Source organism: Miscanthus floridulus, chromosome 11 (genome assembly GCF_019320115.1).
Source record: "Miscanthus floridulus cultivar M001 chromosome 11, ASM1932011v1, whole genome shotgun sequence".
NCBI classification, from domain to species: domain Eukaryota; kingdom Viridiplantae; phylum Streptophyta; class Magnoliopsida; order Poales; family Poaceae; genus Miscanthus; species Miscanthus floridulus.
Genome location: NC_089590.1, coordinates 56349311 through 56421399, shown reverse-complemented (window position 1 = coordinate 56421399; position 72089 = coordinate 56349311). Strand labels below are relative to the sequence as shown.

The window sequence follows — 72089 nt, the reverse complement described above, 5'->3', positions numbered from 1 at the left end:
AATTCATACATAGAACATATAGATATGAATTATAGCAGCACATACAGTTGAAATAGAACATAAAGATCCGAGAGAGGTGGCCACCAATTCAAACGAACACAACTGAAAAGTCCTTTTTGGTTTTGGTAATTGAGTGACAACCTAGCTGGACTAATTGTATTTAATGTGAGACACACCGGTGATTAGTCCACATGTACATGTGTGTGAGCAACATATGCCATAGAGGTGAAAATGGCTCAGAGATATTGTAAAGCTTACACATATGATGAAGGAGCTCATTACATATGAGACATGACATGGAGTCATGTGACTAAAGTGAAGAAGATCAAAATAAGACTTGGTTTGATGGACCGGTTGCAAGCGTGAAGAGCAAGTTGAAGGCTTTGGAGTGATGGACCGTGTGGCAGTGAAGCTTTAGCAAGACTTGACGTCAATGGACGAAGGCAACGGTGAAGAGTAAGTGAAGTCAAGATCGATGAACTAATACGGTCACGTGATGATATGAAGTGGATCATATCATTTGTGATTAGTTGGTGCATGTGTTGCATCAACATCGGAGGAGATGGAATGGAATGTGCAAGGTAAAGGTATATTTATAGGGCATTTCATTTCACCGGTCATAGGTGTGTAGAGAAGTTTATGACCAGATTTAGGATAGATGGCCGTACTACCAAGAGGAGCAAAATTGTTTGTATATCGGTCATCTAGTGCCACTTGAGCGATCTAACTTTGCATATGTGTTAGGATCAAGTTGTGATGAGAAAAGAGTGCTAATCCTTTAGGAAATGTATGTAAAAAGTTAACACACATGCACAAGTTGGTGAACATTTGGTGGTGTTAGCACATTTACAAAGGTGTTGAAAAAGGTGAAGAAATGGAGGCGAAACCAGGCTCGGGGTGCTGCCCTGGGGGCACCGCCACCCCTTGTCTGGTGCACCGCCACCCCTATGGCAGTGACCGGCTGGAAGAGACCGAGAGCGTGTTATTGGGCTAACACCGCTGCTGCGTCCGGTGGCACCACCACCCCTAGGGCGGTGCCCTCCTAGACTTGGCCGTGAGCAGCTGAGAGTGGGCGGTCACCACCCTGATCGGTGTGCACCGCCATGGAGAGGGCGGTGGCACCGCCATGGGTGTCCGGTGCACCATTGGGGCATCGCCCCTTTTATCCAGAGAGGTGGTGTTTCATGTAGTTGGCCGAGCGGTCACCGCCACTTCTAGGGCGGTGCACCGCCCCTAGCAATCCGGTGACCAACGACTAGTGTCCGGTGCCCTCGCAGAAACCAACAGCTTTGCCCCAACGGCTCTATTTGGCTTGGGGGCTATAAATAGAGGTGGAGCTTGGCCTTGGGCTGGTTGCTGAGCACCCTTAAGCCTTGGTGGCTTGTGTATGTGTGTTTAGGAGCCCTCTAACTCACTTGTGCTTGATAGTGATCATCCGATCGAGTGAGTGAGTGATTTCTAGTGCGTTGCATCGTGAGGTTGCATCGAGTGGCAATAGGTGATCGAGTTACAAGCCGATAATGCTTGTTACTCTTGGAGGTTGCCACCTCCTAGACGGCTTGGTGGCTTGTGGTTCTATTGAAGCATGCTAGAAGATTATGCGGTGCTCCGGAGGAGGATTTGTGAGGAGGATTGTGTTCATCAGGCGGGGATTGCAAAGAACAACTCTAGTAGAGCGTATCATTAAGCTATCCTCACTTTTAGGGTAGGTTCTTGCAGTCCCAGACGTGTGGGCTTGGTGGGTGATACCAATTAGCCGCCGATACACTAAGTGAGCGGTCGACACAACGGGAACTAGCGTGTTGCCAAGCACGTGAACCTCGGGATAAAATCATCATGACATCCTTGTCTTCCCGTTGGTTTATATCCCCTTTACATGAGGTGTATTTACTTTCATATACATTGTGCTTGTGTAGTTGCTCTTGTAATTAGTTAGCTTGTGTAGTTTACTAGTTATCTTCTTACTTGTGTAGTATAGAAATAGCTCAATTGCGTGACTAATTTGGTTTGAGTAACATTGTTAGTCACATTGCTTAATTTGTGTAGCTAAGTAATTTATGCTCTCTAATTTGGCTTTGTGTAGCCTTGTTATTGAGCTTTGCTAGTGAGCTTAGGTGGCTTTGTATATTTGATTACTAGATTGTGTAGGAGCTCTCTCGATTGTGTGAAGTATTAGTTGTATATGTTTGTGTGACTTTGTAAGCTAGATTGGTTAGGTGAGTTCTAGCTAGCCTGATACCTTTGTTGCCTAATTAAGATCTTTGTAAGGTGCTTGCGAATTTAGATAGAGGGGTGTAGTCTTGGCTAGACCAGTAATTTTAATTTCGTATTTATTTCGAATAGCCGGCGCGTTTATTTTTACAAAGGAATATTCACTCCTGTAATCCGTCATCTCAATCCTAATACAGCACCACCTGTAATAGAAATAATATAGATGAATCAATCAAATCGAAAAAAAACAACTAAGTCGACCCAGATCTATGGTCCAGAACTAATTTCAACAAAAACAATTACAAAAAACGTAGGCATACACAATCAACGAGGGGAATAGAACAGGAAGGAAAATCCAAGGAATGAGAATAGGATAAGGCAAGAGGAGTGTCAGCCCCGAAGCGCTACCACACCAGGCGCTCCTGTCCGTCTCCCTGATCCCCAATTCGGCGCCTGCACTAGCCGTCTCGCTCGGTCACTCCAATTCCCCAATCATGTTCCGCATCGAGCCATCGCCGTGCAATCCGTCCGCATCAGGTAACAGACGCCGAAGCCTGACGCCCACCACGCCGCCGCTAGCAAGCTACTGTCGCGCAGCGCAGGGGCAGCAGATGCGCAGGTAATGGAGGACGGATTGGGGGAACGTGGTGGCGAGCAACTGAGCGGCGCTGTCGCTGGCCGCGGGCGTGGCCATGGGGGAGGTCCCGGCGCACGCGCCATAGTGGAGGTAAGTGGGGCGGCCGAAAATCATTCGCTGGATTGGCACCGGGTGAGCGTTCGCTCATTAGTGTGATCGGATCTTTACCATGCAGATCAAGTTTTATAGCTTATCAGTCCTTTCCATCATAAGACTGACATTTCAATCAAGACCAAGTCAACTTTTGAAACAATTATTACAAAAAAAAATTAACTAACTACTCCCTCTCTCTCCATTTATATTAGTGGTCCTAGCTTTCAAATGGTGTCCCCCAATTGAGGCCATGTTTAGTTTTTAAAAATTTTCACCCCAAAGTGTCACATTGAATCTTACGGCACATGTATGGAGTACTAAATGTAGACGAAAAAAAAATTAATTGCACAGTTCTCGGCAAAATCGCGAGACGAATCTTTTAAGCCTAATTAGTCCATGAAAAACCTTAAGTGCTACAGGAACCCACATGTGCTAATGACCCATTAATTAGTATCATTAGATTCGTCTTGCAGTTTTCTGATGGGTTCTGTAATTTGTTTTTTTATTAGTATCCAAAAACCATTCCTGATATCCTTCCAATACATCGATGTGACACCTAAAAATTTTCGTTTCGCGAACTAAACACACCCTGACTGTCGCTGGCCTAGTAATGTGTATAGGGCCTTGTTTAGATCGTAAGTTTTTTCACTCTCTCTCCATCACATCAAATCTTTGGACACATATATAGAGTATTAATATAGATAAAAAAATAACTAATTACACAGTTTGATTGTAAATTACGAGATGAATCTTTTGAGCCTTGTTAGTCATGATTGGACAATAATTGTCAAATACAAACGAAAGTGCTACAGTGCCAAATACTGATTCTTGACCTCAATCTAAACGAAGCCAGGTGTAGTACCATTCCAGAACATCACCTGTCCATCGCAGTGCAGCAGGTTGCAGCCTTTTCCTCCCCCTCTCACACCAACTCGCAGGGACAAAACACTAATGGCTTCTTCATTTTTTAAAGTTGCAGCTGTTAAATGATTGCTCACCCTGTTCGCTTGTTGGTTTCAGCTAAACTTATTTAACCAGTCAATAGTGTTTTTCTCTCACAACAAACCAGCACCAGCCAGCCCAAACCAGCCCAGAGACCAACCAGCGAACACGCCGGCTATATATTGGTGATTGAGTCTTCTGCCACCAGCCTTGGTAATTGGGCACAAGTATAGAACGACAAACGTTAACGGACGGAAGGAGTAGACTGGAAACAAAAGATAATAATACATGATCCACTGGTATTGAAGAAAACTGGTAACGTACTAGTCTATATCTATGCTCTATATCCTAATAAGAGCAAAGTAATACTATTTCCTATTTAATTTTACATAGTTTTCAGCTTTAATTTATTTTCTTCCGTGACGTGTTTGTCCCTCTATGTAACATGTTACTTGTTCTATGACTTAATCGTTCATGGGATCTTATTACCTCTAGCCTATGATATGCATTGTTGCGCTTGTTATTATTAAGTTTAGTATCATGTTCTAAACGACTTGGGTGTCAGCATCCTAATTGTGGCGATTAGGTTGCTACTAGAAAGCCATCATGTCATCATATAGTATGTCACTCTTGAATCTTGATCAATTGCGCTAGTAGCACATCTTATTACCACTAAGTTGTCCGAGTCACTCATTGATAATGGGGGTAGCACATCCGGGCACTTGTAGCAGAGGGGCTATGACGGTTAGGAATGTGAGCTTAGCAAATCTTGCAAAAGAAATATAGCAAGAGAGTGGGCGTAGTAGTTATTCGAGAAGTATGAGAGCGCTAGGTGCACAAGATGTAGTAAAGAGCTATGATGGGATACACTGGCCAACGCATCCCTTGTTGGAAATTGAAGTCAGGTGTTACCATAGAGGACTGCTGGCTAGAAAAATGACTGATGATATTGATTTATTGTGAGAGAAAAATACTGTTATTTTGCTGAAACGGTACGGCTGATAAGTTCGAGCGAACAGGGCCTTTAGTAAGAATGATGACGAGTACCGCATGTGTTACTATAGCATCTATAGAGAGGAGGTGGTCAGTTTGTAGGGTGATCAGCAGGGAAGGGTTAAACTTTGAGTAATCATAGTCTGTGGGGGTATTAATCCCTATACCTTTACGGCTAAGCTTGGGCCGGCCCGGATCGATGGGTCCGGTCCACCAAAAGACGACATGCGGTCCAGCCAACCTGATCGGAGTCCCGCACAAGGAGTCAAGGTGGATTTGACGATCAAGCAAGATCTTGGTCGGTTAGAATAGGAATCCTTATCCGACCACATATGGCAATTGTAACTGGCTAGGATTAGTTTCCAGATCTGTAACCCTGCCCCCGGACTATATAAGGCGGGCAGGGGATCCCTCTAAAAAACATTTCTCATTGACATACAGCAATACAAATCAGACGCAGGACGTAGGTATTACGCCTTCTGGGCGGCCGAACCTGGATAAAACCTCGTGTCTGTCTTGCGTCACCATCTTGTTTGTGGCTTGCGCATCTGTCTGCCGACAATCTACTACCTTGGGCATATCCCTAGATAGACTGCCGACCATATTTCGTCGACGGTGGCGCGCCAGGTAGGGGGTGTGCGTACTGCTCTCCGAGCAAACAAGATGGTCATCGTCTCCGGCTCCATGGCTACGCCGAACGGCCTCACGTTCACCGTCGGCCAGATCACCTGGACCACCGGCTCCGACGACTTCATCGCCATGACCACGGAGGAGGCATGGATTCAGTCTGCGCCGACCACTGCTTCACTTGCATCGGCTACGGCTCCGACCACGATGGGTACGGCTACGACCACGATGGATCTGGCTCCGACCACGGTACATCTGGCTCCGACCATGCCTGCATCATCTTTAGCCACGCCGACGACTCGTCGTCCGCTTCCCCGCTACAAAGGGAAGCAGATCGACAACACCGACCTGCTCGACTCCATCGATCGGGTCGGCACCAAACTCGCTAAAACCCTAGCTCTGGTAAGTACGATTCAAAGTCAACCTAACGAGCAGGTAACCGCTCCCCACAACAGATCTACCCGACCAGCTCGGACCAGTCGTCCTGCACGACTTGTTACAGATCTCGTGGTCATATCTACTCCTGAAGGGCGCTCCGCTCGTCGCCGGCCAGCCTCCGCGACGGGTCTCCGGCTCTCCGAGTACGAAGCCTCGACAGAGAACCACCAGGTCCAGCCCTATGGCCTACGAAACGCTGCCTCTAGCTACGCGTATAACCTACAACGCCGCTTGGATCTGTGTTTTATGCACCGACCTCGGTCAAAGCCGCGCAACTTCGTCAACATGATCCGGACTGAAGATTATCAAGAAGGATCCGTCCACACAGTCCAAGAGGGCGACTCCAGCTCCTCGTCTGGCATCGCATCTAATGCATCTGTCCACACCGAGCTTCAGCATCATGAAGACGACGGCGCCAAGTACGATCTGGATCTGCCAGACCACGCCCTGGGGTTTTCACAATTCCCATCTTTCCCGCCAAGATGAGGGGATTTGATCCATGTTGTCAGCAATGACGAACCGCCAGCAGTTGGTGAAATAGAACAAGAAAGGACTGCGCGCGAAGCACGTAATATTGACCGGTTTAATCGCCGACAAATCGAAGCCGAAGCAGACCAGGAGGCGCGACGCATAAGGGTCCAGCCACGTGACCTCAACGATGCTTTCGACAGGGTGAGGGACAAACAGGTCTTCAGGACTCCAAGTGCCAACGTAGCCGTTGCCATGGCGATAATGCAACGGCTACCCAACACCCTGGAAACCCAAGCGGTTCGCGACGAAATACAAGCCTATCTGACGGCTGCCATGGCCCAGACCGCAGAGATTGTAAATCAAGTCCGGGCTCCATCCGTCTCAATCGAGTCAAGCCACAGCCGCCAGCTCCCAAGTCGCTCACAGCCACTCAACCCACGTGGCTCGCGCAACAACGACCCATCAGACAACCGTCAAGGCGGAAACGGTGGCCACGATGGTGGTCAGGATGACAACCGCCGTCGGAAGGACAACCGTCGCGACGTCTGGGACGATAATCGCCGAGACAACCGCGATAATCGCCGCAATAACCACGGTCATAGGGCTAATCCAGATGGCAATCGAGATCGCCGCGATGGCAATAATGATCTCCGCCATTACCTCGGTGGACGCAATCTGCGCGCTCGCATCAACCAGAGAGCCAACGACCGAGCATCCTACAAAAGCTATCGCCGTATGGAGTATGACACTACCCACGGTCCGCCGGGTTTGAAGCAGTTTACTCCACACCTTCGCCAAGTCATATGGCCCAAGAATTTCAAGCTCGAGAAACTTCAGAAGTACGACGGTAAGGAAAACCCCGAATTATGGGTCATGCTCTACGAAACTACGTGCAGATCAGCCATGGCTGACGAGCACATCATGTCTAACTACTTCCCAGTCGCTGTTGGCCATGCAGGTCACCAATGGCTGGTCAGCTTGCTAGCGAACTACTTTAATTCTTGGCAGGAGCTTAAGCAAGCCTTCATCGACAATTTCATCGCTACTTGTGAACAACCGGGCAACAAGTACGATCTGCAATGGATCCGAGATCGGAAAGATGAGCCACTGTGCGAGTACGTCCAGCGTTTCTCAGAGATGCGCATCAAGGTCCCATCAATCTCCGATAACAAGGCAATCGAGGCTTTCATCACTGGCCTCCGCTTCCATGATGCCCTGAGAGACAAGCTCCTCCAGAAGAGACCTAAATCGGTCACAGCACTCCTAGCCACCGCTAAGAAATATGCGGACGCCGACGACGCTAAGAAGATAATTATTGAAGAAGCAGCAAGGGTTCCACGCTTCGACCACCCCCCACACCATGACGACTACCGTGGCAACTATGGTCGGAACGACAATTTTGACCGCCGCAACTAGCGCAACGACTCCCGCGACCACCGCGACCAACGTAATCAGCGGCGTAACTGCCGTGACGATTACAGGAGCAAGCGTGCTCGGGAAGACGGCGGCGAGGTCAATACCATTAAAAAGGGTGGCGGACATCGTAATTACGAAGATGACTATGCCAAAGCATTGAAAGGGCCCTGCCAGCTCCATCCTAAGTCAAACCATACCATGGAGAATTGTCGCGTTCTCAAGTCTATCTATATGTGTCAATAGGCTCCGGATACATCCGACAAGCCTAACGACGTAGGGGAACAGCATAACGAGGATAACGACGACGATGATGCAGACCCTCGTCACAAGTATGTCAAGCCAACCGATCGCGTGCACACCATCATCGGAGGCAAAGTGTCCATCGAGACCAAGCGGGAACGCAAGCTGCTCGCCCGTGCTTGCTTGAACGTGGCCAACGCCGACAACCTCCTCGCCGATCCGCGGCTCCCTCCGTGGTCTCACCGTGAAATCTCTTTCAGCAGAAAGGACCAATGGGCCACAATATCTGAGCCAAGACATTTTCCCCTGGTCCTCGATCCTTGTATCAACAAGGTCTAGTTCGACAAAGTACTGATCGACGGCGGCAGCTCCATCGATATACTGTTCAAGAACAGTCTGCTCGCCCTGAAGATAGCTCAGGCGGATCTCAAGCCATACGAGGCATAGTTCTGGAGTGTTCTCCCCGGACAGAGCTCTACACCTCTCGGGCAGATCACGCTACCTGTGTAGTTTGGGACCCCGGACCACTTTCGCACCGACTATGTCAACTTTGTGGTCGCTAACTTCGACGGCACCTACCATGCTATTCTTGGTCGACCGTCGCTCACCAAGTTCATGGCCATACCTCATTACAGGTATCTAGTGCTCAAGATGCCTGCCGAGAAAGGAGTCCTAACCCTCCGAGGTAACGTGTACGCAGCTTACACCTGCGAAGACAACAGTTTCAAAATAGCAGAGGCCCATGACCTCTCTATTCGCATGGCCGAGACCATGCTCGACGCTAAGAAGACCTCAGCCGACCACCTAGAGATCCCAGAGCTTGAGGCTCCATGCAAGAACATCAAGTCAAAGGAGCACAAGGTGATCCAGCTGGTCGACGGTGATTCTAGCAAAATGGCCCTTATCGAGGCCAACCTAGATCCCAAATAGGAAGACGTGCTCGTCAGGTTCTTGAGGAGCAACGTGGATGTGTTCGCATGGAAACCTGCCGACATGCCCGGTGTACCTCGGAACTTGATCGAGCACTCCTTGAATGTCAACAGCAAGGCCAAACCTATCAAGCAGAAGCTACGACGGTTCACTCGTGACAAAAAGGAGGCGATTAGGGTAGAAGTTACACGGCTTTTGGCAGCCGAATTTATCAAAGAAGTGTATCATCCAGAGTGGTTAGCCAACCCAGTTCTTGTACGCAAAAAGAATAATGAATGGAGAATGTGCGTTGATTACACTGATCTCAACAAACACTGCCCTAAGGACCCCTTTGGCTTACCTCGCATAGACGAGGTCGTAGATTCAACCGCCGGTTGCGAGCTCCTTTCCTTTCTCGATTGTTACTCTGGTTATCACCAGATTGCTCTCAAAAAGGATGATCAGATCAAGACGTCTTTCATCACGCCCTTTAGCACCTACTGCTACACGACTATGTCGTTCGGGCTCAAGAACGCCGAGGCTACATACCAACGTGCCATTCAGGGCTGCCTCATAGACGAGATAAAAGACGACCTTGTAGAGGCCTATGTGGATGATGTAGTTGTCAAAACCAAGGAAGCACATACCCTTGTTGACAACCTAGAACGCACCTTTGCAGCCCTCAATACATTCCAATGGAAGTTAAACCCAAAGAAGTGCATCTTTGGTGTTCCTTCTGGTATATTGCTAGGCAACATCGTCAGTTACGACGACATACACCCTAATCCGAAGAAAGTCAAAGCTGTCTTAGACATGAAGCCCCCTAAAATGGTGAAGGATGTCTAGAAGCTTACCGGATGCATGGCTGCTCTCAGCCATTTCATATCAAGATTGGGAGAAAAAGGACTACTATTTTTCAAACTGCTCAAAGCATCCGAGAAGTTTGAGTGGTTGGATGAAGCAGACGCTGCCTTCACGCAGCTAAAACAATACCTTATATCACCACCGGTCCTCACTGCTCCCAGAGAAGATGAGACTCTCCTACTTTACATTGCGGCAACCAATCGGGTGATCTCCACTACCATGGTGGTCGAGCGTGACGAGCCGGGCCACGCCTATAAGGTACAGCGGTCGATTTATTTCATCAGTGAGGTACTCAACGAATCCAAGACCAGGTACCCACAGATTCAGAAACTTCTCTACACCATACTGATAACATCTCGAAAGTTGAGACATTACTTCGACGGATATCGTGTGGTGGTCATGACCGAGTACCCTTTGGGGGACATCATTTGCAATAAGGATGCGAACAGGCGCATCGTCAAATGGGCAATGGAGCTATGCCCCTTCTCCTTGGAATTTGCAAGCCGTACTACAATCAAGTCTCAGGCACTCGTCGATTTCATCGTCGAGTGGACAGACTTAAGCACGCCTGCCTCCCTGGGATTTGATGAGTATTGGACGATGTACTTCGACGGCTCTCTCAATATTGGCGGTGCGGGAGCAGGAGTCCTCTTCATGTCACCATTCAAGGAGCAGCTCCGGTACATCCTCAGGATTTATTTCCCAGCATCTAATAACGCCGCCGAGTATGAAGCATGCATGCACAGTTTACGCATTGCGGTTGAGCTTGGTGTTAAATGTCTCTATGTCTATGGAGACTTGGCTCTGGTCATCAACCAACTCAACAAGGACTGGGACACGACCAGCGAAAAGATGGACGCATACTGCAAATCGATAAGAAAGCTAGAAGGCAGGTTCTATGGCATCGAGTACATACACGTGGTCCGGGACAAGAACCAAGCAGCAGATGCGCTGTCAAAGTTAGGATCATCCCGAGCCAAAATCCCACATGACGTATTCGTCTAAGACCTGCTCACACCTTCCATCAAAGAGGAAGATTCCATGGTAGACAAGCCTCTAGACCAGCAATTGGTGGCTACGGTTCCGGCGTCGAGCACCATCAAGCTGCCTTCGACCACTCATGAGCCCGATTGGAGAATACCTTTCATCAAGTACTTAACAGATGGCAGCGGTTATACTGATCGGACAGAAAATGAGCGCATGATACGTCGCAGTAAGCAGTATCTGCTCGTCGATGGCAAGTTATGGCGCAAAAACGCAAAAGAGGAAATCTTGATGAAGTGTATAACCTAGGAAGAAGGCAAACATCTCCTAGACCAAATCCACTCTGGCTATTGTGGCAACCACGCGGCCTCAAGAACACTGGTCGGTAAGGCTTTCCGAGCAGGGTTCTATTGGCCGTCAGCAGTAGCCGACGCAGAAAAGCTAGTCCGCCACTGTGAGGGTTGTCAGTTCTTCACCAAGAGAATCCACGTACCAGCACATGAGATCTAGACAATACCAGCCTCCTGGCCCTTCGCATGCTGGGGACTGGATATGATCGGGCCCTTCAAACCAGCTCTAGGGAAATTCACATGCGTCTTTGTGCTGGTCGACAAATTTTCTAAGTGGATAGAATACATGCCTTTGGTACAGGCATCCTTAGAGAAGGCTGTCATGTTCCTCAACTAGGTCATCCACCATTTTGGCATACCCAACAGTATCATCACTGATCTGGGTACTCAGTTCACCGGGAACGCTTTTTGGGACTTCTGCGATGAAAGGAGCATAGTAGTAAAATATGTCTCGGTGGCACACCCTAGAGCTAATGGACAAGTTGAGCAGGCAAATGGCATGATCTTGGATGCATTGAAGAAGAGGATGTATAGAGAAAATGACAAAGCTCCCGGAAGATGGCTCAAAGAGTTACCAGCTGTGGTCTGGGGCCTCAGAACTCAGCCCAGTCGTAACACCGGCGTCTCACCGTATTTTATGGTTTACGGCGCTGAGGCAGTCCTTCCAGCAGATATAGCTTTCAGATCAGTACGGGTAGAAAACTTCGACAAAGGAAGGGTCAATGAAGTACGGGAACTAGAAGTGAACAGCGCAGAAGAGAAACGGCTCGATTCTTGCGTACGTACGGCCAAATACCTTGCTGTTTTGCGCAGGTACTACAACAAGAACGTTAAAGAGCGGTTCTTCGTGGTCGGGGACCTGGTCCTAAAGTGGAAGACGAACCAAGCTGGTGTCCATAAACTCGCAACCCCATGGGAGGGTCCTTTCATGATCAAGGAGGTCACACGACCAACGTCTTACAGATTAGCTCACCTAGACGGTACTGACGTACCAAACTCGTGGCACATCGACAAGCTTAGACATTTCTATGCTTAACTACTAAGATATGTATCCCTCTTATACTTTCGATTTACTTCAATAAAGCTATTATGATTTCTCCGACCACTCTAATGCGTCACTTCGAATTTTATGGTTATTCTAACTTAGCCAGTAAAAGCCGACCACCACTCCTTCTACGGTTTTTGGAGCAGGCCCTGTCTCCGGTTCCTCCCAACACGTGTATGGGATCCGCTCTCTACGTTACGGGTGATCGGCAGGTTCCCCTTGATTTGACTTGTCCGCGTCTACGTGTGCACAGGTCACAAACCTCACACTTCGACCACATGCCAAACTAGGGCCGCACAAACTTTTCGAGATGATGTGTCGAGCAAAATAGTACAACTAAACAGAACATTCATATGTTCTCACTTAGTTACACCAGCATAAGTTTCAAGCTTAAAAACGTTTTATACAAACCAAACAAGCTTATAATAATATACAGTTACGTTATTACAAGCTTGCCTGAAGAGGCCTAAGTTTACAATAACACAACTATTCTCCCCTTCTACAGCTCTAAGCCTATTACATTGGCTGGTCGGGGCACGCGGCACCTACTGCTCACTGCTTCCGATACCCTACTCGGGTCTTGAGGACTCTTGTGCTGGTCGAGCTGAAGGGGATGGCCCCACCGATGCCTGGCTGGTCGAGACCGCAGGCTTCATCGGTTGGCTCACAACTGATGGCGTTTCTAGCTAACTTGTCGATGGCATTCCCTGTACAGGTGTTGTCCTACCTCCACACAGGTTAATGTCACCAATTATCTTTAATGACAGGTCTAGCTAGGCCATTCGAAGCTCCTCTGCCTTGTCTGGGTCTACCTCCTTCGGGTATCCAGCTTACAGGCGCTTGAGATCGATCAGGGGGTAGTGGGCACGCACCATGCTTAGCACATGGGCACCCGTGTACTCACCCACCTCCTTCATGAACTCTTGGAACTATCCCCATGCTTGTCTGCATCTCTCGACCAGTCCGAGCTGGGGCGTCCTTGGCTCTTCCTCTATGAGCGCCGGGTCGATAAGGTCGAGGACGGGCACAATGCCAGTGGCCACTTCCTAGCATCGGTTCTTCCATGTGTCCCGATCCTCGGTGGCCTCGAGGCATCTTGCTTTCTAGCCATCACGCTCTTTGATCACGGCTTCTAGATGCCTCTTGGCATTGACTTTTAAAACTGAACACCGCACAAGACATCAAATGTAATGGCACGACAAGACAAGACGGGCAACAGAATGAGAAAGGTGGTCTGGAATACTTACTTTTCAGTTCATCCTTCATTTTGGTGGTGTGGTCCTGGAGTTGAGACTGGTTGCATGCTAGTTTCTCGTTGTCCTCCTTCAGACGACCACACTCTGCGGTCACGCGGCTATTCCCCTCTTGGAGGCGGGTTACTTTAGCTTCTAAGCCTGCATTACAGCTCTCACTACTAACAACGCAACAATACGTGTTACACACCTGCTGTGATAAAGTGACAACTTACTTATTTTTCTCTGCTCTTTGTTATTAAGTTGGCCGACTAGGTTCTGGTTCTGTGCCTCTAGCTCTGCCCTCTCCTGGTCGGTGGCTTCAAGTTGGCGGCGCAAGTGTTCCACCTCGGCCACCAGTTCTTTATTATTCGCCGTGATTCCCTCAATCTGGTCGAAGCACCTCTTTTGGTACTTCGCGGTCTTCATCAAGTCCTGCATATAAACAAGCTAAGTCAGACAGATCGACTACATAACAGGGTCAAGTGGTCAAGCCAAACATACCTAGACTTTTGTCACCAGACGCTTTGCCGCCCGTTCGACTCTTAGGGTCTCTTCGACCTCTAGGATTTCTTCGTGCATAACCCACTCGTCGTTCCGCCAGCGCGACACATATACATGTTGTCGTTTATCCTGGGGACGGCCTAGGATTTCTTCTACTTTGTCCTCTTTGGCCTCTTGTTCAGGGGGCGGCGCCGGTCTGGAGTCTGTAGTCACCGCGACCACCATGGCTTTCCCACGAGCCGTAGCATCGGCTAGCGTGCTCTGTGCCAACCCCGGTTGCTGCTCCTTAGCTTGGACTGGTTCCTTTAGCGCCAAGGTACCTGCTTTAGCAGGGTTTGTGCTTGGTGCACTTGTACTTTGCTCGGCTGTCTTTTCGACCAGCTGCTCGGGGACTGATGTCTGGTCGCCCACCTGCTGAGGCTCCGGTGAAATTTCTTCTTTAGGTTCCTCCACAACTGGCCACTGGGCAGCTCTTTCCGCCAGTACTGGCGAAGCCATACCGCATCCGGCTAGCTGGTCAGGATTTTCGGTGGACGCCGACCTGATACACCACAGAAAAGTTTAGAAGACAATAATATTCAATACAAATTATAAGCTTACATCAAAGTCATAGATACTTATAGCTTTGAAGCACGAAATGATGTGGCGAAGGAGCGTCTCTTCGATTGCGCCTGCTCCACATGCTCGGTGGGTTCCACCGGGTCTTTTTCGATGACCGATACTGGCGTCGGGGTTTGATGCTCGACACTTCCCTCGCTAGTCCTCTGTGTTGCAGTGGTCGGTGATGCGATCACTGCTGGCATAGAGGAGCCACCCTGCTCCATCGACCCCATTTGTCTCCTCCTCTTTCGAGGGATGAGCTGGAAGATGTCCGCATCCTCTGCTTCGTTGTCTAAAAGGGAGAAGATGGCTTGGCGCCGTTTGTTGGCAGCCGGCCGCTTGCTAGTAGCTCTGGTCGATGCATCATCCACAACCTCGAGTGCCGCCCAGTGGACGTCTTCGGTCCTAGCGCTGGTCTGGGCGGCTGGGCCGGCAACTTGCGGCCAATCCACACCAGGGGGTGGAGACATGAACACTGCTGCCCGGTCACGACCATTACTCTGAGAAACATAAAGGAGACAACAGTCAATTTCTTGTTACAACATGATTCTACAGGTACAAGGAAGTATCATTTACCTTTGGGGGAGGTCGGGCTAGCTTGAAGGCATGCTCGATGTTGTTTAACCTGACATAATTGGGATCGGCCAGGTTGAATAGCTCCCCAATTCTGGCCTTGATTTCTATCTTGTCGAGCGCCTCTTTCCTGATGCTTGTTGGATCTACGCTTCCTTGGTACTCGAAGCCAGGATGTACCCTCTTCTGGCAGGGCTGGATCCTTCGGCTGATGAAGTTCCCGACCACGCTTGGGCCATCTAGCCTTCCCCATGGGATCATCCCGAGCAGTTCTGCAATCTGCTCTAAGTTCTTGGGCTTCTCTAACCAGCTGTTCTTCTTCTCCGGAATCAGCCCCACGTTGCACAGGGTGATTGTGTTTGGCTCTTCATGGATGTAGAACCACTTCTTGTACCACTCATCCAGTGAGGTGTTCTAGGGGCAGTGCAAGTATTGGGCTTTCATACCGTCGCGCAGATTGAGGTAGACGCCTCCGGCTATCTTCGAGCCGCCGCTCCCTTTCTTTCGCAGACAGAACAGGTGGCGAAAGAGGTCGAAATGGGGCTGGAAGCCACCATAGGTCTCGCAGAGATGGATGAAGGTGGAGACAAGAAGAATTGAGTTGGGATGTAGATTGCAAATCCCAATCTCGTAATACAAGCAGAGACCCTAAAGGAAAGGGTGCACTAGAACCCCAAAACCCCGCTTGAAGAAATCCTCGAAAACCACAATCTCACCTGGTTGTGGATCGGGGAAGCTTTCTCCTTCTGGCGCACGCCATCCCACGAGTGCCTTGTTGTGGAGCACTCCCATGGCGACGAGATCTTCGATGGTCTGCTCATTGCTCCTTGACTTCCACCACTCCTTCACCATGACTCCGCCTTTCTTCTAAGTGTCTCTCTTCGCCATTAATCTATCCTTACTAAGGGGGTGGATGCGGTGGCGTGGGGATTGGTGATAATTTTCGGAGGAATAGGGTTCGGCAAGAGGAAGAAGAAGGTTGCGGCGGCGAATGACAATGGGGATCGGTAAAAGTAACTTACCAGATCTATATTATAAATAACAAAGAGCTCCGTCATTTCGTCCGCCCGAGATTCTTGGAAGACGTGCGCATGTGCCACAGACGGTTGTTCACACAACCTCGAGATCTACGCCAATAAACGCGCCCCATCGTTACCAGTGTACGCGCCTCTTCGTTGATAGTGTAAGAGGGCCCACACTGACGCACCTCCATACAGGTGCCAAGCGACTGTTTGTCAGAAAAGAGCAAGAAGATAGAGTGACGTACTATACCCATCTGCTTTTTTGACCAGACGTATCAGACTGGACTTGATAGAGAAAGGAGATAAATAAATACACCAAATAATATTACAAGTGGCGTTCGTATTTTCGCTGCATGTCTTGTGCTCAAGGATAGATCAGACTACTGCAATGCTCGGCGACTGCCCAGACAACTGGCGTGCTCGGGGACTGCCCAGACCACTGCTTTGCTTGGGGACTGCCTAGACCACTGCCGTGCTCGTGGACTGCCCAGACCACTACCGTGCTTGGAGATTGCTCCGACCACTGCCGTGCTCGGGGACTGCTCTGACAACTTATGTGCTCGGGGACTGTCCCGACCACTGCTCGGAGAATGGTTCTCCTCGGCTACATGTGATTTGTACTCACATACAGTTGAGAGACTTTTATTTAGACCTCGCTATAAGGCTCATACCTCACCTTCCAGCAAGCCCGGGGACTACGTCGGTACGATGCACCTGCCGGTGCATCTCGTTTTTGTCTGTACAACGATTGGATTCTTAACTTCAGTGGAAATTCTTTTTTTAGACCCTGGCACCACGTGCCTGCGTCACCTACTACCAGGCTCGGGGACTAAGTGGGCACACTTCACCTTGCGGTGAATGTGTTTTAATCGACCCCTGTGCTTTGAATGATTGTAAGGATTATTAATGTGCTCGGGGACTGTCCCGACCACTGCTCGGAGAATGGTTCTCCTCGGCTACATGTGATTTGTACTCACAGATAGTTGAGAGACATTTATTTAGACCTTGCTACAAGGCTCATACCTCGCCTTTCAGCAAGCTCGGGGACTACGTCGGTACGATGCACCTGCCGGTGCATCTCGTTTTTGTTTGTACGACAATTGGGTTCTCAACTTAACTGAGAATTCTTTTTAGACCTTGGCACCACGTGCCTGCGTCACCTACTATCAGGCTCGGAGACTAAGTGGGCACACTTCACCTTGCGGTGAATGTGTTTATTTTTCAACCCCTACGCCTCTGACGTTCAAGGACGCTATGCTTCAAGACCACTTACATTTCTTTTCAGAAATACAAGTGGGCACACTTCTCAGGACGGAAATCTTTTTCTTTTTTCTTAAGAGCACCATACATTCTTTGGACAACTTACTTCTCCGGCGATGACGGTGGTCAGATATATCAAGGACTCAAGCCTTACTTGTCGGAGAAGGTTAAAATGGCGTGTCGCAGCATAATACATGGTGCTCGGGGACTAGCTGTGGGGGTATTAACCCCTATACCCTTACGGCTAAGCTTGGGCCGGCCCGGATCGATGGGTCCGGTCCACCAAAAGACGATGTGTGGCCCAGCCAACCTGATCGGAGTCCCGCACAAGGAGTCAAGGTGGATTTGGCGATCAAGCAAGATCCTGGTCGGTTAGAATAGGAATCCTTATCCGGCCACATATGGCAATTGTAACTGGCTAGGATTAGTTTCCAGATCTGTAACCCTGCCCCCCGGACTATATAAGGCGGGCAGGGGATCCCTCTAAAAAGCATCTCTCATTGACATACAGCAATACAAATCAGACGCAGGACGTAGGTATTACGCCTTCTGGGCGGCCGAACCTGGATAAAACCTCGTGTCTGTCTTGCGTCACCATCTTGTTTGTGGCTTGCGCATTTATCTGCCGACAATCTACTACCTTGGGCATACCCCTAGGTAGACTGCCGACCATATTTCGTCGACATAGTCCTTACTAAGACATGTGTTATAACAACCACAGAAAAGTAGGATGCTTGCAAGCCATCTTTGTAAGTAGCATGTAGCGCTTAGAACATAATCTCAGTCTACTCTCAAAACCTAGAAAACGCCACCCGGTGCCATCTATTGACCAAATCTTTTCTAGGTGCAACCCGCATCTGAAACAACATTATCCTTTATTCCCTGAGTTTGATATAAACCTTAGAATACTTCTAGGGATAACAACATGTGAGCAATTTGAGGTGCACCATGCGGATCTCACGCGGGATGCACAATCAGGGACGATTTCAGGTGGCGAGCGCAAGAATGTGGCGACTGGCGGGGAAGTTTGGCGCATGCTCATTCACACCCAAAATAAGAAGGCAAAGGAGGAAGACAGGCCGGGCTCACTACTACACCTAGGCTTTTTAGGGGCGGCTGATAACCATTTGTAGGGGTGATTTTGTCAGCCGCCCCTATGAAAGCGTTGCTACAAAAAGCTAATTTATAGGGGTGGTTGGCCAGTCGCCCCTGCAAATTGGATTTGTAAGGCAGCTGATGATTTGTAGGGTTGGCTGAATATAGAGCCGCCCCTACAATCCTTTTTTAGAAATTATCAAATCCAGGCCAAAAAAATAGCAAAAAATCGCGGCATTTTTCGTGCAAATCCTTTTTCAGAAATTATCGAATCCGAACAAAAAAAAGCAAAATGTCCTAGCATTTTTGTGCAATCGAACCCACAACCTCGAAGTTACATGTACCCTCCTCTACCACTACACCTCACACTCATTTGTGTCTATATTGGATTTTCTTTCCCCATATATTATCATAAACCAAGTTTAAATTGATTGTTTGAAGCCCTAAACGAATTCAAATGAAAAAGTTGTCAACTATAAAGTTGTATAACTTTTTGAGATCTACAATTTTTATTTTGGTAGTTTCTCCATCCGAGGTCATTTATAAAATTTGAATTTCAAATTTAAGAAATTCAAACATAGTTTTCCTTGACAAGATGATCTCAAATTAAAAAGTTGTCAACTGTGAAGTTGTATAATTTTTTTAATCTAAAATTTTTAAATTTGAGAAATTCAAACATAGTTTTCCTTGATAAAATGATTTCAAATAAAAAGGTTGTCAACTACAAAGTTCAATAACTTTTCAAGATCTACAACTTTTATTTTGGTCATCTTTTCATGTAACTTTGCTTTATGAATTCAAAATTTGAATTTAAAAAAATATCAACTTGAAACAATATTTTAAAAGAGTAAATGATTTCAAATCAAAAAGTCATCAACATAAAAGTTATAGAACTCATCAAGATCTACAACTTTTATTTTTGTCATTTGTTTATCCGACGAAGCAGTACTATACATTGTTCATAAATTTACATCTCTCTTATAGTCTCATAAACTATAACACATATATGTAAATTTTGTGAACAATGTTACTATCACTTTGTCGGATGAAGAAATGATCAAAATAAAAGTTGTAGATTTTGATCAGTTTGTACAACTTTTGTGTTCATGAGTTTTTCAATTGAAATCATTTACTGCTTCAAAATGTTGTTTGAAGTTGCTATTTTTTGAAATTCTAATTTTGAATTGATAAAACAAAGTCACATGAAAAGATGGCTCAAATAATAGTTGTAAGAACACAATAAATTGATAGAGCAAGATTTTAGAAAATTTTAGCAAAAAATCATCAAATTTGAAGTTAGTATGAGGGACAAAGACTAATTACAAATTTTAGCCAGAGATTAAAAAGAGAAATATGAGTTCTTGAATAATTTAAAAGTTGAATTTCAAATAGCATTTTGAAGCAGTAAATGATTTCAAATAAAAAGTTATAAAGAACAAAGTTCTATAACATTTCAAGATCTATAACTTTTATTTTGGTCATTTCTTCATCCAAGATCGTTTGAAAAAAATTCAAATTTTAGTACTTAATTTTTACTATTCAGCATCTATTTGTAGGGGTGGCTCTATATATAAATCGGATTTGTAGAGACGGATGAATATAGAGCCATCCCTATAAATAGAGTCATTTCTAAGAGCGGCTCTATAAATGGATTTGTAAGGGCGGCTCGCTTGAAACCATTTGTATGGGCGAAAAGAAGTCGCTGCTTCAAATCCTTTGTGTAGTAGTGGCTGCAAAGGGGTAGAGACAAACGAGCTGTGCGTTGGGTTGTCTAGAAGAGATAACGTTCTTCAGCCTAGGGACAATATTAAAGAAATTCAAAGAAAAAGAAGAAGTGGAAAACAAAATAGATTTGTTGACCATGACAATTTTGGCATAGAACGGGGATGTGACTTTCAAATAGTTTCAAATTTGAATGAGATTATAAATGGAGTTAGATTTAGATGGGGTTCAAAAGAAGTTATGCGCGCAAGAATGTGGTTATGAGGCATACTTATGCGCGCAAGAATGTGGTTATGAGGAAAGTTTAATGCACATCTTGGATCTGAAAATAAATTTATAGCTATAAACCATATCACGTTATTTAGGTTTGTATGAAAAATCCAAACTTTTGGTGGAATATAAATTAAATGGCACTAAAAATGAGGATGTTACATTGTGAGCGGAGTGCTCTGTACTTCTTGGGCTATCGGGGCCTAGGGAACATGTGTGGATCACCGACAATGCCAAAGACCTTCGAACTTGGTGCGGAGAGGCTTTGGTTAATGTAGACGAGGGGTGAGGAGACTCCCTGACGGTACCAAGGTGTCCAGAAGAGAAAGGCAACTCGTGAAAAAATGTACCTAGCTTAGAAATAAACGTTAAGAGCTAAGCTTATTGTTAGCTCCATCTTATCAAAACAAGGCGTTTTTAGCCCTAACTCATCCAAACGCACGCCACGCTTGCTTCTCTTTCACAGATCCATCTCAGAAGCCGTGTGCATGATGTTGGAGGAGAGCCCCAGCCCTGTGTCAGGCTTTGTCGAGGGGGCTCCACCATGCGGCGTGTTAGGCGGCCTAAGCTAGGTGTCCAGGGATGACCTCGTCAGGTGATAGGTCTTAGCGTACGAGAAGATCTGAGGCTATCCGCACTCGTCCACCTCTATTTTCTCTAAAAAGGAATATTCTATCCTAGTCATCAAGATTCTCTACTCTATACCTATTTCTCCCGCACTCGTGTTATCTCTATCCCATACTCTATATCCACTATTTCATATTTTATTCCTCTCCCTCCCTCTTTCTCTCTCCCACCAACTTTCTCTCTCTCGCAGCTACAGTGTTGCTACAGTGTTTACCATGGCCTCCCGCGTGCGCTGGGTTTAGCGGGTTCCTGTGCAGCCGGTACCATACCGGAGGCTTTGCAGGTGAGCGCTGCAGGAGCGCGGTACGCTATCGCTGGCGTACCGGCTCCTTTGCCGGGCAGCGGTGCGGTCAGTCTGAGCCGGGCATTTGGGGATGACCTCACTAGGGAATAGGTGGTGGCGTGAACACCCATCGAGGTGCCCACGTGGCCTAGCCGCTTTGTTGTCCTCACCCCAACACTGCTGAAGGGTAATGGCAGAGTGTAGGAAACTGATGCCATTTAACCGTGCTTCTACCCAGTGAACAGGGGTAATGGCGCGAGAGAGAAGCCAACCCTACACTCCGTAAGGAAAAGCTCATCCCCAACCCCAATCACTATTCCAGCCATCTCGCCGCTTCGAGACACGTAGATCTAGCCGACCGAACTCATTGTGCTAGGGCTCATCAGATCAACCTATGCTCGGACCTGGCCACCTTTTCAACATGCTCGGTGGAGTGAAGCTTGTGTACGTTGTGACTATAACAAAAACTAGACCTAAGAAGGGAGTCATTATAGAAGAAAGAAAGAAAATGAACAATGAGAGACAAAAGTTATTGTAGTTTGTTGTTATTAGAGATGTATTGCTTCTATTATAAATTATAATACGTTTTGACTTTACTAGATATATTATTTTTATTATATATTTAGATATAATGTATATCTAAGTGTATAACAAAAGCTTGGTACCTTAAAAAAATTTAAAAACATCTTATAATTTAGAATAGAGAAAATTTCAGATATCGCAACTATTATTTAAGATTTAAACGTGGTGGCTAGTTTTTAGCTAGAAATTGTTATATTGCTGATATGGGTATCGGCACCTTTACCCGCGGTCGACCGTGTCTAGGAGAGCAAGTGGCCAAACGCCACCTCTGACGCCCGGCCGGCGGGATCCGAGAAAATGGAAAGCAAGCGGCTATTGCTATAAGCCATCAGATTAGGAAGCGATCCATCCATCACTCGGGTCCTCGACAAACAAAGCCACCCGCGCCACCATACCAAGCAGATCGACTGACCACCACGGGCGCCGCCATGTCCGCCGCTGACGCGGCGAGCCCGGCCCTGGCGCCGGACGGGGACGCGCCGGCGGGCGAGGGCCTGGCCCTGGCGCAGTTCGCGGCGGGCTGCTTCTGGAGCGTGGAGCTGGTGTACCAGCGCCTCCCCGGCGTGGCGCGCACGGAGGTCGGGTACTCGCAGGTCCACCGCCACGCCCCGACCTACCGCGACGTCTGCGGCGGCGGCACGGGCCACGCCGAGGTGGTGCGCGTGCACTACGACCCCAACGCCTGCCCCTACGACGTCCTCCTCGACGTCTTCTGGGCCAAGCACAACCCCACCACGCTCAACAGACAGGTGCGCGCGCGTTTCCTGAAAACACACACGCTCGATCTCTGGCGCCGCCGCGCCGGCGCCGGCTTAGGCGCCGGCACAGCCGATCGATCTTGTCGCCGGCGTGGCAGGGCTGGTTGGCAGGGCATTGTTGCGTTGAATCGTAACCAAGTGCCATGATGACGTTGTGTTTTGGATCGTGCTACTGCTGTTCAGAGGTCTATGTTGATGCTTGTGCTGGAATAAACGCATGGATCGTGACGGTTATGTTGATGCTTGTGCTGGAATAGTGAAGGTTACGGTTGAGAGCAGCTACTTGCGTGCTTCCCCCTGCTGTGAAGGTTTGTTTCATAATACTAAAGCTCCGTTCGGCTTACTCTATATTCGACTTGTTCGGCTTCTTTTTTCAGCCGAAACAGTGTTTTTCTCTCCCAACAATTCAGCCAGAACAGTGTTTTTCATCCAGTTTCAGCCAAAATTCTGCCAGCCGAACAGGGCACGCAGACACGATGGACCTTGCCAACTACGCACTGGCCATCTGCCACGCTGAAATGAATTACGCGTAGCTTAGGTTCAGCTTAATGCTCTTTAGTCTGGTCAGATGTGCTGTTCATGACGCTTTGGTGGCCATAATAACAATCTGAGAAAATTGGCTATTTGCCATTGCAAACAATGGGCTTAGCAAAATTGCCATTCAAAAAATTGACTTCGCAAAATTACCAGTCTAAACATGTACACTTTGTTTTTGTTGCCACAATCCCTATTTAGCTCCTTTGTTTCTGTTTTTTGGGATTGTCCTCCACGCGAAAAGACATTGCTGTCCTTGCTGCTGGGAGACGTGTTCAAATCGGTATCCACTCGCAAACTGCATCAGACGTCAGAAAGATAGTTCAAATCTATCCACTCGCAAACGAAGAACGCTCGCGTGCCCTAGACGTCCACGATGCAGGGCGGCCGTGACACGGCACCGTCGGCGGACGCGCTCGCCGCCGCCACACAACCACTCGTGCTCAGCGCCGCCACGTCGTCACCCGCACTTACAGCGACCACGATGGCCGTCGGCACGACCATGGAGGAACTCACAGCGACCTCGGCAGCCGTCGGCACAACCACGGTGGAACTCGGAGTGACCTCGCCGCCCCTCGTCGTGGCCCCGACAGCAGGCGCGCTCAGCTTGCTGCAAGCGGACGATGCATTCGGCAGGCTACATGCAACCCCAACGTCGTCACGCGCCCCGCTGGATCCTAGTCCGTCCCTCGTGGTGGACGCACCCTCGCTAACCGGCGTTGACACGGCTTCGCTGGCACCTGCGCTCGACGGAGACTCTGCGCCCTCGACGCTGCCTGACATGGTGCAACGTGCACTGCCTCCAAGGTGTGGTGATGTAGCCTTTTCGCCTTTTTTTCTTTTTTTTTCAAATTTTTTTTGTGTAAACCGTAAACTGCAAACGATATTTGGTTTAGGTTTGATATGGAGATTGATGATCCTATACCACAAGTTGACTGGGACAACTTGCAGATAGTAGAGTCACACGATGAGGAAGGAAGAATTGAACTTTTGAGTGAAAATCAAATATCTGTGCTTTTAGGGCTTAGAGATGAGGAGAGTGCACATGTGGCTGCACCAAATGATCGATCAATGGATATGCAGAGTGTCGATAATGATAATGATGCTGCAATTCCTACTAGTGATGTTATACCAAGTGAGTTGGTAATTTCATATGATAAGGACCACCCCAAGATGGACCTTGGCACTATCTACCCATCTATGAAAGAGTTCAGGATATATTCTTTGAGCATATGGCTGCAATCAAATGTGAATCACAAGAAGTGATGAAATGGTTAACTGACTACCATAACCTGTTGTGGTATAGGTGTGGCTTTAATCCAGATATCAAGTGTGACTACATCACTAATAATGACGCTGATCTTTCTGACGTATGACGCAAGTGCGAACGGTGATCCGCCCGACGTCTCCCAGCAGCAAGGGCAGAAATATCTTTTCATGTGGAGGACAATCCCAAAAAACAAGAACAAAGGAGCTAAATAGGGACTATGGCAACAAAAACAAAGTGTACATGTTTAGACTGATAATTTTGCGAAGTCAATTTTTTGAATGGCAATTTTGCAAAGCCCATTGTTTGCAATGGCAAATAGCCAATTTTCTCCTTGCGTTCCGCGGTCCACAGAAACCCATGTTTTTGTGATGTTTTTTTTAATTGTTATCATCTATACCCACGCTTTGCTGTGTTTTCTGAATTTCGAACAGTGGATACAACGCCTGGCTGTGCTTTCGAATTTCGAACAGTGAATAACTTGGAGATTTGAGATCCCCTCTCGGCCTCTCCCAAGTCCCAAGGCGATTTGCTCTCGATTAAAATATTCTGACTTTCATTATGAATTTCAGAAACATTTTGACTACGAAAAATGACAGCAACGTGCATCCTCTGAGCAACTGAGAGTCGTCTTGAGTCATGAGGATCACGAGATGCTAAGACGGACAGCCTGAAAACAAATCAATCTCTAGCTGGCCTCTCTCCTCTGCTAACCATCCAATGAAGATATAAGTGTTTGGTTTAAGAAGGGTTGATCTATCTCACTTCTCTTTTTTTTGTGCAACGGAATGAGCCGGTTCATCACCGTATCATTCTTTTCAAACTAAAGATCTGTATAAGAATAACGAATGTGGTTGTTCTACAAAAATCATGACAATACACCACCTCAACTAGCTAGAATGAGATGATTTCACAAACACACCTAATAGTCTTGACTATATTTTTAATCTGTTGATGCTGAGCTCCGCAAACATCATTGACAGAACACAAGCTCCAGTGACTCCAGTGACGACTCGCCCTCTTCGTTTGGGCTTGTTTGGCTGATAAGCCATGTCTGAAAATACTGTTGACTGATTTGGTGTGAAAGAAAATATTGTTCGTTGCCTAAAAAAGTACGGCTTATAAGTCAAACAAGCCCAAACGAACAGGGCGTCTAGCCTCCCCTCCTTGCCTCAGCGGGGAGTCCTTGTTATAGTGTTGCACCACTTGCCTGCCGCTCTTAACAAAGATCGAAGTTTGATGGTTATTAACTCACTGAAACATAATACATCCCTAACAATTTAGGTGTGGCACCATGAAGCATTGATGTACATGAGAGGTGTGATGAAGATTAGGTGTTCTCCAATGTAAACTTGATCTATCTATAAAAAGGTGTCACACAATAGTCTCTTTTTTTATTCACACACAATAGTCTCTTATCTACATGGAAGAGAAAGATGGGGTGAGCGAGAAAAATCAGTTTTTTTTTACCCCTAAAAAAGTCAGTTTTTGTAAAATATACTTTCATTTTGTAGAACATGTACTCCTATCCTTAGATTTATTTATATAGATTGACAACTTAAATATTGACATCGTTAGATTTATTGTGAAAAATATTTCCATACAAATATAGTGATATCAATATTAAGTTGTCATTTAAGATATATTTTAATAAAAAATGTTAGTTAACGTTATAAATGTTTAAGAACAAATCTACATTGACTTATATTATTAATTGGACAAAGTATTAGATTGTAAATGGCTAATAAAAAGCATGGCTACGTCCGATGTAAAAAGAAACATGTATTGGAAAATTTAGACCTAGCAAGTTCAACCGCAGGAGATCATATTAATTAGAAGGGTAGTACCATAGACATTATTTAGGTGCCAAGATAACCATTAATTTGATGACACACATGATATTTTGCTGGCAATGGGCAAATAAAGAACAGAGAGATAGAAACATACATATGCGCAGAGCTCATTGTTATAGATATTCATAATATATCAATTACTAACTGACTTGTGATAAGATTCCAAATTAAAAGTCACTTAGTTTTGTCCTAAGTCACAATTTCATTAGTTTTAACCAAGTTTATTGAAAAATACATAAACATATATAATATATCAAAAACAATTTATCAGATATAAGGATTTGCTAATTAACAGGCGCTTGAAATATCCATAGTTGCCCATGCAGCCCGAGCCCGTCGGCCTAGGCCGGCACGGCACGGCCTGCTACTGAGCAGCCGGCCCGCTAGAGGCCCGGCCTACCGCCTAACGGCCTCCCCGCCCCCCCCCCCCCGCGCGCCCCGCCCCCGCATATATAAGCGGCTCGTCCAATCGCCTCGCCTCCTCGCCCGCTCCGCAGTCCGCAGTCAGTCCAGTCACCTCGCCTCCTCGTCCGCTCCACTCTCCGCTCCTAACCCTAATCCTAATCCTTAGTTCCTCACTCGCTCGCCGCGGCACAGCCGATCCCCCGCTCGCCCAGTCGCCTCGCTGGGGGCTGGCTCCGCAGTCCGCTCCCAAGCCTAACCCTAGTCCCCACTCGCTCGCCGGCTCACCGTGGCGCAATCTCTGCTCTCTCTCTCTCGCCCGCATCGGCCGCATCTGGCGAATCTGAGCTCTCTCTCGTGATCTACTAATCTCGCCCATCGTCCTCGACTCTGATGACCTCGATCCGCCTATCTGACCCTGTCTCCACTCTCCTCCCTTCTCCCTCTCTCCTCTCTCGCTCTCGGTGAACTATGTGAGTTCGTGACCATGTTCTCGTCCGTCCCTCCTCCGCCGTTCGCCGTCGTTTCTAATCAGTCTCTCTCCTCTGTGTGGCCCTCGTCATCTACGGCACCGGGCTCTGGTTGTGCAGGTACTCCACTAACCCTAACCCTAACCCTAGATTTGTCTTCTCCACATCTTGTGTCTCTTCCACTGACTTTGGATCTGTATCTCTATCTCTCTGACTCTGTTTTTCTCCTCCATACAGGTCGGTTGCTGATGCCTCATCGTCCTCTTCCTATGGCATAGACCGGGCACGGCAGCCGCACGCACCATTGAGGAATGGTGCTAGAGATCAGCCGTCCGCGTTCAAGGTCGCCATGGCGGATGACGACGATGTCGTCTATCCACTCACCGGCAACGATGACCTGATCGCGGTAGGGCTGCTCCTAGAGGACGACGACATCTGTGACGACGCTGCTGCGTTGTTGGGTATCGATGTCGGTAGCGGCTTTTCTCCGATTGATCTGGACGGTGGCGACGGTGGTGGAGGGGCGGAGCCGGCGCCGTCGGCGCCGGCGATAGGGACACCGGTCGGCTCCAACACACAGATGGTACCTCATGCCTTGGTAAGCGTAAATCTGGTGTCTAGGTTGATTTTGATGAGATCTATGAGATTGTGAATGGTCAAAAGATTCGAACTACCGCTATCTGTAAAATGTATAAGAGTAAATTATCTGCTAGATCTTCTGCTGGCACTGGTCATTTGATTAGGCATCAGAAATCTTGTAAGGAAAAGGTTGATCATGTTGCTAGGGTTCAGTCTAGGCTTTATTTCAATCCTGATGGATCTGTGCATAACTGGGACTATAATCCTGCCGTTGCTCGCTCTGCGTTATGTAGGTTGATTGCTAGGCTTGACCTTCCATTAGGTATAAGTGAGTCACAGGCATAGGAGGATTACAATGTCACTTCTTATGAGGATGATTTTGACCTACTTCTGTGGTGGCGTGACCACAAGCTAACCTTTCCAATCGTGTCTATAATGGCTAGAGATATCATATCAGTTCTTGTATCTACTGTCTCTTTAGAGTCTTGTTTCAGTTTGACATATAGGATAATTGAGGAACAGCTGCGGCGCTTGTCACCAGAGACTGTGGAGATGCTGACCTGCTTAAAGGACTGGGAGTTAGAAGAAAAAAGGGAACAACATGCTGTTGACAACCAAGAGCTTGAAGACTCGTTCCAGAACTTGTACCTTGATGAAGATGGACCTGCTCGTGGTGCTCCTAGTACTTAGTGAGGCACTGAGGTTGAGACTTGACTCCTGAGTGTGTGTGATCTGTGACTGTGAAAGGGTGTATGTGACTGTGAAATACTTGTCTATCTTTGAACAATGGTTAATTAAGAGTTGGCTGCACTTTTTTTTCTAGGATTTCTCACAAGGGTGAGTTTTACCTAGAAAGGTTTTTAACGATGCAGCATTGCACTAAACAGCTCATTTTGATTATTTCTATTGTCTGCCGGCTTTGGACTTTGATTCTGTGAATGTATGAAACTGTGATCTGTGAATGTATCAGACATTTGGACTTCGATTCTGTGAATGTATGAAACTATGACTGTATCGGACATTTGGAGTTTTGGACTTTGATTCTGTGAATGTAAGAAATTGTGATGATGTGATCTGTGAATGTATGAATTATGAAATTTTGATTATGTGATCTGTGACTGAATGTGAAATTGTTATCTGTTTGTGAATGCAAAGGGGTAACAGACTGTGGGCTGCGCATGGGCCGTGATTCTGGTCGTGCTTCGCGGGACGGTCCGACCTGGCACGGAAATCGGCCCATAGGGCCGTGCCTGGGCTGAAGGCCAGGCCTGTGGCCCTGTGAGGCACGGCCCGGGAGGCACGGCACGCACGGGACCGTGCCGTGCCGGCCCGTTGGCCATCTATAGAAATATCTTTTCTTCTCAGGCAACACAGGACAACCATGGGATGCATGTCTTCATCTTTTTTCAATCATCCTCGTCCTTCGGTTAGTTGAGGAATGCAGAGCAGCCGCCTGAGATTTAGGCGCCTGTAGTTTAGGAAGTAGTGCATTTATTTTACTATTGTAGAGTTAATATGATTTTCTATAAAACAAGATTGAGTTAATACAAAACCAAAACTACTTACGATTTGAAACACAAGGACTATGATAGCATGTTAGTACTATCAATTGTCTAAACCGCGCTATAGTAGTAACTATAATAAGATTCCCATATATGAAGGTCAAGACACGTTTAGCAACCGTTTTTCAATGTTCGTGGGGCCAACCCGAAGGAACCCCATCCCCAAATTCCCGATCTGGTATTCTGGTTCGCGCTCCTGGATCGGACCCGAAGACCTCCAGCGGAAATGGCCGCCGACGACCTGCGCAGCCTCGCCACCGTCGCGGCCGCGGTGATCGCGTGCATGGGCTACGTCCGCTTCGCCGCGCGACGGCTCCGCCCAGGCCTGCCCCGCCTTGGCGCGTTCCTCCCGGTGCTCGCCGTCTTGCCTTTCCTCCCGCTCGCCTTCCGTGCGCTTCACCCCCGCGCCATCTCCGGGTTCTTCTTCGCCTGGGCCGCCGAGTTCAAACTCCTGCTCCTCGCATGCGACCAGGGCCCGCTCCAGCCGACCCTCCCGCTGCCCACCTTCGTCGTCATCGCCACCTTCCCCGTGACACTACGGGATCCCAAGAGCTCCGCCGCGAGGCCGGGCCTGGGGCTCGTGGAGTCCGCCGACATGGCCGCGCTGCTCGCGGCCATCCTGTCGCTGTACCGGTACGAGGAGCGGATGAACGGGTACGTCCTGCTCACGCTCTACTCCGTGCACGTGTACCTCGCGCTGGAGCTCGTCCTGGCGGCGGCGTCGCGCGCGCTGGTGGGCCTGGAGCTGGAGCCCCAGTTCGATCGGCCCTACCTCTCGGCCTCGCTGCGGGACTTCTGGGGCCGGAGGTGGAACCTCTCGGTACCGGCGCTGCTCCGCCAGTGCGTGTTCCGCACCGTGCGCGCGCGCCTCGGCGCCCCCGCGGGTGTGCTAGCCGCGTTCGTCGTCTCGGGCCTGATGCACGAGGCCATATTCTCCTACGTCACGCTGCTGCGCCGACGGGGGAGGCAGCCGCGTTCTTCACGCTGCACGGGGCGTGCGCGGTGGCGGAGGGGTGGTGGGCTGTGCACGAAGGGTGGCCGATCACGAGGCCCGGCGCCGACAAGCATGCGATCGCGGAGTCCGAGGCCATGGTCGCGTTCCTGCTGGTAAAGATGGCCATTCGGCCCGCCCGGCCCGGCCCGGCACGGCAGAGCACGATGGGCCGCCGGGCCGTGCCGCCCCAGTCCACCGTGCCTAGCCGAGGTCCCAAGCACGGCCCGTCGGGCCGGCCCGGAAAGCATGGCCTTTTTAACAGGCTAGGCCGGCCCGAGGCCTGCATCAGCAGGGGAAGGAAGAGATGACGGAGGAGACGAGGTCCTCAGATCGGCCGCATGCTCCAACGGCGGCGGCGGCAGCAGCGGGTGCCCAGGAGGAGGAGGAGAGAGAGAGCCAGGCGGGGGAGGGGAGGCCGTCGGCGCGAGCTGCTCGAGTCGCGGGAGGTAGCGGGCAGGCGGCGACCGCCGGATCCGGCGGCAGGAGCCAGGAGGAGGATGGATGAGGCCGGATCTGTGGAGGATGGATGAGGCCGCCCGCTCGATGTTGCTGCTGCTGCCAAGCTCGACGTCGCCGCAACAGCGCTCGACACTGCGTCACTGCCGCCGTCGGTAGGCCGTGAGGGAGGGAGAGGCCGTCCGCGCCGCGTCGCGGGAGGAAGACGAGGCGTGCGGTTGCGGGCTTGCGGCGTGGCGGAGGGGACTGTGCGGGGCGCCGACGGCGGGGATGGGGAGGGGAAAGGAGTTAGGGTTCGAGGGTGGGAGGAGCGACGGAGCGTGGGGCTCCGCGGGGGAGAGCCACGGCCACGCTGGCCGTTGGGCGTGGGGGCGTGCGGCTTATATATGAGGAGGGGGGAGGCGGGGATGGTGGGCCGGTCGCGCTGGGCCGCGGGGAGAGGAGTGGAGTGAGGAGGGGGAGGGGGGGTGGCCGGGCCCCTACCAGACCGGCCGACGTAGGCCGGGCCGTGCTGTGCCAGCCCACGGCCTGAGCAGCGGCCCAGGCACGGCCTGCTACCTCGGGCCGGGCCAGCCCGGGCCCGCATATCACCGGGCCGTGCCGTGCTCGTGTCGGGCTTCGTGTCGTGCCTCGGGCTGCATGGACATTTATACCTGCGGGACGCCGCGGGCTTGGCGGTCGACTCCGCCTGGTCAATCTTGTCAAGCCGGTCCTAAACTGTGTGCCGGATGGGTGCGGTGCGCGTCCAGCGTGCTTGTCTCCGAGGTTTATGTTTGTGGCATGAAAAGTGAGCATCTGTTTGCACGTTTCTCGTGGGATGGTGAAAAGTTCAGAAATGTTCTTGCAAACTCTGATGAGCAAAAAAATCTAGATGAAAAATGTAGTTTTTTTAGATAATGTACAACTTGTAGTTGATGACCTTTTTATTTGAAAATCATTTATATGTCTAACTAAACTAATCATCCAAGATTGCTTGCACATATTGACAGGCCAGTTCTTCCTTAGTTTGTTATACATAGAACATCACCTAAAAATGAAGTTTGTTTACTTAGGACTAAGGCACGGCGACCTACCCTGTTGCAACTTCATCAGGTTGTAGTACATCCCTCCACGTCCGGCGGCGATGAGCTCCTCGTGCCGCCCTCTCTCAACCACCTTGCCGCCCTTCACCACCGCAATCATGTCGACCTTCTGCACCGTGGAGAGGCGGTGCGCCACGACCACACACGTCCTCCCCTGCAGCATCCTGTCGATAGCGTCCTGCACCAGCCTCTCCGACACGGTGTCCAGCGCGCTCGTCGCCTCGTCCAGCAGCAGGACCCGCGCGTTCTTCAGTATCGCACGCGCCAGCGCGATCCGCTGCCTCTGCCCGCCGGACAGCTGCGCCCCTCGCTCCCCGACGCGCGCGTCGTAGCCGCCCTCCATCGCGCTGCGACACGGACGGAATCAAGAAGCTCCAGTTTCAGGTGAAGAATCGAACAAAGATATGCACAACCAGCTGAAGAATCTGTACCTGATGAACTCGTGGGCGTTGGCAAGCTTGGCGGCGCTGGTCACCTCGTCCTCGGTGGCGTGCTCGTCGCCGTACATTATGTTGTCCCGGATGGTGCCGGAGAACAGTGTCGGCTCCTGGCTGACGAGCGCGATGTGCGACCGGAGGTGCGCCAGGCTCCAGCTCCTGATGTCCCTGCCATCGATCAGCACCGAGCCTTTCTGCACGTCGTAGAAGCGCTCCATCAGGCCGATCACCGTGGACTTGCCGGATCCGCTCGGCCCGACGAGCGCTACCGTCTTCCCCGCGCCTATCTCGAGGCTGAACCCATGGAGCACGCTCATCTCCGGCCGCGTCGGGTAGCTGAAGTGCACGTTCCTGAACTCGATGGCGCCTTTCATCTCCTTCTGCTGCTGCTTCCTCTTCTTCTTCTTCTGTTCGCTGGCTTCGTCGCCGTCGTCCTTGATCATCGGTTCACGGTCCAGCGTGTCGAGGATGGACCGCACGGCGTCACCGCCCTTGGCTAGGTCGGACGTCAAGCTGCCGGCGTCGGCGATCACCCTTCCCATGGTCATGAGCATGAAGAACACCTGGAACAGGTGCGTGGGGGTGATGAGGCCCTTGGCCATGAGCCTGCCTCCGTACCACAGCGCAAGCGCCATGCTGCCCGTGTTGCTGAACTGGCACAGGGACAGGCAGAAGCCGGAGTACCACGACTCCACCCTGTTGTCCTTCCGCGGCGCCTCCTGCGCGGCCTCGTACAGGAGGAGCATCCGACGCTGCGACGAGAACGCGGTGATCGTCCGGTGGTTCACGACAGCCTCGCTGGCGAGCTGGCTCCCTTGCACCTGCGCCTTCTTGGCCTTCTTGGACATGGCGGTCATGAGCACCTTCTTGAAGTAGAAGCTCGCGATTATCAGCGGCTGCATCGCCATCATGACCACCGCGAGCCGCCACGACACTGCGAGCGCCAGAGAGAAACCTAGCGCCGCATTGGCGGCCGCCTGCACCAGGAGGCACATGCGGTCGCCGACGAGGGAGCGGACCTTGGTGGTCTGCGTGGCCAGCCGCGCGCTCATCGCGGCGCTTGAGTTCTCGTCCTCGTCGAACCACCCGACCTCGAAGGAGAGTATCTTGGCGAACATCTGTCCACGGACGCGCTCTGTCAGGCGCTCGCCCATGACCGCGAAGTTGTAGTGCTGCACGATGTTCGCCGTGATGCAGACGATGGCAAGTGCCGAAGAAGACGAGGGAGTACAGCCTTTTCAGAACAGAGTTCAGACAAACGTCACTAACATCGCCGTGGCACTCTGCAATCTGTATCAGCGAGCACAGACGGACACATCGCACGTTACCTGGTCTTTGTACGGATGAGGTGATCGTCGCCGAGAAAATACACCTCCGGCAAAGCTCCGAGGCTGTAAGAGTAGAGGGGCAGCACCGCACCGAAAACGATGGCGCCGGCGCACCCGAGCAGAGCTTGCTTCCATTCCGGCCGATTCATCTTGAGCAGGCGGAGCTGGGAAGGCTTTCTGCCGCGCGCCGGGTCGTGGCCGTCGCGCTCGTGGTCTTCCGTTTCCACGGAGCGTTCGACCGACATGAACGATGTCACCGGGCTTGGGTGGAAGTCGCTGGGCACCGACATGATCTCAACGCTACGGAACGACACCCTGCTGCTCTCCAGCTCTACCTCCACCACCCGCTGGCATTCCTCCGTCGCCACGGACGCCTTATTCAGCAGCGCCATCCGTGCGTAGACGCCGCCGCCTTCGCCGGCCTCCGTGCCAAGGAGGAGCTCGTCGTGCGTGCCGCACTCCACCACGCGGCCCGCGTCGAGCACGGCGATCATGTCGGCCTTGCGGATGGTGGAGAGGCGGTGCGCCACGACGACGGTCGTCCGGCCCACGGACGCCCGGTCCAGCGCGTCCTGCACCGCGCGCTCCGACTCGGAGTCCAGCGCGCTGGTCGCCTCGTCGAGGAGCAGGATTTTGGGGTCCCTGATGAGCGCGCGGGCGATGGCGATGCGCTGCTTCTGTCCTCCCGATAAGCTGCGTCCCGAACTGCCCGACCTGCAAGTGCAAGCAGTTTCATTTACTGAACTGTGATCAAACTGCTAGTTCATTTTGTGGCCAGAATTTGAAATGTCTGCATACATTGGTTTCGTATCCATTGGGCAATTTGGTGATGAAATCGTGAGCGTTGGCCATCTTCGCCGCCACGACGACTTGCTTCAGCGAGGCCGCCTCGTTGCCGAACAGAATGTTCTCCCTGATGGACGTGGCGAACAGCACAGGCTCCTGGCTCACGAGGCCGATCTGGCTCCTGAGCCACTCCACGTTCAGCGTGCCAATGTCACTTGCCGTCCAGCAGTATCTCGCCCGAGTCCTGGATGTAGAACCTCTGCAGCAAGGAGATGATAGTGGACTTCCCAGGACCCGCTCCCGCCGACGAGGCCGACGGTGGCGCCCTCAGAGATGGTGAGGCTCACGCCGTCGAGCACCCGCGTGTCAGGCCTGGACGGGTACGAGAAATGCACGTCCCTGAACGTGATCTGCCCCCTGATGCTCTCCTTGGTGGCGCCCTTCTTGCCCTCCGTCTCGAGAGGCTGCAGCCTGTCGATCATCTCACGCATCCGTGCTGCCGCCGTCGCGGCGTCGACGAAGTAACGCAGGTTTGGCAGAGCCATCATGATGGACCTGGAAACCTCAGAGCAGTGCAATCAGGCTAGCCGCATGCATGCAGTTATCTTATTTTTTCTGAGAATGAACAAGGCATATATATATATATGAGGAATTCGCGACGTGCTTGATTACATTCCGGCCAAGATGATGCAGATGGAGGCGACGAAGACGTGCCCGCCCTGCGCGTGGAAACGGATGACCAGGACGCTGCCGATCCAGGACATGAAGGACCAGACGGCGTACATGATGCCCAGGCTCCCGATGACGGCGCCCTTGATGAGCCCCTGCTTGATGCCGAGCGCCGTGCTCCGGGCCAGGGCGCGCCCGAACCGCTCCAGCGTCTGCCGCTCCCCGCGGTACGACACCACGGTGCGGATGGACGACACCGCCTGCTCGGCGACGCCGCCGGCCTCCTCGTACGCCGCGCGCGCCTCCCCCGCCGCGGCGGCCATGCGTTTGCCCAGGACCACGCTCGGGGCCACGAAGAGGAGCGTGAACGGGAGGCCCGCCAGCGCGAGCCGCCACGCGAAGACGAAGGACACGACCTAGCGTGCCGAAGAAGAGCGTCATGTTCGCCAGGACGTTGGGCAGCTGCAACATGGATGAGGAGAGATTAAGCGGCCCGGCCCGGCATCGGCGTGCATGCAAGTGCAGGGCGCAAGGAGAGATGGAGAGACCTTCTCGGCAAGGAAGTCCTGGATGGTGTCGGCGTCGTTGGAGATTGTGGAGATGACCCGGAACGTGGTGGCCTGCGAAGAGGACGGCCCGGACGTGTCGAAGAACTCCACCTGCTGCCGCAGGACGGCCTCCAGGTACAGCCGCCTCATCCTGGACGCCTGCCGCTCCGCGGTCTGCGTCCAGCACAGCCCCTCTACAAACATTTTGACAGCGTCAATGGGTGGCTAAAAAGTTGCAGAAGATCGACGCCGCTAGGTAAAAAATTGGAAACTGCTACCCGTTTGCTGCTCTGCTCACCTAGGAACGCGCAGGCGCCGACGGCAACCGCGACGTACAGCAACCGAAGCGCAAACTGCAGCAAGTGCGCGCGATCAACATTCGTTCAGAGGGCTGCCCATGCCGGCAAATGTGACAGGGGAACGTACGTTGGTGGCTGAGAACTTACCTTGTCGACGGCGCTGGAGCTGAAGGCGCTGTCGGCGGTCCCGGCGCCGCCGTAGCTGTTGACGATGTCGCCGAGCACGAGCATGGAGAGCGGCTGCATCATGCCGTCGCCGAAGCTGCCCAGCGCGCCCAGCGCCATGAGGCACCGGTCCCGTGTGTCGGCGTAGCGGACCAGCTCCAGAACTGAGGCCTTCTCCCTGGCCGCGGCCATCGTGCCTGCCCGCGAGCGCCAACCCAGACTCGCTCACGAAGTCACCTCAGCCCCCGATGGTCCCTGTGTGTGTGTGAAGTGGACAACCTGTGCTTAAGAGCTCATTGCGTTCTGGACTCGGGGGGATCGGATGGAGACGATGCAATCAGACGGAAACAGCTAGTGATCGACTGACTGCAACTGCAGGCTGCATGCTCCAATCGGATGGCGTGCTCAGGGGAGCCTCTTGTCACCTAGTCTCGCGTCGCGCGGAGGTTTTCAAGTGCGGAATATGCTAAGGCGGAAGGGGGACGTCTCATCGATCGGGCAAGCTTATGCTTATTCCTCCGCGGCCGGATGGATAGCTTCGGTGCGCGCGGGGCTTGTCCCGGGCGATACGGCCAAACCGAGCCTGTGGAAGAACAGACGAGAATATATGTGAGACTGTGCCGCGACCTCGTCTCACCTAATAACTGTGATCGATCGGAGTCATCGAGCTTACTTCACCTCGTTCATCAGAATGTTCATGGGCCTAATAGTATTATTCTGTAGATTATATCATACAAACTATGCATCTAATATAAAAGAAATCCAAGTGTGCACAATGGGATACATAGATTATATCATAATGAGAAGCCAAACAAGTTTTTAGGGGAGGTTGTTATAGAGCAGGGACGGTTGTCCTAAAGCGACTATCCCTGAAAACGTATTCTCAAGAGCAAATTTCTTAAGAAAACCGCCGTTAGATAGAAGTCCTAAAGCGACTATCCTTGAAAAACGTATTTTCAAGAGCAAATTTCTTAACAAAACCGCGTTTAGAAATGATTTTTTCAGGAACAGTTAAATGTTCAACACTAGAAAGACCCTATCTTTATCATCGGCGTCGTAGTATCGGTCTTAGGAACCACCCCTGGAGATCGTTTTTTGACTGTCTACAAAAAATAATCGTTTGTCACACTGAGCCTTTGTCCATCTTATGTATTCTACCATGTTAGCTCTGTTCTGTAGGACCTAGGGTCAAATGGCCTATCCCTTTCTTGGCTTTTTCTCTTTTTTTCTCTCTCTTTCTTTTAGGTGATGGGAAAGACAAAAACGCACCGTGATTCTTTTTTTAAAAAAAGATGACATATGCTTTGTTCTCTTTAAATAACTATACGTGTCCATCACTAAACATCATTTTGATTATTATAACTGTACCGGTAAAACTGAAGTAACATGTATCATGCATGGACACGCAGTTACAAGTACTATAATTTTTATCTTCCTCTTTCCCAGTTACTAGTAACTATCACGCGTAGAGCACCGATAACAGTATAACACCAGTAACAGTTTCTAGATTTTTACAATCCACATGACCTGGTTAGAATTGACTAAATAAAAACTAAAAAATCTGCTCTTTTTCTCCCTGCTTCGTTTATTAGATTGTAATTGTAACACCCTCCAAGTTACAATCCATAATAATCTGCGAGACGGCGCACTCCGATCTCGGCCGCGATGGCGAGGACGACAGGGTTATAGGTTCGGCGACAACGTAGCTGAAGCGCCGCTGAATACTTTCACGTTCTGAATAACGCCAGCTGCACTCCGCGGCCAACAGGCACGCCAGCCAAAGCAATGCGCGAGCCGGTGGGCGGCGATGCTTCCAGAACCAGTAGCAAGCGGCGGCGCCGCCCGCATCCTCCTGTGACTGCTGCATCTTCTTCTCGTCGGCGACCAGGGTCTCGGCAGCTTCTTGCGCGCCACGGTCGCCGCGTGCTTCGTGCGCATGCGCTAAGCGACTCCCCGTGATGATCCATCGGCCCCCGCCCCTCTCCTTCCGTGATTAGTCTCGACTCTCAGTTTAGAAAAGGATGATGGTGTATCAAGCCGTTTTGTTATTGCGAACCGAGCCAGAAATAACGCAAGGAGCGATAGATTTATATATCCGATGCATGATCAGTGCGGATCCGAAACGATAACCAGGAAATTTCGTCTGATTTGGTTTCGCTTTTCTATCACATCAATCACACAAAAAAAAGAGAAATAAACTCGAGTAGGGGTAGGAAGCGGCCGAGCTGAAGATGAGGAGCGACAGCCTCACCGCCTGCAGGTGCAGCGTCGGGGCGCGCGGTTCAGCTCACGCATACCCGTGGTCCGTGGAACCTTTCCATCGAGCGAGCGACGGCTTCACGGACCGCAGGAGCTTGCTACAGCTCGACAGGCGCTTGGGCGCGCTGAATTGCAATATGAGGGGGTGATATGGGTTCAGCTTGACCGGAGAATCTCTCAATCCAAGGCCTGCGAATGCAATAGCCACAATATAAGACAAGTATTTTCAGCATCTGACCCTACTTCTATGCTTGCTGGCTTTATCTAGTAATCCTACAATAAACTCCATGGTAGTACCAGATCACAGTTCCAACTTCCAATATAGCTTTCAAGAACAAAACTTGAATCGAATATGCAATAAGCAGGCATGTTAGTTGATCTCCACCAACAGGCCCAACGGCCTATTGGGTCCTTGCCTCTGCTCCCTGATCAGGGGAGCCCAACCATAACTGATTGGTGGGCCCCTATCGCACAGCACATATATATAGAGGAGTGAGAAACTGGGCTCGGGTCACGAGGTTGAACGGAGCCGCTACCCACCTACAGAGAAAACCCTAATCCGATCCTAAAGAGATGCTGCCAGCGACGGGATGAGCCCCCCACCACCGCCGTCGGCCCACTGCAGGGTCACCACCGGACCGCCGTCTCTCCACCAGCGCCACTGGACTTCACCGCCACCGCGCTGGACGTCTTCTACACTGCGGCACCGGCGTCTACCCGCTACGGTGCATCTACAGAGAAGACAAGGAGAGGCTTACCGGATCTATGGTTACACACACAGAGGCACACACATCATCGATCCTAACAATGGTACCAGAGACAGGTTGCCTCTGTGTGACTCTAACCCTAATCGGGTAAAAAAAATGGAAAAGGGACCGGGGGTGGCGGAGGTCACTGGAACCCCGGTCACCACCACCACCGCGCGGGAAAAGTGCCGCACTGACACGGCAAGAAAGAACAGATCCGTGTTTGGATCAGAGAAGAAGTAAAGAAAGGGGAAAAGGATCTCAAGAACCCTAACCCTAACCCGCGCAGAAAGCTCGGGGAAGAAGAAGAGGAAAGAACCAAACACTTCTTTTCGGATCTGAACAGAGAAGAGGTTCCCTAACTGGGAAAAGAAGAAAGGGCTCTCGGCACTTCAAACCGAACCCTAAACCCGTAAAAGCTTTCAACGGGAAGAGAAATAGTAGAAAGAAGAAGAAGATTGGGTTCGGATTTGGCCGAACCCAAAGACCTAACCCTAATTTTAACCCCATCCCGAATCGGTTCAAAAGATCTCTAACCCTAACTCGCGACTAGGAAGGGGAAAAGAGGGATTTGGTACAAATCAAAGAAAAGAAAGGAAATTCATTGAAAGAAAAAGTACAGGGATCAGAACCCGAACCCTAACCCTAACTCTAGATCCACATTCGGATGAACGAAAAGGAAAGAAATCAAAAGGAGAGAAAACCGAATCGACCGAATCGAATCGAAAAGCGAAACCCTAACCCTAATTTTGACCCCATCCCCACCACGGGTTAATCCCAGAAGAGAGAAGGGGACGGGAAGAAGGGAAAAGGGGAACGGACCCACCTTCGCCGGTGCAGGAGAAGAAGCCGAGCAGGGGAAGTTGGCTCGCTGGGCTCGGCCAAGGAAGCGCCGCAGCCAGGCCGCTCGACGGTGGCGTGCTCACCCGTTGGGGAGCACGCGCGTCGGCGAGGGGGCCGGCGACGGTGCCATGGCAGCCTCGCTCCACCGCCCGCTCGCTCGCTGCTTCGCTCGGTCACCGACGCTCGCTCGCTGCTTCGCTCGGGAGCTGAGTCACTACGGCTGAGAGTGCGATGAAGAGAGAGAGCGGCGAAGAGAATGAACTAGGGTTTCTGAAGAACCCGGCGTTGGCGGGTTTTTATACCGCCTGAAATCGACGCTCGGCCGTCGGATCGACGCGGACGGCCGAGATTGATCGGGCCGTCGCTGGCCCAGGCGGGTGCGCGCGCCAGGCCAAATTCCCGGCCCAGGCCCATGTTGCGGCCTAGGCGCGGGGGAGCGCGTGGGAAGGGCACGTACGGCCGTGGGCCGTGGACCGCCTTGTTGTTTTGGGCCGAAGGAACAGTACAGGAAAAGAATAAAGTTTTTTTTCTTTTTTCTATTTCCAGTAAATGTTTATTTCCTAGAAATTGATTAATGGATTAAAGAAAATAGAAAAAAGTATTCTTTTCCCTGTGGGTAAAATTCAAGAAATTAAGTGAAAGTTTTTTCCGCTGCTAAAGAAAAAGTATATTCTCAAAGTTTTTCCAGTAAATGTTTATTTCCTGGAAATTGATTAATGGATTAAAGGAAATAGGAAAAGCAATTTTCCCTGTGGGTAAAATTCAAGAAAAGAGAGTTTTTCCACAGCTAGAGAAATTATTGATTCTTCAGTTATTTTGAACCAATATGATATTTAATTGGAGAAAAAGAGATTTGACATGATTATTATGTTGTTATTTTCTGACCAACGTTGTTAATAACAATATCATAATTTTAATGATTTATGCATTAATTCTACTTCTGCCCAACGGTCATGTAGAATTAGTGTATAAGAAGCGTTGTAAATTTTAATGATTTATGCATTAATTCTACTTCTGCCCAACGGTGATGTAGAATTAGTGTGTAAGAACAGTTGTCAAAGTTAATGATTTATGCATTAATTCTATTTCGGCCCAATGGTGATGTAGAATTAGTGTGTAAGAACAATTGTGAAAATTAATGATTTATGCATTAATTCTATTTCTGCTCAACGGTGATGTAGAATTAGTGTATGAGAATAGTTGTATGTTTTGATTTTGACCAACGTTGGAATCAAGGCATGCAAATGATGTTAATTTTATGTTAAGAAAAGTTTTGACCTGGTTTCCATCTTGTCTAAGGTGAACTGGGTAGTCACCTCACCGTGTTCCACTGAGTTTGTGGCACCGGTGAGAGAGACAAAAGAGAATGATGCCACTTAGGCAACTTAAGAAAGGGATTTTGAATCCCAAAAGATATCATATGACTTTGAGCATAGGAAGTGGATCACTGCCAATATGAAATGTTTGGCTGTGATAAAGAACACAGATTGAGCCTGCAATTGTGGGCTCAATCCCAGAGTGTGACATGGTCACCGAATACCTCGATAGAATAAAGAGTCAGTTCACTGGCTCTTCAAAGACATATGCTACATAGCACATAGCTGATAAAGCAGCTGGTGACAGAGAGTCACTCTGGAAATGGTGGTATAAGAGAGCTCACGATGCGTCGTCGAAATTATGGCACTGTCGTTTAGGCCATATTTCGAGGAGGAGAATAGAAAGACAAGTTAAAAATGATATTCTTCCTCCATTAGAGCTCTCAGATTTAAAACAATGTAGATAATGCATAAAAGAAAAGTATATAAAGAAAAGTAAGAAAGATGACAAACGAAGCGTAAGAATTTTATAGATTATTCACATAGACATCTGTGGTAAGTTTCCTGTAAAGAGTGTGGATGGTAATGATTCGTTTATAACATCCACAGATGATTACTCCTATTATGACTATATTTATCCAATTAAAAAAAGAACAGAAGCATTAGATAAATTTAAGATATTAAAGATTAAAGATAGTTAGGTCTAACCGTGGGGGAGTACTACGGTCGGCATACCCCATATGATCAAAGTTCCTGAACCTTATGTAAGGTTCTTACAGGAGAATGATAAAGTAGCCTAATATTCTATACCGGACGAACCTCAGCAGAATAGAGTAGCTAAAAGAATCAATCGTACCCTGATGGATATGGTGTGCAGTATGATAAGTTACTCCACCTTACAGTTGAGCCTGTGGATGGAGGCGTTAAAAACCCCATTCATATTCTCAAAAGAGTACCAAGTAAGTCAGTGCCCAAAACACCGTATGAGTTGTGGACAGAAAGAGTACCCTCACTAAACCACTTATGTGTGTGGGGGGGCTACTGAGGCTAAAGTATTTAACCCAAACATTGAGAAGTTATATCCCAAAAACAGTAAGTTGCCATTTGTTTGGCTATATAGAAAAGTCAAAAGGTTTTCATTTCTACTGTCCAGAGAGACACACAAAGTTTGTGGAAACGAGACACGCTGTTTTCCTAGAGGATGAAAAGATGAGGGGGAGCATGGTAGCTCGAGAAATTGACCATGAAGTGAAGCGGGTGTATGTGCCCACTCTAATAATTCATAAGCCAATTTTCTCACTACATGCTGTCGCTGCACCGACAGTGCAAGACACTATAGTGTCAGCACCTGTTGTTATTCCACCTGTGACAACAATGAATGAAAATGAGAAACCTGTTCTTCAGGATCCTATAGAACATATTGCCACACATGAGGGGGGGCAACAACAGCCTCAAACAAAAGATGTGCCAAATGTAGAGGCCCCTAGAAGGTCTCAAAGAGTTAGTAAATCAGCTATTTCTGCTGATTATGAAGTGTACAACACTAAGGAATTTCAAATGGAGGTTGATTCTACCTTTTTTGAAGAAACCATGAGAAGTGATCATTCATCAAAGTGGCTTGATGCCATAGAAGATGAAATGAAATCAATGAATGCCAATAAAGTTTAAGATTTGGAAATAATTCCTAAAGGAGCTAAAACAGTAGGTTGTAAATGGATCTACAAAACAAAGCTTGACTCTCAAGGGAATATAGAGAGATATAAAGCGAGACTTATGGCAAAAGGCTTTATGCAAAGAGAAAGAACTGATTACAATGAGGCATTTTCTCCAGTCTTATGTAAAGATTCCTTCAGAATCATAATGGCATTAGTGGCACATTACGATTAAAAATTACATCATATGGATGTAAAGACGGCATTTCTCAACAGAGACTTGGAGGAAAATGTTTACATGGCACAACCGAAAGATTTTGTCATGGAAGGAAAAGAACGAATGGGATGCCACCTAAAGAAATCCATTTATGGATTAAAGCAAGCTTTAAAACAGTGGTATTTGAAGTCTGATCAGTCAATAAAGAATTTTGGGTTTTAAAGAGAATGTAGAGGACAATTATGTCTATGTAAAGTTTAAGAATGGGAAGTTTATCTTCCTTGTCCTATATGTAGATGATATCTTACTTGCTAGTAGTGATGTCAGTCTACTACAGAAGACAAAAATTTTGTTCTCAAAACTTGATATGAAAGATCTTGGTGAAGCTCGTTCGTTCTAGGGATCGAGATTCACCGAGATAGAAGAAAAGGGGTATTATGACTGTCACAAAAGATATACATAGAAAGAATCTTAAAGAAAGTGATTCAGTATGCACAAAATGTAGTCCCTCACCTGCTCCTATAGTCAAGGGCGACAGATATGGGGATTTTCAATGCCCCAGGAACCAATATGAGCTCAATCAATAAAATGAAAGTGGTTCCATATGCTTCAGCTGTCGGAAGCTTGCAACATGCTCAAGTATGTACGTGCCCTGACTTGGCATTTGTTACCGTGTTTTACTTGGCAGATTCCAGAGCAATTCTGGAATAGAACAACTGAAATTAGTAAAGAAAGTCTTGCATTATTTGCAATGAATAAAAGGCCTCATGATGACGTATAGAAGATCTGATTGACTCCACATAGTGGAATATTCAGATTCTGATTATGCGAGAGTGAATATATATCCAGACGTGGATTTTCTATCATCTCGCAAAGGGGAGCTATTTCATGAAAAAGCTCAAAGCAAACTGTCACTACATCATCCACAATGTATGACAGTTTGTAGCGTGTTATGAGGCAACGGGCAGGTGAACTGACTAAAGAAGTTCATACCCGGTTTGAAGGTGATTGACGACATCTATAGACCACTTAAAGTTATACTGCGATTATAATCTGGCAGTACAGTATGCTCACAACATAAGTCAAGTGGTGCTGCTAAACACATTGACATAGAGTATTATGTTGTGAAAGATAAAGTCCGGGATCAAGTCATAAGTCTTGAGCATATAAATATAGAAAAGATGCTCGCGGATTCGCTTATAAAAGGCTTACCACCCAACATGTTCACAGAACATGGTGTTCAGAGAACATGTAGCTAGCATGGGTTTAAGGGAAAGCCTAAAATTTCTGGACAAAAGAAGGCCCAAAGATATGTATCTATTTTAGAACAGAGTAGTGAGTTGTAGCTGTTAAGTCTATCGGCAATGGACCGTGACAATGAGACATGCTCTATGAGCTAATCTGTAATGGAATGAACAAAAGTAAATGATATGAAATTAAAAGATGAAATGAGATCAAGAGGGAAAATGTTAGTTGATCTCCACCAATAGGCTCAACGGCCTATTGAGCCCTTGCCTCTGCTCCCTGATCGGGGGAGCCCAACCCTAACTGGTTGGTGGGCCCCTATCGCACAGCACATATATATAGAGGAGTGGGGAACTGGGCTCGGGTCACGAGGTTGAACGGAGCCGCTACTCACCTACAGAGAAAACCCTAATCCGATCCTAAAGAGATGCTGCCAGCGACGGGATGAGCCCCCCCCACCGCCGTCGGCCCACTGCAGGGTCACCACCGGACCGCCGTCTCTCCACCAGCGCCACTGGACTTCACCACCACCGCGCTGGACGTCTTCTACACTGCGGCACCGGCGTCTACCCGCTACGGTGCATCTACAGAGAAGACAAGGAGAGGCTTACCGGATCTACGATTACACACACAGAGGTACACACATCATCGATCCTAACAAGGCATTGTGATCTGATGTATACGTGGAGCATTCGATCAATCGATCTTAAGGCAGAGGAAATACATACACGAGCTCAAATCCAGGCATGAGGCATCAAAGAGACAAAGACACAAAAAATGCATATAGAAGTTCTGATGGCAATATCCATTCAAAAAAGTACAAAGACATTAAGCGTCCTCCAGACAGTAGAAAACAAGAATATATTGCTGTGATAACCCAAGCATATGGTTCACAGGCCCAAATCTCCATCGTCAGTGCCTAGCAGGACAAGCTACTCATTGGAAATCATCCTACGCAAAACAAAATCAAGTTCATCTCTCTCTCTCTCTCTCTGTGGGTGGGTGAGCAAGCTCATCTTTTCCTGACAAAACGAACTCAAAGCTCTAAGCTCTTGAGGCTGTTCAGCCCCATCGCCAGGTGCAGCGTCGCAGTTCAGCTCACGCAGAACCCTGCATGCCTGGCACCTTTCCACCGCGCAAGCGACGGGAGGAGCTTCCCAGAGCTCGACAGGCAAGCTTGGGGCGCACTAAATTGCAATATGAGTGACTGCAGGTTCGGCTTGACCTTAGAATCTCAATCCTCAAGGCGACAAGGCCTGTGAATGCAATGGGCACAGTTGTACAAACAAGGGTTTTCAGCATCGGATCCTATTACTATACTTGCTGGCTTGATCTAGTGATCCTATAAACTCCATGGAAGTACCAGATCACAGTAATCTAGAGTGCCTAAGGTGCACTCGCAGTTCCAATCAAGCTTTCAAGAACAAAACTTGAAACAAATATGCAATAATAAGCACATTGTAAGGCATTGTAATCTGATGTAGGTGGAACATTCGATCTTAAGGCAGAGCAAATAAATATGCAAAGCTTAAATCCAGGCATGAAAGATCAAAGACACACAAAATGCATATAGAAGTTATGATCGCAATATCCATTCAAAAAACAAGTACCGACATTAAGCATCCTCCAGACCGTAGCGTAGCGTATCACTAAAAAATAATAATTTTTATATGAAACGTATGGATCTAGATGAGACATACATCTTTGTATTCCATTATGTTTCCATTTGAAGTCGTCTTAGTTCCAAAATAATCAATACAAGGTTCAAATTTGTATTTGTAAATTTGGACATTGTATGGATTACCTAAGCGTCAAGATGGCTTCAAACGGGAAAATTATGAACTACAATGTCGTATATCTCGTCAATCTCTACAATTTTATATAAATTTATCTCCATGACTCCATTGGAGCTCATATGAAAAAAAAACCTTATGATTTTCTTTATAGAGATGTTATCCAAAGAAAACAATTCCACCGTTTCAATCGGTGATGAAGTTAATTCCGCATGCATGTTCACTAGGTTAATATCGTTGTATGAATTGTTGATGGGAGTATAGATGTGGAACGTTTTTGCAAATTACTGGGCCTATTGTGAATGTTCTTTTAAGGGAGAATCTTTTTGAGTTCAAACAATGTTGCAGCTCTACGTGAGACAGCCTGGGCCAAAATCGTTAAACTAAACCTAAACATGCATGGTAGCGCAAGTTTTGCGTTGATACGTTTCGCTTGGTTCACCTCGCGACATGGATGACCTGCCCATGTATAACTTTCCGTTTCACTTGCTGTCTGACCAAAAGTTCTAGAGTCTCAGAAATTTTAATGCTTTCTTCTATGTCTGGACAGCACTTTTGTGGGTTCATCATCATGTAGTTCTAAATCATGTGCTAAAAAAACGATGTCATGATTTAATTGGATAGAAACAATGCAATGATTGCTAGTAGACAACCAGCCGTGAGAATAGTTTTTTTTTCGGAAAAGCTATACAACAACCGTGAGTTCTAGCAGCTCGGGGCACCCGATTTTTTCGAGCCATGCACCGCCTGCCACCCCGTGGCGCCGCCGCGTCCGCACCCGCCCGTGCCAGCACCGTCGCCGCGCCCGCGCCCGCGCCCACCCGACATCTTCTCTAACTCTAGTGCCGCCCACCAAATTTTATCCTTGTCCTTTTATAGAAAAAAAATTATTTCCTATAATTTGTGATTTGTGCCAAGAAAGAAGATAAACAGTACCAAGGGTGGGGCGGTGGGTGGCATCGGCGAGAGGAAGAAGATGAATAGTACAGCAGAAAAAAATTCGCTTGTGCCAACAACTGAGTGTTGGATATACTGACTCTTTTTTTTTTCTTGTGTACAATAGTAAAAATTCAACTTCCTACGCCCTGTTCGCTTGATCGTATCAGCCATGCTTATCAGCCATGATACAGTGTTTTCTCTCTCACAACAAAACAACATCAACCGGCTTATAAGCCACAGAATCGATCAAGCGAACAGGGTGCTAGTTGGTATGTTTCAGATTGAAAGAGTTCCGGTATATACTACAGTTAAATCATTTCTTAATCTCAGAAATTAGCAAACAATTGGCAGCTTTACCATTAAATCATTGGGCTTTGCTACCGGTTACCCACTAGAAAGTAGAGGCTTTTACTTGTGTGTCATTATAAAAGTTGGTAATTACCTACAAACCATTAAAAAAGTTGAGTTCTCACAGGTGTCATTGCTTTAAACTCTTTTGCCCTCCACGCCACTTCTGTCAGATTTGGCTCTAACGGTGTAAAACTGCGGGTGTGAAAAGTTAAAAATACCCTCAGGTCTAAATTTGCAATTAATTTTTTTAGCATCTTACGGAAGTGGCGTGGACTTTTTACAACCACGGTTTGACACCATTAGAGCCAAATCTGACGGGAGTGGCGTGGAGGGCAAAAGAGTTCATAATAGTGGCACATGTGAGAACTCAACTTTTTTAATGGCTTGTAGATAATTACCAACTTTTATAATGGCACACAGGTAAAAGCCTCTAGAAAGTAATGGTTCTAACAAATCACAGTCCTTATTTTTTTGCATGCACAAAACATTATTTACATGTAACTAAAAATGTCTAAAATGTAAAGTCAAAAAATCGTGGCTAACAATTAAAGAAATAAACCACCCGAGCATGCATCACGGCCATGAACCTATGATCCAGGGCCCTCGACCGGCAGCACAGAAGGCGCATGCAAGAACAAAATGTCATACATTCAAATGTGTATGTGAATGTGATTATGTTTGAAATGATTTTTCTATGAGCGCTATATATGTGTGTGCGTGGAAGCTGCCTAGTATTATAGAAATGTCAAGCGCAGATGATGTCACGTATAAAAAGGTACAGTACCGATGTATTGTATGACTACTCGGATACATCACTACTAGAAACAGAGACTTTGCCGAGTGCAAAATTCTTTGCCGAGTGTAAAAAATCGGGCACTCGGCAAAGACCTTTTTTGCCGAGTGCTGCACTCGGCAAAGAATTGCACTCAGCAAAGAGTTCTTTGCCGAGTGCCGGGCACTCGGCAAACAAGGGCACTCGACAAATGACTTCTTTGCCGAGTGCCATACTCTCGGCAAAATCTCTACACTCGGCATAGGCTGCCCGCGAAACGGCATTCGGTGACGGACTTCTTTGCCGAGTGCCTGCTGTTAGACACTCGGCAAAGATTTGATTTTTTTTTAAAAAAAAAATTCTTTGCCAAGTGCCCCAGATCTGGCACTCGGCAAAGATTTAATTTTTTTTTAAAAAAAATTCTTTGCCGAGTGTCTCAGATCTGGCACTCGGCAAAGAAATTTAAAAAAAAAATACTTTGCCGAGTGCCCCTAGCACGTCACTCGGCAAAGATTTAATTTTTTTTATAATTTCTTTGCCGAGTGCTCCTGTGGATGCACTCGGCAAAGAGGAAATTTTTTAAAAAAATTTAAAACACTCTTTGCCGAGTGCCTTATGCCTGGCACTCGGCAAAGACACCCTTTGCCGAGTACCATACCCCGGCACTCGGCAAAGTTTTTTTGTTTTTGGCCTCCAATTTTTTTGTGCAGCCCTTTTAAAGCACCAGGAACTCCTAGTTACAATTTGGGGATTTTTTGTGGCTTTTTGATATATTTAGTTGTTTTATTTCGTTTACTTGAATTTTTTCGAAAAATAGAAATTTGAACTGCACGTGGTACGAATAATGGAGTTTAATGATTGAAAAATTGATAGTCATGTTAGTGAGTGTTGTGAGAGGCCGTATCCAGGAACAAACCTGAAATTTCGGACATCTTGTTCACCAAACATGTCCGTGAAATTGCGTGTAAAGTGTTTTTAAATTATATAAAAAGCAAACGAAGTCCGAAAATCATGAAACTTGTTGAGATGTCGTGATATCATATGTGGAGGCTATGATAAAAATTTCAGAAGATTTCATGCACGTTGTCACGTACGATGCTTACAAACCAGGATATCTCTACATGTGATATCAGATCTCACATGTAGAGATGTCCTGCTTTGTAAGCATCGTACATGATAACGTGCACGAATTTTTTTGAAATTTTTATCATAACCTCCATATATGATATCACGACATCTCAACAAGTTTCATGATTTTCGGACTTCGTTTGCTTTTTATAGAATTTGAAAATACTTCGCACGCAAGTTCACGGTCATGTTTCGTGAACAAGATATCCGAAATTTTGGGTCCGTTTCTGGATACGGCCTCACACTATACTCAGTAACATGACTATCATTTTTTGAATTATTAAATTCCATTATTCATACCACATGCAGTTCAAATTTATATTTTTCAAAAAAATTCAAGTAAATAAAATAAAGTAACTAAATATATCAAAAAGCCATAAAAAATCACCAAATTCTAACTAGGAGTTCCTGGTGCTTTAAAAGGGCTGCACAAAAAATTTTGAGGCCAAAAACAAAAAAAATAAAAAAACTTTGGCGAGTGCCGGGGCATGACACTCGGCAAAAGGGGTCTTTGCCGAGTGCCACGGATAAGGCACTCGGCAAAGAGGGTTTTAATTTTTTTTTAAATTTCCTCTTTGCCGAGTGCCTCCACGGGGCACTCGGCAAAGACATTTTTTTAAAAAAAATAAATCTTTGCCGAGTGCCGTACCAGGAGCACTCGGCAAAGTATTTTTAAAAAAAAAAAGACATTTTTTTTAAAAACATCTTTGTCGAGTGTCATGCCAGGGGCACTCGGCAAAGTATTTTTCAAAAAAAAAGATTTGCCGAGTGCCAAATCTAGGACACTCGATAAAAAAATTAAAAAAAAAATTAAATCTTTACCGAGTGCCAGATCTGAGACACTCAACAAAGATTTTTTAAAAAAAAAAATAAATCTTTGCCGAGTGCCTCCTGATCCGGCACTCGGCAGAGAGCCGGTTCTGTGACTTAAGCAACTTCGGCCGACCGGGCAGTCAAACAGACAGCCAGCCAGCCCAAGCGCCCACGCCCACGCCCCCGCGCCGCGCGCCGCGCCCACGCCGCCACCGCCCGCGCGCCCGAGCCGCCCGCGCTGCCCGACCGAGCGCTGCTTTGACCGAGCGGGGGAAAAAGGCCCTATGGAGGAGGGCGCCGCCGCCGCCGGCTAGGGGCCGCAGCCGGCGTGTCTGCCGCCGGATCCACGAATCCACGACTGGACGGCCCCCCTGCCATCCTCGGCCGGCGTCCTTCACGAGGGGGAGGCGCCGCCGCCCGCCTGGTCCAGCGTGCGCGACCGGGGTTGGTCCGGCGCGGCAACAGGCGGCCCCTCCCGCGCCCATCCTGGCCTTTGCAGCGGCCATCGTGGCCTTTCCAGCGGCGCGGAGGAGGAGCCCGGCGCGGCCGACCTTTCCAGCGACACGGAGGGGCAGCCCGGCGCGGATGGCGCCTCCAGCTGCTCGTAAGGTTCTCCATTCATTATGTAAAAAGCAGTGCACATCAAATAGAAGCTCGTAGATTTACATTTCTGTACGATTCACAGTTCACCTGATATCTTGATGTAGATGATTTTCTAAAATTTGCATCGGGCCATTACGAAACTATGTTTGTGGAGTTAGTACGGCATGTCTGTGACCATGTTGTTCTAGACAAGTTTATCTATTTCTCAGAAAACTGCATGACGGACAACTGTTGCCTATTATTTCAGAAAAAATGCATGCCGTTGCAGTTCTGAAAATGCTGCTGACAATTGAGTGTGCAGGAGTGCTTACCAGTGTTTGTAAAACTCTAGCATGGTGAATTTTACTTGCTGTTTTCTTTTTAGTAATATTCCTGTTAGTTAGCTAAGAATTTTACCATGTCTGTTGCTGCCATGAAGTGTTACTTGCTATTTTACCTTTCCAGACAATAAAGTTATGTTACTTAGCATGGTGAATTTTACATGGTCCTATTTCTTGCAGTTATGGCTACCTAGATAAAATGTGAACTATTTTCTCTCAAATGAACTTGATTTCAGAACTGTAGCTATTGTTCTCTGAACGTGATTTTAGAACACACGATGCCTGCCTGCAGCCAGCAGCCTCGACGATCACGTACTGATCGATGAACTTGTGTGTATGTATGTGATACCGACCAACAGTCCAACACCAGGTGGAGGCGAACATAGGCACCGGTCAGCCAGGCACAACCGTGGCTTCCCCGGCTTCCTCTTGTACTCTTGGTACGTACAAGCTCTTTAATCTCTCCTCTGAAGTGTTAGACTTTCTGAGAAAGCATCCTTTGATAATTGATAGCGCAAACTTTTTTCGACAGAAAAGAGAATAATAGTTCTACAGAAATGTGGGCATTCGAAATCCAAAGATATATTAATCTGAATATCACACTTTAAATGGATAGAAAAGAAAGATAGTTCACTCAAAATTCTTACTCATAATTTTTAACTTTACTGGTTTTTTTTAGTTGTATGCTTTTATCCGTGACTATGATAGCTTTAGGGGGATGTTCCTGTACAGTTCGTGGTAGAATTAGTATCCTATGTTGTCATAGTCAGAAAGGCCCCCATCAAATAAATTGTGCAAATGCATAACTACATAGTTTTCAAGACAATAATTATCGCAATAATGGCGCAATTGATGCCACAATAGGGAGAGCTGGTCAGGTCAGCGTGCATCATGCAGGTTATTGAAGGCCAGTATTCATCGGCAATCTTGATTTGTTGGTAGATCGATCAAGCACATATAGCTAATTAGGTAGCATATATAGTCAGCCAAGAGAAGAGATAAAAATTTGGCACTGCTTATGATAATTCAGATTATATCTTTTGCTCTTTCTATTTGTATACATGATTTCCTTATGACCACTTAATTTTTGCAGTAAAAGGATGATAGGTTCTATTCTAAAGCAGCAGGCACCTGACAACCATAGAGCTGTGTCCGTAGCGGTGGCAAGCTCCTGCAAGTGCCAAAAATCAAGCTACTATTGAGTAAGTTCTTCAATATGATGTACATAATATTCTGAACTTGACTGAATTTTTTATACCCAAATGTCTGACCAGCTGCACTTATCTTCAGTGGCCATTTATAATGGTTTTGCAGAATGTCAAGAACATGCCTTACTCAATGTAGTCACCTATAGTATGATAACAGTTGCACTTATCTTCAGCTGCAAGTACCTATAGTATGATAATTGTTCTAAAAAATATTGTCTGATCATAAAAAATTAAATATTAGTGAACTGATAGTAAATTCAGACCACTCACTCTTAAAATTATCTTGCAAAAGCAATGATATTTAAGATAGTAGCTGTAATCTGGAGACTACAACACAGAAAAATTAAGAATACACCTTCCATGCAAACTTCTGTACAAAAGAAGGAACTCTATGTTACTTGCTTGCTACCAATAGTGCTAGGGACATTCTGATTCAGATTATCATCGGGTTCTAATTATTGGCCTGAGCCAGATTGGTTTTTTGGTGCCAAATTTGACAGAGAGGGACATAAATATGGTAACATATACCTGATTACTAACTGGCGAGCCAATATATGTTCTATTCCAGAAAACATCTCTTCTCTAGAATTGAGATCTCTTGGTCCAATTATTATTATTAATCCAGTAAACATGCATCTTTAGAAAGATCTATATAAATATTTGTGTACTTTACTCACTGTTTCTATTATATAAAAAAATCATCAGTTCAGTTAGTTTCTTCTTATTTCACTAACTTTATATGTGTATATATCAGGTGCTTTCTTGACCACTCTGAATACGCAACTAGGCTATCAAAGATTGCTAAAGAAAATATCTTGGTTGGCAGGTAAACTTTCTTTTTTCTCGCAAAAAAATCACACAATGTTTGTCCTTCTAGTGCCAATGCAGGCCGTGGGTTTCACATATTGAAGAACCTTGAAATCTTGCATATTCTACTGCCAGCTTTGTGTGCAGCAGTGGTTCTGACCACAAGTTGCAGGTTGAAATTTAAGCATACTTTTTGATAAATGAGCACCCTAGAACTTTCTCAATCATGATTTATGCCCCTCTTTTGGCAAAAAACAAAAGATCACGTACTATTTACTGACACAGTGTATCACTTTGACACTTTCAATTGCATTTAGATTGTAATTGAATTTTTATTCAGGATAAATCTCTTGTGTGAGTTGACACAGAGCAAGAACTATTGTTCTGTACATGCGAATTTGTGTAGGATACAATCCAAATGGAACCAGTTTATATATCAATTGTATTTCATTTTGTATTACTTTTCTGTATAGAGTGGCCTTCTATGTTAGAAAGGCCACATTTTGGATTGCATACCAAATTGTTATTTTCTATATCGAGTAAGGTAGGTCTTATTTCTTGCATTTCAGGTATGATTGAGCATGTTGGCTGAGACCTGGTGCCTTAAATATCTTAGGATGCGCTGCTGCTTCACTCTCTATGTCTAAGTAAGTTTGGTTGATTGATGGTGCAAGAGAGCTGCTGCATACTGCCCTTCTTTCTAAACATTGCCAGCTGCAAACCTTATTGCTTATTACAGTATTCTCTGTTGTTGGCACTTTTAAATTTGTACTTTGGTTTATAATGGTTTTGCAGGATCTCAAGAACAACCCTCATACTCAATGTAGTCACAGCTTATGTAGTGTTAAAAATCTTCTATGTTGCTGCTCATGTATTTGTCATGATGGAATGTAAAAAAAAAATTACATTTTTCCAGCTTTGCCGAGTGCTGTGACCATGGCACTCGGCAAAGAATTTTTTTTTAAAAAAAAAAAATCAAACTTTGCCGAGTGCCGGCCAGAGGGCACTTGGCAAAGAATTTTTTTAAAAAAAAAATCCAAACTTTGCCGAGTGCCGGGTTGTCTGAAGAGTTGGCACTCGGCAAAGAAATTTTGTAAAAAAAATAAAAAAATCTTTGCCGAGTGCCTGCAGGGTTGGCACTCGGCAAAGAATTTTTTTTTAAAAAAAATTTTGCCGAGTGCCTAAAGGGTTGGCACTCGGCAAAGATTTTTTTAAAAAAAATAAAAAATCTTTGCCGAGCGCCTGCAGGGTTGGCACTCGGCAAAGAAATTTTTTTTAAAAAAAATAAAAAATCTTTGCCGAGTGTCTGTAGGGTTGGCACTCGGCAAAGAAATTTTTAAAATAAAAATAAAAAAATCTTTGCCGAGTGCCTGCAGGGTTGGCACTCGGCAAAGCCACCGTCAACGGGGCTGGCGCCGTGACGGTCGCTTTTCTTTGCCGAGTGTCCCCGGGGCACTCGGCAAAGCCTTTGCCGAGTGTCCGATAAAAGACACTCGGCAAAGAAGGCTTTGCCGGTCAATTTTTTATCGTGTGTTCTTTGCCGAGTGCCGCACTCGGCAAAGGCTTTGCCGAGTGCCTCAGGCACTCGGTAAAGAACCTGAATCCAGTTGTGCATGAACGTCGCGCTTCGCCGCGTCGTCCGTAGAGGTTGCGCGCTCGTTACGTGTGGGTGTACGTGGCAGGTCAGTTGTTTGTCTGGGTTAGTGCTGGAATAAATTTGGATTATTGCAACGTGCTTATTGGGTATGCTTGCTTGACAAATTTTAGAAAATAAAATGAAGCTAAGTTTTAACACATGAAGGTCATCATGATGATATTAACACTGCTGAAGGAACTTACTCCGTAGGTGTAAAAGGGCGAAATTGGTGGCTTACCTGAACATTAAAAAAAATAAAAGTAATTTGGTATATAATGTTCACGAAAGTTTTTACATAGACAACCATCCTATGACAATGTGAAATGGAGGGAGAGACAGAGACTGCAGGACACACATACTCATACTCTACGTAGCTAACTGATATACGGCCAATAAAAACAGGCATTGACCAGGGCTTCAGCTTCCGGGACGCGACGTCCATCACAGATTCACAGTGCCATACATTGCTCAAAAAAAAAAGATTCACAGTGCCATGCTGTCATGTGCACAAGGGGGCCCATGGTCACTCAGGACTCGGGGGCGCATGGGTATGCGTAGGGCCAATATTGGACGGCGGTGGAGGCCCATCGTCTTGCTTTGCACCGACCAGCGTCTCCGGGCCGCTCGTCCCGGCCCGCTTTTGTGCTGCGCGCGGAAAAGGCGCTGCCATGGCCTCGCAATTGCGGGGAAAACGACGGGCGCAACGCAGCAAAGAAGATGCCCCCGTGCGCGCGGCACCTCATTCTGCTCACTCTGGAGACATCGACCTCTTCTTGCTTTGCATTGCATACCATCAGTCCATCATCACGTCTAGTACGCTCGTCCTCGATCGTCTGGTGATTCATCGTCTATCGTCGCTCGCCACGTCGCGTCGCGCCTCATGCATGCCGTGCGGTACGGTGACAAGCAGCAGGTCATCACAGCTGCTACGGTATGGGCGACTGGCAATGGCATGCCACGCTGACGATGGATGGAGGCGCCTTCTCGCTCGCCGTCGCTGCCGGCGTCAATTTCTCTTTGGAAACTCAGCAGCCACACAGACATGAAAGGCAACCACCACCTTGAACTCGCCCTAGATATGGTAGGGGACGAAGAAAGCACGGGCAATTGAGAACGACTGCGTCGAGCAGTTGAGAACCACGCCGCTAGCTTTTCCCATGCGTTTCAGGGTCCATCGTCGTCTTTTGGGAGACGACAGCCAGCGAGACCAGCAGTGCCAAACGCTCCTCCCGATCGATCTCATCGTTCTCGCCATTGACACCAACCGATCGATTCCTTGTAAAAGATCAGCGGCCAGGCAGGGACGCACGCACGAGCACGGCATATGGCGCGAGAAAAGCGACGCAGCGTGTACGGTCTCTCGGGGCCATTTCGGGCCGGGCATCGTCCTACGAGCGAGGTCGGGGCAGGTGTATGTTGTCTGCTGTGCCGCTGTGGCCTACCTGAGCACAAAGCAAAGCAAGCATGTCTGCATGTGCGTGATGGGCCTGGCCCGGTCGCCGTCCTCCCGGCAGTGCAGCCCCACTCGGTCGATCAATCGAAGCTAGCACCACCACCGGCCAGCAATTGAGCCTTTCCCTACTTTCTTCTTGTTGGTTGGTTCATCGTACTACAGGTTTCCTTCGGGTCCCTGCTTGATGATGCGGCCCTTGACCTACCGCCTGCGAGGCCGCCACCTGGACGCTGGACGCACCGAAAGCATCTGTGATATGATGGTCGCCGCCGGCGAAGGCAACAAAATCACACCGAACGCGATGATGTCGACGTCCATTGGATTGTAGTACGAGAAAATCAAAACCGATCGACCGCATTTTGAGTTTGAGACTCGCTTTATATATGTTTTTTTATGCATGATTCTCGTGGTACTAGCTAGCAGCTGCAGTTAGTATTTGAAAATATGCGTGGCGCGTGCATAGGTCGCCTTCTCGCGCACACATTCGAGGAATGTCACCTTCGATTGGACCTGTTGTTCTGCTTTACTTTGGTTTTTGTGCATCGGTGTCTGCTATGTGTATACATCACTGATGAAGATGAGTGCAAGCAAGGAAGCTTTGAGATGAAGCAAAGCACTGCGTGCTTCTCTGGCGCTGCCATCGCCCCAGCGTCAACGTGTATATACCGAGCTGTTTGGTTCCGTCTTCTGTATCGCAAACGCAAATGATTTAAACCTGCAGTCGTTACCAGCGGGAAACACAATTGAACTAATTTTATTTACGTTTACGTGACTGTTGCGCCAACCAAACAGCTCCTACATGTCTCTCGCCGTCGACCACGCACGTCGCTATTGCTGGCGTTGGCTATGAATCAGGCTAGAGCCAACCGACCGGCCGGCCAGCCGACGATGGATGTACGCCGTGCGCGGCCGGTGTTCTGATTTAGTCCGCGCCTACGGAGCGCGCGCGCGCGTCTCACAGTCACAGATGCGGCGTGACACCGATGTTAGTGCCACTTGCCGTCAGGCCGCCTAACGTTGCGATCAGCCGCGTGCGTGGCACGGCTTTCCGCTATAGGCCAGTCAAACACCGGCCCTGTTTGGATCCATGGGTTAGAGCTAGTTTGGGTTAGTTGGAGCTCAACTAGCCCTAAAGTAGCTAAACAGGAGGGCTAGAGTGGGTTATTTGCAACTAGCCCACCCTAAAAAAACTATCCCTCCAAAGAGGTGATTATTTGGGCTAGTTGGGCCTATTTGAGGTGGGGTCCACTGTTTTCTCTCTACTTTCACCCGCACCAATGATTTGGAAAGCACATTTATTTTTATTTTAACCCTTGTATTCAAACATCTCTTAGGCTAGAGTTAGTTCAGGGCTAGTCCTGAGCTAGAAACTAACTCTAACCTCTAGTTGTGCTAGAGTATCCAAAAAGGGCCACCGTGCGATGCAAACGACGTGTATGAAAGCGGTGTACTCCTACATCTACATGGGCGCGTAGTAGGGCGTCGTCACCAGAGCATATGAGCGACGGGTGGGGGCGTGCCCGGCCGGCCGTCACTTTCCGCTGCATGGTCCGTTTTACCTGCTCCTTTTTACGGCTGCGGCAGCTTCTGCGACCAGACAGACACCAGCGTCGATCGTGGAGCTGGAGGCCCTGCCATCCGGGCATCCCCGTCCCTCGCTTTCGCCTCGTCCGTTCTAACTTGCTGCTGGGAGCATGTGACGTACGTACTCCGTAGCCGGGACGGACGGATGGCCAGACGACACCTCACTGGCCGAGTGACCGACCTCCCGCCGGAGCCGGTGGACGGTCGACGGAAACCTAGAAGTATATACGCGCGTCCGAAGCAGCGATCGATGCTCTCACGTGTTCGGGCCCGCCCGCCCGATGCGATGGATCTCTCAATTCCAGACAACCAAACGCACCCTCCAATCATGATCCGCACCGGGGCGCTTTACAGTACAGCCAACCGCAGGGGCAGGGCGCAGCAGGCACGACACGATCGATGCAGCAAACACGGCATACGACGGGAGAAAGCGACGCGTTCCTCGGGTCCAATTCGGGCGTAGGAGTATGTCGCCCAGCGAGGCGAGGCGAGGCCAGGTGCTCTCTGCTGCGTTGGGCGGGGCCGGCCTCCTACTGCTAGTAGGTGGCGGTGCTACCTGATCCTGATCGATGAGCACGGGCAGGTGCGGCGGGGCGGGCTGCATGCACAGGGTTTTTAGGTTCCTCGCTATAGCCTGTTCGGTTGGCTGGTTCGTATCGTTGCTGGTTTGTGAAGAAGTACTGCTGGCTGATTTGTGTGAGAGAAAAATACTGTTCCGGCTGAAAATTTACGATCATTTACGACAAGCCACAGCCAAACGAACATGCTGACTATGCAGTCCTTGACCTAGTACTGCCTGCATGCTGCGTTCGCCACCTGGACAGCATATATCCCTCTGATCTACAGTGACGGACCGGCCGGACCCAACACGATGATATCGACAGCCATCAGGAGCTAGGGACCGTACGAGGAGGCCACATTTTCTGACCTTTTTTTTCTCTTTCAATGATTCCTATTATGTACGTATTTGTACACAAACTTGGTGCAATTATTTGGGCAATTGTTCCCCGCGTACACCAAAACCTGCATCGAAGACGAAGGGTTCTCGGTACAGCAGAGCAACGCCCTCGACTTGCCCTACCACTCGACAATACCGATCGCCCTTTTGCTGGACCACGGTACAGCAGAGCTTGCTGTGAGAGATCGATGTGGAGGACCACGGTGCTTTCGCGCTGGTACCCAAGACAGACTAGAGCGCGAGCAACAAAGCTTTCGAGAGAAAGAAAGCGCCCCTCCGGCCTCCGGGCTTTCCAGGTCTCTGCGTCACTGCGGCGTGCTTGTGCTTCCCTGGCTCAGCAGACCCAACATGCATCAAGGCTGGCGGCTTACGTCACGCTCGCGCGATTCATAATGCTCAAACCCCTTTCAGTCAGAAACACCACTTGTATAACGATCAGGCCGTGCTACATACCAGGAGTGTATACATATTTCAACGCCGATCGATCGAGCACGTCGCCGTCGTTACGACGGTTTTATTGCTGACCGAGGCAATATACATGGTGTATCTGCAGATGTCGCTCGAAACCGATGTTAGCATACAAGAGTGGCCACTTGCTCCACGCCGCTGCGACCTGCTCCACGTACACGTACGCACGCCAGTGCATCTTCAACTGATGCGCCTGCGTGCATTGCTGAACGCGCGCGACCGATCAGTATCAGAATGGTAAGTTGCTAATCCGTGTTTGCTAACAAACATTTGCTCTGAACCTCTTGTGTGTAGTAGATTTCTTATCAAGGTTTTGCAACGGTGGTTTACAAGAAGGAAATACAGATGTCTGTTTGGGGAAGATTTATGGGGGAGGGAAGGTACCTAAGCAGCAAGGATACCATGAGCTCTATTCCTTTGCCGAGAATAAGAGATTGGTTTTTCTCAAGGAGCAAAGAATACTACTAAATCCGTTCTAAATTATAGTTTGTTTGACTTTTTTTATCCCATGTTTGACCACTCGTCTTATTCAAAAATTTGCGCTAAATGTCACTTCTTTTGCTGTAGCTTGCTTTATTAACAAAAGTTCTTCAAGAATGACTTAAATTTGACTATGTTTGCATAAATTTTTTAAATAAGACGAGCGGTTAAACTTGGGGTAAAAAAAAGTCAAATAAATTATAATTTGGAACGGAGAGAGTACACCTTTACATAACTTGTTCCGCTTACCTCTTTCGGTACAAGTTTTTGATCAAATTGAAAGACTTCTCTTGGTTTGCATCGTTATTCTTGGGCAAAGGCATATAAATATTTTATTGGGCATTTAACGGTACACCATGCCTTCAACTAGATTTGGAAATGATTATGTCAACATAAGAATAAAGTTTTATTTTGGTTAATTCTAAAATATAGGCGCAGCATAAGTGACTTGTTGAAATTAGAATCTGTGATTACAGTGTTCGTACCTGTCTTAAATTAACAGAGCATCGGATGGTTTGTAGTGCTTGTGACTTTAGACACAATAAACGCTATAATCTTAGCCGACTCTCCACTACATATACACATCGCATTTGCATTTAAGCAAGTTGCCTACGCCCCCACCATATCGATTTTCGAATTTAAGCATAAACGCTTTGTCGTATCTCAACAACATTTCAATTTGAATACACACACAAGATTCTATCGGTCTTTCTCTCCGCGTCTCGCATCTCGCGACTCGAAGAGCCCCCCCCCCCCCCCCCCCCCCCCCCCCCCCCCCCCCCCCCCCCCCCCCCCCCCGCTGGTCCCCCTCCCTCCCCTCCGGTATATCGCCGGAGGCCGGAGGGAGTGGTGTCGCCACCATGGAATAATTTTCTCCAGTCTCTTCTTCGTTTTATTGTGGTTAGATCTGTCCACGATGAAGGACTATGGAGAATAAGTTTCAAATCAGTCTTCCTCATTCTTTGGTGGCAGAAAAAGAAGAAGGAAGACCCCAGAAAGAAGAAGATTCTCAACTCCGCCTACATGAATGCTGATCGTCGTTCGTTGGACATTTATTCTCACGCCTTTTGCCGAGTGTTTGCTTGTGCGGTCATCCATACTGCAGAGCGTCGTACATGTTTAGTTTTGAGATCTGGAGCTATTCACAGTGTGGATACAATTTAGAAGAAAATCAGTTTCTGGATATTTGTGTAATCTAGAGTGCTTGTAACGTATTGATGTACCCAGCTATTATCTAATATAATTCTTTTTTCATTGTAAAAAAAATTCAATTTGAATCCACACGAATAACAAGCTAGTAGCTCGCCCTGCTTGAGCCTTGCCAGAATTGATTGATTGACCGACTAATTTAGTTAAAAAAAATACAATTCTATTACCGTGTCACTTTTAATATCTTAGTTTAACCAATTATAAATAAAAGATTGTTAATATTTACGATATTAAATAAATACTATTAAATTAATTATGAAATATATTTTTATAATAAATTGATCTAGAGCCATAAATATAAATATTATTCACTGGAAATCTAGTGGAACTCAAAAACTATGGGTTCTTTCGTTTTGCCCTCCCAGCGTCGTCCTTGCTCGATGGCCTGTGGACGAGCGGCGGGCAGGTTGTGGATCCGCAGGCCCCGGCGCCCAGGCTGCGGACGTGCTGCCGCCTGCCGGCGACGCTCCATTCTCCCGACGGGTGGCGGCGCTAATTGGCGAAATCCAGTTGTCAGGATGCCAAATTGGAGAAGCCTAATCTTTGAACTGGCAAATCGGCAATACATTGGGCTTTGAAAAGCAAGTTCATTTAAAAAAAATGAAAAAGAAAGTAGCGTGTGACATAGGAAGTATAGGCCAGGGGGATATACATAGATAACACACATTCTTTGCCGCTTCTCCACTCAAACGACATGGCTAGCGCCATGATATTCCTTGCAGCCTCGCAGCGCCATTCCAGGCCGGCCGGCTTGCTTGACAAGTTGACTAATTTATTTGCAAACACCGAACATTTTGAGATCCAAGCTGAATGCATAGGCTAACACTAAACCTAACAAGTAACTGTATTCTAGGGCGGCTACAGAGCTGGCGGGGGACCAAGAGCAACAGGGCGCAAAGCAGCTAGCACTCAGGCCTGCCCAAATAAAAACCTGTTAAATTTGCTTGCCTAGAGCAAATTTAACAGGTTTTCTGAGACGTGCTCTTATCGTATAGTAGTTGGGGAACACGCAGAGATTGGGCCATGATCCTCACATCTGCCTTTTCTGAGACGTGCTGGGAGAGAGCTAGCTACATCCTATTCACTCACTCACCATATTTTATCTGAGATTTGTCGCTGTCTTCTTCGCTTTTTCTCCATGTTGTTGGAGGCTAATCTTTCCCTAATCCAACGCTTTTGGGCAGAACGTGCTGGGATTGGATCATTCAAAGAAAGCCGTTTTTGGAACGTGTAAGTACTGTGTTATTGGTGGCACGCGTCCTATAGCTCTTTGTGGAACAGCTGAATGGGGGTGTCGTAATGCTTGTTTTACTCTCGTTTCAGGACACTAGCTAGTTTTTGCAGCAGGACGCAACACTACGCTGCAATCTTGTCTCTGTTCGGATCGTAAGCGCAAAGAGTTTGTACTAAATACTATTCTTTTTCCGAGAAAATTTGTCTCTAACCTCCACCATTTTTGGGGGCGTCGCTTTGCGAGATTTTATTCTCCAAATCTGTTGCTAGCTTTTATCTGAACATATGCTGGATCATAACGGTGCTTTTTATTTATTTATGGAACACTAGTTATTATTTAGTTTTGCACTTTCACGGCAAATATTTTACTACTGCTACATACTACTTGCGGCTATAATACCTTGCAAAGTGGGTGAACATTAGCTTAGTGCTTGTTCCATCATCCATAAACACATGACTGAACTGGCGTTGCATAGTATATAGCTGCTGACCAAATCCCATTGAGCTGTGCTTGCATGCGGATCAAAATTCAGAAATACTCTACTCCCAAAAAAGCCAAGATAGGTGCTGCCGAAAAAAGAAGGAAACACAAAGCAGAAATGTCTGGCCCATGCGTTACAATTGCGACTAGCTTTGCTAGCTAGGTAGACATGGACGGAGTACACATTTCAAGTACCGAGGATTTAGAGACTTTTCACCGTCTTAAGCGGGAGACACGGGACGGAAATTAAACCGCTGACTGGGAACATGATTGTTGATTGACATTTGAAATCTGAAATCAGTTACTGTTTCTGGCCACGGCAAAAGTTGCAAAGCCAACAATTTCACAGTGATCTTTGCTGTCACAACGCAGTAAATCGTTGCAAGATTCAAACCGACTGACTGTAAAAACTGATACTGCAATACTCTTCCTCGAGCCGACAGTGCACCAACACCTGGGTCAGCTTGATCGGGACCTGCAGGAAGCGACTCACATCACCGTCGCCGTCACCCGCTCCGGACACCCCGCCTCCAGCCTCCGACACCTTGTCCCGACCGCGTGCCGACGGGTCACATCAGGTCGATCTGGACCGTCCAAGGTTTCCGCACACACGTGCTGCCGCGGCCCGGGCCGTCGGATGCCCGGTCCCGCGGCACCCGCGCCTTGTACAAATAGACTCGCGTTGCCGTCGAGCGGCCGCGGCTGACCCGTCATTCACTCATTCTACTCGAGGTCTCGAGCTGTGCCAGCCGCGGCCAGAGTATAGTATACTACTAGCCCACAAAGTGGTAACCCGTCACGCTCCAAATGCAGCTTCTTCCGCGCCTCTGCATGGCCACCGGCACCGGCACCGGCGACGGAGACGGGAACGGCAACAGCAGCGGTAACAGCAGCAAGCTGGGCACCGCGGTGTCGTCGTCCACCTCGTCGACCGTCTCCACGTCCTCCGCTGCGGCGGCGGCCGTGTCGGAGGCGTCGTCATCCTCGACGTCCCTCCCTTCGCTCCCTTCGCTCTCTTCAGCGACGAGCGCCAGCCTCGCCGCGTCCTTCGCCCACGTCACCACGCTCCTCCCTCTGTCCGCGTCGTCGTCCGCTGCCGTCGTCGCGGCGGCGGCGGCGAGGGACTCCCTCCACGGCGGCCTCGTCGTCGTGGCGCGGCCGGCGTGCATGGCGCTCCACGACCTGTCGACGCTGGAGGCGACGTCCACCTCCGACGCCGCGGACGCCGCCGCGGACGCAGGCTCGGTCAAGTGCGTGGCGCACCTCCACGGCGGCTGCGCGGCGGCCTCCGCAGCCGTGACGGGCCACCAGGACGGGCGGCTGCGCCTGTGGCGGGTGTCCTCGCGCTCGCCGGGCAGGCTCCGCCTCGCCGCGGCGCTCCCCACGGTGTCCGATCGCCTCCGCCGGTTCCCCGTGCCGTCCAACCACGTGACCGTGCGGCGCCACCACCGCCGGCTCTGGATCGAGCACGCCGACGCCGTGTCGGGCGTCGCGGCGTCCGCGGACGGGCGCCTCCTCTTCTCCGTCTCCTGGGACAAGACGCTCAAGGTGTGGGCGCTGCCGTCGCTCCGGTGCCTGCAGTCGCTGCCGGCGCACGACGACGCCGTGAACGCCGTAGCCGTGGCGCCCGACGGCACCGTGTACACGGCCTCCGCCGACAAGCGCGTCCGCGTGTGGGCGCCCGGCCGCCCCGACAACAAGCCGCCGCCGTCGTCCCGGCGCGCGCGCGGCAAGAAGCACCACGTCTACCACCTGGTCGCCACGCTGTCCCGCCACACGGCGGCGGTGAACGCCCTGGCCGTCGGGTGCGCGGGCCAGGCGCTCTACTCGGGCGGCAACGACCGGTGCGTCCTGGTGTGGGAGCGGGAGGACAGCGCCAGCCACATGGTCGCGGTCGGGGCCCTCAGGGGCCACCGCAGGGCCGTTCTCTCCGTCGCGTGCGCGCCGGCCGGGCTGGTCGTCAGCGGGTCCGCGGACCAGACGGTGCGGGCCTGGCGCCGCGCCGCGGACGGTAGGGATTACGCCTGCGTCGCCGTGATCGACGGCCACGACACCGCCGTCAGGTCTGTCGCGGCGGCGCCTCTGCCGTCGATCCAGAAGCGGTCCCGCGCAGGCGGTGACGATGCGGACGGCGGCGAGGAGGAGTGGAGGGTGTGCAGCGCGAGCTTCGACGGCGAGGTGCGGGTGTGGTCGCTGCGTGTGTCGGGTTTGTAGTAGGTACGATTTGGCGCGATCTTTTGACGTAGGGCAGCAGTGTATTTTTTTTTCCCTTACCACACTGTCACTATACACCAGGTTTTGGTTTGGCTTTTGAATACGGCACGCCGTCGTATTGTACGTTTGTGTAGATACAGAAGAGAGTGTTGGGTGTCTAGCTACATTAATTTTTATGTTCTTGCAAATTTGTTGAGAAAATTCTACATTTTTTTCACCTGTGGTTTACCGTTTACTACCTTTCGTAATTTTTTTACCGCTTCTGATAATTGTTTATCGACAAAAGTGGGCAAGACAGCAGGAAAAACATCCCGGTTGCTTGTTTAGGTCGATGTTCCGCTGTCGATCGCTCCTTTTCAAAAGCAAAAGGGAAACAACTATCCGACTGCCATCTTAGTCAGTCAAAGGCAAACTAGCTGTGGCCTGTGGGGAGTGGGCACGCAAACGCGCTTGCTCGGCTGGTCACGATCGGCTGGGTGGTCAGTTTTTTTTTTTTTTTTAGCCGAAACAGTTTATCCTCGTAACTGCTACAGTGTTTTCACCTTTTAACCCCTGTTGCTACAGTGTTTTCTATCGCTGGGGAGCTGGATCATCTCGCCCTGCAGGTGAGGTGAAGTCGTTCTCACTCACGCTAGTGGTAGTGGCGTGGCTGATTGGGGTGGACGTGAGCATATCAGCTGACCATCTAGCGGCTATAGCCGTCTACTCTGCTGGGCTTGACTACGATAACAAGATTCTGTCACCTTTCTCGACGAGCTAATCATCCATGCCATGCTTCGCATTATGTTCCGCCGTTCAGCTTCAATCTTGCCTCCAGTGCTACTGCTTCTCCAGCACCAAATCAAACCTTTCGGCATCATCCGGGTATGCAACAGGCGACCTCTGCTGCATCTCTGTCAGTGTCAACCAAGGCCTACGCGTATAGCGCTAGTACGTACCCAGCTTACTATTTTGTAAACAGTCTTGTAAGAAACACAAATAATAAGGTATAAGGAGCTGCGTACGTGTGGATCCAAAGTGGTTCTATGATTTTTCATGGGCTAGCAGTGTATGTCGAGGTATCGGTTTCCAACTCGCATAGCTCCAGTGCATGCATGTAATGCCTCCATAGTTCTACCTACCTATCTTTGAAAGGCGCGAGTTTTTAACTTCATTTATAGTTATACATATGGAGACCAAACTAATTTCTTTTAACTTCGATTTTAAATTTATGATTAAGTTTAGGGATAACTAATTAAAAAATAAGGATTGCATGATATTACCCTGAAATTTATTCCTCCAATAATAGTTTGATGGCTTTCTGATTGTAATTCTTTTAACTTGTGATAGTAATTCTTTATGAACTTTATAATTACTCTAAATTTATATTGTCTCAATGTCTTTTGCATCTTTACTTGAAGATGAGTTTGTTTAGTACAAGAACTTCAAGTTTATAGTGGCTATATATGATAATATTGCTTCATTACATTTGACTACATGTATTGGTCTTCTTTTGTACAGACGGAACACTATTTAATTAAGAAGATCAATTTTTTAAAAAAGTAGGAAGATCACAATCACAAAAAAAAATTAAGAAGATCACTTGTATATATATATATATATATATATATATATATATATATATATATATATATATATATATATATATATATATATATATATATAGGGAGAGGCTATTCAGTAGCCGGCTACAAAATAAGTTATTCTGTAGCCACCTCCATTTACTATAATTTTATATACTAATTTACCATAATATAAATACATATTTACGATAGTTGGGTTACTATAACACATGGGGATATTTACCATAACGTTATATTAAACCACTTAGTAAGGAGTTACTATAATCTCGTAAAATAACATAGTAATTATCGTAACTCAAAGTGGCTACAGAATAAGTTATTCTGTAGCCAGCTACAGGATAGTAGTTCTATATATATATATATATATATATATATATATATATATATATATATATATATATATATATATATATGTGTGTGTGTGTGTGTGTGTGTGTGTGTGTGTGTGTGTGGACAAAAAGTATTTAAACGTAGGCGGTATACACGTGGCATAATTTTTTTCTTTAAATTTAGATTGTTAGATAATCTATATTTGTTTTTCTTTCTGATTATTAGTTTCATAGTTTACAAGCTAAGGCCTTTCAGCAAATGTGAGCTTATTTTAATACTTGTACATCGTATAGATCTTGAGCTACTTTTCAGCCGTGGGACAGTGTTTTTCTCTCCCAATATCTCAGCATAAACATCAGTATAAGCCAAATTTCAGCATAAGCGAACATGGTATGCTGATTCTATGCTTGTTAACGCGACATTTCCGTAAGATGGCGCCGTTAGGCTTTGGCAAGTTCTTCAGGTTAAGCATCTCCATTGTCAGCATTTGTATCGAGGATCATTGTTAATGTTATCCTTTTGTGTGTGGTCCACTGGCGCGGTTAACCAAAGAAACAAGCTGCGTATCTGCTGCAGATATTTTTTCAGGAGCTGATGACTGCATCATGAGGTGGATGACAACTCAATTGACACATGTACCCACCTGCTATTTGAAAACAGCAACCATGCAGATTTGTGGCACATCAGCGATATACCAATCTTTATGTCACGCTATAACTAGACGCTACGCTGTGTTGTAGACAGGGAATTATTTTAGAGCCCCTATATTTATGCATGTTAGAAAAAAGGATAAGTAAATCTTAGAAACCACTCCGTTCGTTCTAATTTATAAGTTATTTTGATTTTTTTATACATAGGTTTTTTCTAGTACACTTTTTTGGTACGTAGATTTTGATGTAGAGAGTGGGAGTAGTATCATGTCCTCCTGATCTCAAAATTAACAGGTATATGCCTCATAAACTTTAGTCACCTGAATTTAGTCTCTTTTAGTTACTTTGAAGCCAAACACTATGACTAAAAGGGACTAAAAGACATTTAGTCATCTAGTACGTAGATTTTGACATAGAGAGTGGGAGTAGTATCATGTCAGTCTGGAACTCCTGATCTCAAAATTAACAGGCATATGCCTCATAAACTTTAGTCACCTAAATTTAGTTCCTTTTAGTCACTTTACAGCCAAACAGTATGACTAAAAAGGACTAAAAGATCTTTAGTCATAGTCACCAAATTGTGACTACAAGGAACTAAAAGGCCAAAAGTACAGGGGTTGCCCCTCATCAATGCACTCCAGGTCCCCCTGCCCCTCTGCTCGTGCACCGCACCGACCCCCGCGCGCCGCACCGATGCCCATGCGCGGCTCAGGGATGCTGCCGGTGGGCTCGCTGAATGCGGCGTCGTGTGATGAGGTGGAGGGATGAGCGCGATGGAGGGGCGAGCGTGATGGAGGCGAGCGCGGACGGAGGGGAGGCTGCGGGGGTCGCCGCGTGGGAGGGAGCCACCGGAGGGGGGAGCCGACCGGGGTTGCCAGATCCAGAGGACGCCGGGGTGGGGGAAGCCGCCGGGGTGGCGGGAGGACGCCGACCACCATGGCCGCCGTCAGGGTGGGGGAGACCGCCATGGCTGCACGTCGAGGTGGAGGAGGGAGTGCGTCGAACTTGTGGGAGGAAGCACTTGCCGTGGGGGAGGTAGCCGCGCGGGGTGGGTGTGCTTGCCGTTGGGCTCGGGTGGGGGATGGAGCTGCTCGGATGAGTCGCGGGATCGGGGTGGAAGAGGGGAAGAAGAAGATAAAAAGGGTATTTTGGTCTTTGGATAGTAGCTTTAATATCCTTTAGTCCTCTTTAGTCCCTAGAACTAAATAGGCTAGGGCTAAAGTTTATTCTCCAGGGACTAAATGGAACCAAATAGGCCCTTAGTTTAGGGGTGTTTGAGTCTGCTCTGCTCCACGTTGTTTAGGTAAACGGTTTTAGCTCCACACACTCTGTTCGAGGAAAAAAGATGGAGCTATGAGAGCATCTGAATGGGTGCTCCACAAACTCTAGATTTTTTGAGCTACTCACTGGTGGAGTTCGTGGAATAGAGTTTGTGGAGTAGTTCCAATCACCCCTTCAGTCTGGGTGATCAAGCCGGGCTATTAGTAGCTGCTAGCTTAGCTAGGTGACAAACTGAGACTCTAAGAGTGGCTAGCAGAGTTGCATGGAGTTTAATTCTGCGTTGCGCTGATTAGATGTTGATAGATCTAGGAGGTCGCTGCGGTTGGCCAAATCCACGGAGCACTGCAAGAGTGGAAGTAGTTTTTAAGCTCGTGTTCCACTAAATCACGTCTCTATGTTCCTGTAATCACATATTCTAATGGGAGAATTGTCTGTTGGACATCCAGAGTGATGGTCCTTTACTGGCGGACACCCACTTTATAGCATTTTGCCATAGAACACTTAGGTTCATTGAAATTAGGCCATAGGACACCGCAGCCCGGTTACAGCTAGTTGAGGAGAGATCAAACTTCATTTTGGACATCCGGTGCCCCTGAACCACTCTTGGGTCCGCCCCCAACCTGGTCTGGTTGGACCCATAAGAACTGGCCCCGACCCGGCCGTTAGGGTTAGGTCGCGCGTCGTCCCTAATCCCACACTCCATTCCTCGCCACCCACTCGACTCCAGTGCTCACCGCATCGCCGTCCACCCTAGTGCCCACTGCCGCTGACACCTCCAACCTCGGTCGTCATCTGCTGCCATGTGGGGCAAGGATCTAGAGCACCCTCATGACCCAAAGATGAAGTCCCCCAGCAGGAAGAACGCGTAGTGCCCTGGTTCTCTGCCTAGGGTTCCTCAATTGAAATGGATTCCAAAAGGGTGAGCTTTTTTGAACCCGTACTCTTTGGATTTGTATGCCCGTGGATGCATTAGAAAGGTTGCGGTTTGAAATCGTTTAGTTTGGTTCTTTTCCTTTGTTTTGATTTAGGATGGATCCGATGGCCACGTGTAGGTTGACGATTAGAGTACCTACCTATGTAGAGCAAAGACCAGATGTGTCGGTGTTTCGAGTAAGCACCAACTAGTAAATTTATATTTATTGCGCATTGGGCCCAGTTGATGTGCTAAAAGACACAAGGTTTATACTGGTTCGGGCAGAATATCCCTATGTTCAGTTTGCTGCTGCTGCTTGTGTTATTAGCACTAAAAGGTTCATAGTAGGGGATACAAACGGTCGAGAGAGGGATATATCCCAAGTCTATGGTGGAAAGGTCGAAAGGATGCTAAGAGCTTGGTTGCTGCTTAGCTGTGTGTTATGTGGTGCGTGGTGTGCTGAATCGATCCCTCCCCTTAGTGGGGTGCCCTGCCCTCCCTTTTATAGACCAAGGGGAAGCAGGGATTACAGATGGAAGAAAGAGGAAAAACTAGAGGCAGAGAAGATCCTTTGAAGGTGTCGGGTCTTCCTTCTCTTTTGAGCTTGTCCTGCTGACATGGCAGACGGTGTTAGGGATGGCACGTTCGCTGATCCTGATAGGGCCGTGCTCTAGCTTCGTTCAACAAGTGGTCACGTCCTATCCTACTCCGGCGGCCGGCGCAGCGCGCCAGGGTGTCGAGCCACGACCCTATGGGGAGCAGATGGCGTAGAGGCCCCATGTTCGTTACTGTAGATGACATGAGTTTCCTCCTAGACCATAGTGGTTGTCATATGTTTTCATCAGAATTCGTGTCCGAGGGCAAATGCCGGCGTCCATAACACTGTAGAATAAATGTCAGCGCCCACAATACTGTTTGGGCTCTGACATGCCTGGAAGGGCTTAAAGCGTCTATCTGGTCATATCCTGATGGTACTTCCCTATAGGCATGCAGGGTATGGTCCTTGATATTGCGGTTAACTTGAGTGCCCCACCTTATCTGCACGCGTACTTATGAAAGAGTAGCGCATAGACGTCGGGCAAGGTGGAGCCAGCCCTCGGACGTCGGACGAAGCGGAGTCTACCTTGGACATCGGGTGAGGTGGAGCCTAGCCCTCAGACATCGGGCGAGGCGGAGCCAACCCTCGGACGTCTAGCGAGGTGGAGCCTACCCTTAGACATCGGGTGAGGCAGAGCCAGCCCTCGGACGTCGTGCGAGGCGGAGTCTACCCTAGACATCGGACGAGGTGGAGCCCAACCCTCAGACATTGGGCGAGGCTGAGCCAGCCCTCGATCGTCGGGCGTCCGGTGAGGCGGAGTCCAGCCCTTGGGGGTCAGGCGAGGCGGTGCCAATCTTCAGTCGTTTGGGCAAAAAGTGTAGCTGCGTTCTTGTCTATTCAGAACCATTAACGTTTGACGGTTATTAACTCCTTCTCTTTGGGTACCCTAGTATTAGGTCCCCGACAAGATGGGCTCAATGATTATCATGTAACTGCTAACTACATGCATGTGGTGGACAAGGATCTCTTCAATTGGATGGGTTTTCATGAGTTGCTTTGTTAGGAGATAGTTCATGGTCAGGATCAAGAACTGCAGGTTACTTTCTTTGACAAAACCAAAGATGAGAAAGTGCGCATAGATTCTGATTCTGCTTTGTTAAATGCATTTGATGTGTATTGGGACTGTAGGAAGCTGACACTGACTGAACAGGTTGTTGACATTGGTCCTCATTTGTTATAGTCTCAGTTTTCCAGTGCTAATGCCTCTGTTGATAGTCAGTCTCTTATTAGCACACAGCAGAGTCAGGTCAATTGTCTACCACTGGCTATGATTTTGCCTGATGATATTCTAGTGCCTAATCCAGTAGATGATCATAATGCTAAAGCTGTTCATATTCTAGTGCCTAATCCAATAGATGATCATAATGTTGAAGCTATTCATATTCCAGAATGTGTTAGTAACCCTGATGTTGCTGCTGATACTGAGGTTGATAATCCTGATGTGGCTGCTAATTCTGATGTGGCTACTAATCTTGATGGAGATGGTAATCCTAAGGTTGATGCTAATCCTGAAGGTGATGATAATAATGAGGATGATACTAATGCTGATGATGACCAGGGAGAGTCTGATGAAATTGAGTATGTAGGAGTAGATGATGAGAAAGAGCCAGACTACCTCAACGCTGACTTCTAGTCCAAGCACATGCACTAGGAGCAAGAGGGCCCTGATGGATATCTAGGCACTGCAAGCAACATAGGAAGAGAAGAAAGCTTTTGAATTATGTGCTTTTGTGTGATTTTGTGTGCTTTTAAGCCACCTATGCCATATGAACTTAGCAGAACTTGGTATTGTAATGTATTAAACATGGTATTGTAATCTGGCATATG

The 72089-nt window shown here is 48.2% G+C and overlaps 2 protein-coding genes, 1 long non-coding RNA gene and 2 pseudogenes across 5 annotated transcripts; 4 read left to right on the top strand and 1 right to left on the bottom strand.

The window, feature by feature from the left end:
- Positions 1-22336: 22336 nt before the first annotated feature.
- Positions 22337-22997, top strand: LOC136490682 (peptide methionine sulfoxide reductase A2-1-like). Its single transcript, XM_066486883.1, has one exon. The coding sequence runs from the start codon at positions 22419-22421 to the stop codon at positions 22893-22895; it is 477 nt and encodes a 158-aa protein (XP_066342980.1). The 5' UTR covers positions 22337-22418; the 3' UTR covers positions 22896-22997.
- A 6517-nt stretch (positions 22998-29514) lies between these two features.
- Positions 29515-31581, top strand: LOC136490970 (probable long-chain-alcohol O-fatty-acyltransferase 5; annotated as a pseudogene).
- A 328-nt stretch (positions 31582-31909) lies between these two features.
- On the bottom strand, positions 31910-36371 carry LOC136491993 (ABC transporter B family member 15-like; annotated as a pseudogene).
- Positions 36372-50415: 14044 nt separating this feature from the next.
- LOC136494579 (uncharacterized) lies at positions 50416-54117 on the top strand. 3 transcript variants are annotated; one of them, XR_010768630.1, is made up of 6 exons: positions 50416-50857; positions 51536-51616; positions 52270-52378; positions 53139-53210; positions 53761-53838; positions 53987-54117. It is a non-coding gene; the product is annotated as an uncharacterized lncRNA (long non-coding RNA). The 3 variants fall into 3 exon arrangements; XR_010768629.1 differs by having other exon boundaries at positions 53761-54063; XR_010768631.1 differs by having other exon boundaries at positions 53139-53363; positions 53761-54063.
- Positions 54118-63131: 9014 nt separating this feature from the next.
- Positions 63132-65092, top strand: LOC136494339 (protein JINGUBANG-like). The gene has a single exon (XM_066490505.1). It carries the CDS (start codon positions 63501-63503, stop codon positions 64905-64907), a length of 1407 nt encoding a protein of 468 aa, XP_066346602.1. The 5' UTR covers positions 63132-63500; the 3' UTR covers positions 64908-65092.
- The last annotated feature ends 6997 nt before the right edge of the window (positions 65093-72089 follow it).

What these genes read in the sequence shown, in the direction of transcription:
- LOC136490682 (XM_066486883.1), top strand. Translation starts at nt 22,419, where the DNA reads ATGTCCGCCGCTGACGCGGCGAGCCCGGCCCTGGCGCCGGACGGGGAC.
- LOC136494339 (XM_066490505.1), top strand. Translation starts at nt 63,501, where the DNA reads ATGCAGCTTCTTCCGCGCCTCTGCATGGCCACCGGCACCGGCACCGGC.